Source organism: Staurois parvus, unplaced genomic scaffold, assembly GCF_062004578.1.
Source record: "Staurois parvus isolate SC_StPar_1 unplaced genomic scaffold, SC_StPar_1.0 ptg000578l, whole genome shotgun sequence".
Taxonomy (NCBI): Eukaryota; Metazoa; Chordata; class Amphibia; order Anura; family Ranidae; genus Staurois; species Staurois parvus.
The window spans coordinates 7,440,605-7,512,693 of record NW_028318374.1 but is presented as its reverse complement, the minus strand read 5'-3'; the positions used below and the strand labels follow the sequence as shown (position 1 = coordinate 7,512,693).

Genomic DNA, 72,089 nt, shown 5'->3' with positions numbered 1-72,089 from the left:
CTTCTGAACTGCTGACATATGATGATGACCTTCGACTTTTACATTATATTTATTTCACTCCACCTTAGAATTATTTCATTACTGGCAGCTCATGTGTCATAAATTTGCTTCACACATCAAAATTTACAGTGTAAATAAAATTAGGAACTAGCTGGTTGCGGGAATAAGGGCTAAAGTAAAATATTTTCCCCGAGAGCAATATGAATGAAAAGAAACAATACACGAGTCACATTGGCAACAAAAAACTGTAGTGAGGCTGGAAACAAACAACAAAAAAATAACAGAAAAGCACTGAATTGTCTTGATACAATCTGTATATTTAATAGTATTTATTATATATTATTTATATATACAGTCATGGCCGAAATTGTTGGCACCCTTGATATTTCTCCAGGAAATCATGTATTTCTCACGAAACGTATTGCATTAACACATGTTTTGCTATACACATGTTTATTCCCTTTGTGTGTATTGGGACAAAACAAAAAAAGGGAGGAAAGAAAGCAAATTCGACATAATGTCACACAAACCTCCAAAAATGGGCTGGACAAAAGTATTGGCACCCTTTCACAACTGCGGATAAATAAGAATGTTACAAGCATGTGATGCTCCTGTAAACTCACCTGGGGCAAGTAACAGGTGTGGGCAATATAGAAATCACACCTGAAAGCAGATAAAAAGGAGAGACGTTCACTTAACCTTTGCATTGTGTGTCTGTCTGTGCCACACTAAGCATGGACAACAGAAAGAGGAGACGAGAACTGTCTGAGGACCTGAGAACCAAAATTGTGGCAAAATATCAACAATCTCAAGGTTACAAGTCCATCTCCAGAGAACTAGATTTGCCTTTGTCCACAGTGCGCAACATTATCAAGAAGTTTGCAACCCATGGCACTGTAGCTAATCTCCCTGGTCGTGGACGGATGAGGAAAATTGATGAAAGATTGCAACGCAGAATAGTCCGGATGGTGGATAAGCAGCCCCAAACATGTTCCAAAGACATTCAAGCTGTCCTGCAGGCTCAGGGAGCATCAGTGTCAGCGCGAACTATCCGTCGACATTTAAATGAAATGAAACGCTATGGCAGGAGACCCAGGAGGACCCCACTGCTGACACAGAGACATAAAAAAGCAAGACTACAGTTTGCCAAAATGTACTTGAGTAAGCCAAAAGCCTTCTGGGAAAACGTCTTGTGGACAGATGAGACCAAGATAGAGCTTTTCGGTAAAGCACATCATTCTACTGTTTACCGAAAACGGAATGAGGCCTACAAAGAACAAAACACAGTACCTACGGTAAAATATGGTGGAGGTTCAATGATGTTTTGGGGTTGTTTTGCTGCCTCTGGCACTGGGTGCCTTGACTGTGTGCAAGGCATCATGAAATCTGAGGATTACCAAAGGATTTTGGGTCGCACTGTAGGGCCCAGTGTCAGAAAGCTGGGTTTGCGTCCAAGATCCTGGGTCTTCCAGCAGGACAATGACCCCAAACATACGTCAAAAAGCACTCAGAAATGGATGGCAAAGAAGCGCTGGAGAGTTCTGAAGTGGCCAGCAATGAGCCCAGATCTAAATCCCATTGAACACCTGTGGAGAGATCTTAAAATTGCTGTTGGGAAAAGGTGTCCTTCCAATAAGAGAGACCTGGAGCTGTTTGCAAAGGAAGAGTGGTCCAAAATTCCGGGTGAGAGGTGTCAGAAGCTTATTGATGGTTATAGGAAGCGACTGATTTCAGTTATGTTTTCCAAAGGGTGTGCAACCAAATATTAAGTTAAGGGTGCCAATACTTTTGTCCAGCCCATTTTTGGGGTTTTGTGTGACATTATGTCATATTTGCTTTTCTGCCTCTGTTTTATATTTGTTCCAATACATACAAAGGGAATAAACATGTGTATAGCAAAACATGTGTTAATGCAATACCTTTTTTGTGTGAAATACTTGATTTTCAGGAAAAATATCAAGGGTGCCAACAATTTCGGCCATGACTGTATATTTAGTATTTTAAGGACAATTCATATTATATTGCGCTCTGGCAAAGAATGCATGGTTTATTTTTAATGGACTCCAGTGCACAGGGAAATTGCCTAATCACATACTTGTAGTATATTGTGTGTAATATATATAAAATGTGGTGTATTCTCAAGTTATTGACCAGGCCAGAATATGACTGAGCTAGATGTATTTTACACAACAAAAGCAGCCAAGACAAGGTCAAAGTACTGTATATACTCGAGTATAAGCCGACCCGAATATAAGCCGAGGTACCTAATTTTGCAACAAAAAACTGGGAAAAACTATTGACTCGAGTATAAGCCGAGGGGGGAGGAATAGTGCCCCATCGTTGGTGTCAGTGGGGGGGGAGGAATAGTGCCCCATCGTTGGTGTCAGTGGGGGGGGAGGAATAGTGCCCCATCGTTGGTGTCAGTGGGGGGAGGAATAGTGCCCCATCGTTGGTGACCCTGCTCCAGCCTGGGCTCGCTCGCTCCCTCCCTCTCCCAGGGTACACACTTACCGGTCAGATGTCTTCCTTCTCTGGCCGCTCTTCACTCGCTCGATCTTCTCAGTGCCGCTCGGCTCCTCTCCAAGCTCCACCTCCTCGCCGGTGCTTGGGCGCCTGTATGCCTCTCCTGAGCTACAGTTCCGGCGGCCAATCACCGGCGCGGATTGATCCCGGGGGTGTGTCCAGATGACAGGCACGGCATGTCATCTGCAGACGTTGACTCGAGTATAAGCAGAGGGGGCCATTTTTCAGCACAAAAAATGTGCTGAAAAACTCGGCTTATACTCGAGTATATACGGTAGGTAATTTGCAAATTTGCAAGGGCAATAAAATGTTGTTATTTATTTATTTCAGGTACTTATATAGCGTTGTCAATTTACGCAGCGCTTTACATATATATATATATATATATATATATCCCTAACCCTCAAGGAGTGTACAATCTAAGGTCCCTGTCTTACATTCATACATACACATATTAGGGCCAATTTAGACAGGAGCCAATTAACCTACCAGCATGTCTTTGGAGTGTGGCAGGAAACCAGAGCACCTGGAGAAAACCCACGCAAGCACAGGGAGAACATGCAAACTCCATGCAGGAGGCGTCATGGTCGGGAATCGAAATGGGTAACTTGTTTATCTAATTAATAGTAAAAGAATGAAGTTTAGGAAATATGTAGATAACTTTACTTCAGCTGTCCAAGCCCAAAAGGCATTACCTGTCACCCAGAAGATCAAAGGGGCTCCTAAAAGTTGCCAATCAGAGTGCATGCCATTGTACTGAATGGGAAAAATGTTTATATTAAGGAAGCTTATTTTTGGTTAAATGTGACAGGACACTGGAAGGTTCTCTGAAGGGTTCTAATGATTGCCTGTCATCTGCCTTGTCTGTACCTCCGCTGAGAAAGGAGCTTCTTCCTGTCATTAATATGGGAGCACAGGTATAGATCATAAATCACATTATTGCATGCATGGAAGCTACCTAGGTGCATATTATAGATCGGACATATGATGGACGGAGTAGTGTGCCTATGCTTGATATGAAGAAATGGGACTTTGAAGATTGTTCAGAGCAGCTCTGAGGAAGGGAGTTTGACTCCCGAAACACGTTAGCACTTTTGTTCCAAGGACCTCCGCTGTCCGTGATTGTCATCTTTGGCTCCTTGTCTCTGTTTTTATGACCTTTTTGGTTTGTGAGTATGCATTTGTAATTTTACAATAAATTTCCTATATATCACAGTAATGCACGAGGAGAGTGCGCCCTGTTTTATTCTTTTTTGCCAGTATCAAGATTCCCCATTCTATCAAGGGCGACATTTCAGCGAGTGCTAGATTCCATGTTTTCTGTGCATCATGAAGATTTGAGCGCTGGTTTCTAGTGTCTGTTGGAGTACATACTGTGGCAGGACTGCTGCTAGAAATCATGGGGTCCCATACAGCCTACCTGACAGGGCCCCCACTTTATGGGTCATTCCCATGTGAGGTTGGGCTTTGCTTTTTACCCCCACCTCCCCAAATGATGCCCCCTTTAGCTGCAGAGGCAGTGGGTGGGGGTGTACACATACCACAGTCACGATGCTTTACTTATTGGCCATGACATCCAACATTTAAAATGACCACACCTCAGGGAAGAGGAGCACAGTGTCACATCCCAATAAATCAGAACAATACACAGTGAAGGAAACCACCTCCAAAACTAAGGGACTGTAAACGCACTCTACTTAAACCACAATTCACTTAGTAAAAGGAAAATATTTATTATATTCCTTGTTAAAAATGGTGAACCAGTACATAGCCACCAAATTTGGACATTTAAACATGCAATTATATATCAGTTGCATAAAATCGCATATAGGTGTGTCGACATTGTAGTGTCCCGCTGGAAGATACCGACAAGTTTTGCAGTTCACATCTGCTTCATCAGGGTTATTACGGGACCATCACAACATCAGTTAGGCCATTTGATGCCCGTTGGTTTTTGAGAGGATGCCACATAGAAGGCCTTAGAAATCAAAAGGCCTGGATTTCCCCGGTCTATTTGAGGGCAGCAAGGTGTGCATGTTCCAGGACATTCTTAATTTGGTTGTAGCCTGCATCGAGTCCATCCCCAAGCGCAGGAGCATTTGTGTTTGAGGGCACAGGTGAAGCATCAGATCTTTTAAACATAGTTTACTGTGCTTCAGTTATGAATGAACACAGCAGGGATCAGTACCGAATGCTCACTGTGTCCATTAAGGAAAGGAAGGGGACAGTAAATATGACATATTTACTGCCCCCCCCCCCCACTCTCCATTATGAAACTGAACCCACTATGCCCTTCAGCAGTAGCAGCTGGCAGGAGGGAGAGGAGGAAAAGGCAGCATCACTGCAGAGGAAAAGGGGGGGGGGGGGGGAGTACACAGGGAGTTTAGAGCATTGTAAAGTGAGAGTGTGATTGGAGCAGCAGTGGGTTGAAGATACTGGAACCGATCTCCCCGCGGCTGCTCCTACAGCTGAAAGCCGGCAAGAGGGAAAGGAAGAGAAGTCACAGGGGCCTACATATGTGATGTAATAATGCTCCCATGTACATCTATATTTACAATCTACGCACAGAAACAAACAAAGCATATTCTGAGCACACATTTTAATAAAATCATTATAGTTTCCCTTTAAACAGTGTTTGTAATATATTCCTTCTGCATAAGCAGTCATAAAAAGAACAGGCATTTGAACAATTGCATATATAACAAATAAACACAAAATCCACATTTAGACTCCGTCAACATAAATATCTTCATGTCAATCATATTGCACAGTTTAAAAATAATGCTACATAAAGCACACACAATAAAACATTTACATTCCTTACATGGAAAGTTTATTCGATCAGTCAGGTTTAAAGGACCAGATACAAAGACATTTAAAAGTAAATCCTTTGGGTAAGACACTAAGGACCCAATTCATAAAGTAGCGGTTTGGTCTTACTGTGGCTATACCGCTGCATAAAACACCTATGAAGCACAGTGTTGTGCTTTAACTCAGGCCTAGTGCATTACCATAAAAAATATGTGGTTCTGAGGAAGAGGCAAGTCCTCGAAACGCGTCAGCCTATTGGATGTCTACACTCCCTATTGCGGACTGTTACTCAGCGCGGTGTTGACTCAGCTGTTCTTTATGATGTGCCTTGACTATATTGTCGTTTGTGAGTACAACACCTATTTTATTTTTTATTAAACATTTTTTATGGTAATGCACTAGGCCTGTGCGCCCTCTGTTTGCTCTTTTCTCATTCAGTATCTTTGGATATCCCCGGTCTATTGAGGGCAGCAAGGTGCATGTTCCAGGACATTCTTAATGTGGTTGTAGCCTGCATCGAGTCCATCTCCAAGCACAGGAGCATTTGTGTTTGAGGGGACAGATGAAGCATCAGATCTTTTAAACATAGTTTACTGTGCTTCAGTTATGAATGAACACAGCAGGGATCAGTACCGAAGCATCCTACCTTCCCAACTCTGCCAGTGGCTCTCCAACATCTTTGTATACAATGCAAGACCTGCAGTCCTGAACTGTACTTACAGGCGGCAAGGGTCTGCCCAGATTGCACTGCCATGTGAATGAGTAGTAAGGAAAGTATAGCTGCGTATTCTGTTCCCCCCCTAGACAAAATGAGCATTGAACCCTTGCAGTGCGGTGAGGACCCTCTAAGGGGTTATTTTAAACCGGAGCTTAAAAAAATATGTGTTGTATTCTGCTAGCTTTTAGAGTGAATAGGAGTTTGAAAGAAAAATTATAGAAAAAAATAACCCGCCATGTTACCTATCAAAGTCATGTGACTGACTTTCTTCCAATCACAGGGTTCTCTCTGTTGCATTCAGTAAAGAGAACTCCCTGAGGTTCAGTACCGCAGCCTGCATTTTATAAATGATCCGCAAGCCACAATATTAAATAAGGCTGTGAAGTATAATAAGTAAAACGAACCCTTACAGAACCTAAAGATATTTGACATACACTGGTAACATTGTAGACAAGATACTTCTCTACAAAATGCTGATTTTCTGTTTAATAGCCTCATTTATTTATTTATTTCAAGTACTTATATAGCACCGTCAATTAACGCAGCGCTTTACATATATATATTGTACATTCATATCAGTCCCTAACCCTCAAGGGGTGTACAATCTAAGCCTTAGGGTGGGGGGTGGGGTTGGAGGTGGACCTGGGCAAGGTTGGGTGGGGCAACTGGTGGAGAGTAAGGTTTGTGCCTGGCCAGTAGGTCTAGACCAGGGGCAGACTGACCATTTGGAAAGTCGGGCACTGCCCGAGGGCCCGGGGTCAGTAGGGGGCCCCATGAGATGCCCCTGGTACCTTTTTCATAGGATCCCCTATTGCCCGGGGGCCCCATGAGTTGTCAGTGTCTAGACCTCCCCTGGTCTAGACTCAAAATTTTGTGATCTAAGGTCCCTAACTCACATTCATACATACACATAATAAGGCCAATTTAGACATGAGCCAATTAATCTACCAGCATGTCTGTTGAGTATGGGAGGAAACCAGAGTACCTGGAGGAAACCCGTGCAGGCACAGGGAGAACATGCAAACTCCAGGCAAGTGCCATGGTTGGAATTTGAACCAATGACTCTAGTACTGCTAGGTGGAGGTGCTAACCATTTAGCCACTGTGCTGCCGTTAAATCATAATGCAGTCAGCCACTCTTCAGTCTGATATGGCTGCAGTCAATATGGTCAGCAATATAGTGAAAGGTGAATAGAGAGCTGTATATTTTAAAGCAACCCTGTCAGGCTAAAAAAATCCAAATGCCCCTTTCACACATGCGGATCATTCAGTCACATCCGTTCAGTCACATTTTTTCAAAGAAAAAACTGATTAAGTTTACATCAGTTTTTCATCAATTGTTTTACATCCACTACAAATGCAAAAAATGGAGCGTTTGTCCGTTTACATCCATTTTTCACCTGTTTTGTTTTTTGAACAAAAATAGTGCATTGAGCCCTTTAAAAAAAAAAACGGACGTGGATGTAAATATATGATCATCCATTTACTTCCGTTTTTTTCATAGAAATGCATTGATGTCCAATTTTAAAACGGATGAAAAAACAAACGGTCCGCATGTGTGAAAGGTGCCATAAGGAAAGTGCTAAAGAAGAGGTAATATGCTCAGCCCTTGTCTCATACCTTCACTCTATTTCTGTACAGCAGCCTCTCTCAGTCGCTTTAGCTGTTTGACCCTTCAAAAAGGGTCCCCCAGCTGCATGTCATGGTTCCATCCATTGGCCCCTACCTCACTGATGTGTCCTGTAGTGACCTATAAGTCAATAGAATGAACCACAACATGGTATCCAAAATTCCCAGAAGTGTTGAATGCTGAAGAGACGGAGGTTGAAGTGCTGGAACAGAGGGTGGGTAGGAAACTTGAATCAATGGGTATGTGAATAAAAAACCTTTTCTATTGCACAGACATCCCTTTAGAAGATTTTTATACCCAAATGGGTCACTTTAAATGATAGACCTGTCAAGTGATAGGATTTGATGTATATTATTGATGTTCATAATAGCTTTTGTATTTAGGGCACCCGGAATATTAGGTTAGAAGTCTGTCAACCTCGTAAGCAGATGGTGAAGGATAGAACCAATCACAATCTAATTTATTCCATCAGAATTAATTCTTTACTAGGAAAATGTATAGTATAGATGTGGGCATATTCGACTGGACATTTATGTTTTTTAACCAAAAATGTGTTGAAGATAAAAGTGATTGGAAGTGAACATTATAAAATGCTACATTTGTTGGGTTTTTTGTGCAGATTGAACAGTTTCGTTGACAAATCAAGTCCCCCACAGCAATCCAAAGACTAACCTCCTATTGTCTAACTGCAGTGGAGGTCTCTGACCTGGTTGGGTTGTCTTAAAGGGTGCTTGGATCACACATGTAATTGAAAAGCAATGAGAATCTTATGGCAAGAAAATAGTTCAGATATACTGTATGTATTCTAATTATTGGGTGTAAGGACCTGGATCACCTGCTGGAGCCACTGTGCCTCCCAGAGCTGAAGGTTATTGTTCCAGTGTCCACCAGCAATTGTCTCCCAGCAGCCAGCAGAGCCCAGCATGAAGTTTCCACCTGATACTGGCTGCTGGGAGGGTATTTAGTTCCTCCTCTACATTTACCTTTTTGTTACAGTGTATTGCTTTGCTGCCAGATACACTTGCCATTTATCCAGCTCCTGATCTTCCTCTTGCCCTGCATCTGTACCTTGCTGCCTTATACATGCTCCTTTTGTTCCTGATCCCAGTCTCAGTTCCCACCTTCCTTGCATCTCCAGCTTTACACTGTGATCTGTGTTCTTCATTTTGTACATATTGTATATATTATATTATAGATAACTTTTTAGGCGTTTTGTGTTTGGGTTGTGATTCGCTCGTATTTTCATGTTTGCTGTGTTTTATGTTTGCTGGTGTTTGGATGTCTTACTATTAATAAATTTACTTTACTATATATAATCTGGTCTCAGTTTCCCAGTGTAGCTACGCAGATTTGGCCATCCTTGTTACTGATTCCTGACATTGGGATCGATTGATTGCCTGGACATCAATATCACACCCTGACAAAAGGTGAGCAATTGTACACAATATATCAAAAAAGGCGTTTCATCTCTAAATGGCAAGCTCCTATTGTCTCCACCTTTTCCACATCAGAAGTGACATCCCTTTACAACTCCTTCCACTTCATCCAAAAGGTAGAGAGAAGCAGGCATCAACAGCAGGGCTCTTACTTTACTTTCCATTCATCGTGCATCAGCATCAGAGGTTGGTCATCAGCTCTGAGGAAAGGGATTCGTCCCCGAAACGCGTCAGCCATTTGACCGCACTGCCAGTGAGAACACCTTGCCCGCTGTTGTGGCCATTGTCATTTTCCATGCTTTTTAGATACATGCTTCGTCTGTGAGTATGTTTTTATGATTTAATTCCTACAATAAACCTTGGATAATGCACTAGGTGTGTGCGCCACCTGTTTTCTCTCTATCCAGTGGCTGATTTCCCCGTCTGAGGAGGGCTGCACCCCTGGAACATTTCCTTTTGGTTGTCGCTGTCCTGGTACCCTTGGCTTCCCTTTTGGCTGTGCATATCCTGAGGCGCTGGAGAGTACATACGTCATCCAAAAGGTAACCCAATGTTGTACAAACCCCCTACAACAGCTGGCTCGAGTCTTCCTGCATAACATCAATTCTTGTTTCTAATCTCTACAATTTGCTATTGCTGTTCTGGTCCACATTTTTCTATCTCTCTCTCTATGTTATTTAGTTTTATTTGTTGATGTATGCAGAATGGTTTATCAAAGTAGGGAACTAGCCACCATGAATGATTACTACTTACATCATTTTGGATGACCTGACATTCCCCTCCCTCTATCCCCTCTTCTTCTTTTAGAATGCTGTTTCACCCCCCTCCTGATTATCCATCCATGTCTCCTTAACATCAATATATTGAGCTATCCACTTATTCATGTGAGATACATTTTAGACTGTGGAGGATACTAAATATATTATTCCCATGTATGAAGGAACACAGTATTCTTTTGGTTGCAGTTTTGTGAAATTTAATACTATTTCTATTAAACAAAAAAAAAAGGGAACAATTGTAATGAATATGCATTTTTGTTTGGGGGGCTGAATGTTTCTAGCAGTGTGTGGGGTGGCTATGGAGCCTAAACTGACTGCTCAAACTGATGACATGTCCATATATACTTAGGGTATTGTTTTGGCATCTCCGATTGTAGCTTCCACCTACCAGATATGTGGCATAAGTAGCCAATAAGGGCTAGAGTCACTTGGGCTAATAAATATTTATTTTGTAAAAAATCAGCAAAAAAATATTTCTGCATGGTGGAGCTGTATGTAATCCTGAAATCTATTATTCAGTACGTTTGGCATCATGCCTTGCCATATACATTTTTTCTTTCAAAAGATTTTTTGTAAATTTATTGCAAGTGCAATAAATGTATTTCAAAGTTTCTTATAAACCATCTGCAACAGGAAGTGCTTTTATTGGTAAGAACCTGAAGATCCTGCAAGTAACAGCACTTCACGTTGCAGGATTACGACACTTAGCCATGGCCCCGCGGTTAGCAATAGACTTGTCAGCTTGTTGTGCAAGTCTCTTCAGTTGGCCATTGGATTGCCTTTCAGGTCTATTAGAAATCAGCCCAATAGCCAACTGAAAGAATGCCCCAACATAGGCCAACACAGCTGCTGCTAATTGCAAGGCATTGGCTTAGTGTTGTCAGCCTGCTACAGACATTGCTGTAACTGATGGGCACTCCAGGTAAGAAACTTTGCAACAAATGTAGAAGAGGGATGTTCCCTTTTAGACATCACGCCCATTCAGATTCTCAGCAAACTAGGCAGAATACATATTCCAAGATTCTCGTATCTGTACCACTAAACATATATACATTGCCAACATTTTTTTATAGATATCTCTCCTGTATACCATCCATTTAAAGCTGGCTAGTGGTCTTTAAAAAGTTTCATGTGTTTCCTCTAGTTCCCGAGTACCCCATGAGTACACAGTAACCAAGGAGCTCCAATATGCAAAGAAGAGCAACTTTTATGGTCGACATCGCCGGCTAGCCCCCTCGCCATGCCCTGCTTTTTCACCATTGGTTAGTGAAGCTTTCTATCACAGAGATAGGCCAAGAGTAAGGGTGCAGGAGAGGTGGAAGAGGTGGAGCCAGAGCTGATGATCACAGTTTTCAAGAATTCTGATGTGCCCTCAGGAATTGTCAACTGATGAACAGGCACTTGAAGATAGCTGTAGAAAGTAAACATTTAGCAACTTTTTTAAGCTTCCAGGTACAGGAGGTTTGTGTACACATTGGTCATATCACTGTATTATTTTCCTGATGTTGTTGGAATAACGCCAACTGCAACTAAACATTAAATTGATACTATAGCAAGTTTTCAGTTATTTTGACTTACTACTGCAATATTAACCTGCAAGTAAGTTTTGATGTGACTTTCATTTTTTTACCTTCAAATTTTGATTGCATCTAAAACACAGATTTGTAACTGCTCCCTTTTAGTGGTCACCTGTATATTGGGGAACGTACAAGGGATCTTCAAACAGCTTTTACATATATAACAGAGTTAAAGAAAAAGTGCAGAAACATTTTGAAGAACCCTTGTAATTAGCATCTCTGCCTTTGAGGACCAAGGGAGGTATTTGTCCCATGTTTTTAATTGCGTGTATCATCTGATTAAGAACTTTAAAACTCTTTCTTTTTTTTTTTTTTTTGGTTTGAGTCAAAATATTAGTTCTTCATGAAAGGGCTTAGTTACAGCAACTGAAGTGTACGAACTTTAAAAACAAAAAAATTTATTCTTTTGGCGTTCCAAAATCTTACAGTCCTCAAAGAGTTAAAGCATTACTTGCACCAAAATGTAAGGTCTGCATATTAGATCAGGCCCCCTTTCCCCATTTATTTCAAATTGCCACATGATCTCGATAAAAAAAAACATACTGTACCTGGCTGTGCAAAAAAAAAGTTATAAAAGATAATTAACTTAAAGCAGGATTTCACTAGACGTCAATTATCCTTTCTTCCATCAAGATTCTAAGAATACTGAGGATTCAGAAATCTTGCAAGAAGACACCACATCATTGTTCAGAGCTTTGCACGGGTGTCCCGAGGGTTTGTTGTCACCCGATGCGATAACACTTGGTGACACCCCCTCCGACAATCCCCGCAGGATGGAACGGATCTGCGAATTGAGCATAATGGATCGGACTACAATCCATTATGCTCCCCAATCCGCAGACCTGATCCATCCTGCGGGGCTCGTCGGCATGCAACCTATACCCGCTCCATGAAAAGAATCCACCCTGCGGGGACCGTCGGCTTGCTTTACAACTTACCTTTTCATGGAGCAGGTCCGGTATCATCCTGTGCGGTAGGTGGCACCAGGTGCCACTGTTCTGAAGTACATTACTTTGAGTCTTGGAATTCTTAGCTACTCCAGAATCTGACCGTTAGGTTACCATTGTCTAGGTGCCATTGGCAAAAGCCAGCTATAAGGTAAGTATAGTTTCTACCTTTTTTTTTTTTTATCACGGGTGCATTTTGCACAGCTATCATGTAGAGATTTGAGATTGGGGGGCTTAAGCACTAGGTGGACTTTGAATTTTAATGCAAGGTTCTATTTAACGTCTGCTGAGATATAGTCAATTAGATTTACAGATAGTCTATTGATCTGTCAGGTGGAAGTGACCCATGGTCTTGTACTTTGAGACAGAAGCAGTGATTTACTGTGCACCACTACTGAGCAGGAGGCAGAGCCTGCCTATATAGTGAGGAAATATGGCTGCTTACATCTACACATTTATTTACAAACTATACACCAAAACATAATTTTTCAAAACATTAACACACATTGATACAGTAATTTACATGAAGCTGTTCACATTCACATACTGTACATATTTTTAAAAAAATGTTAAAATAATATAGTTTCCCTTTAAACTGGTCTAAAGCAATTTTTCTTTTCAGCTGTCTTTGACACAGAATATGATAAGATTTACTGTCATTGGTTTCTCTGAGAAAATGTTGCACTGCATAATGAAATATGCTCAAGACCTCTGTTTAATATTTATTAGCATTTGGGGAGTATGCCAAGCTTATACTGAATCTGTTAGCTAAATCGTTTGGAATTCAAAAAATACTCAACGTGAAATCACAGATTATTATTAAATTCCAAGATTCACAAGTCTGAGTCCTTCAATTTGGGATTTCCGACTGCTGCTAAAACCCTAGGCGAGAAATAGGCAATGGGTAAGTCGCCCAACCAAGATTGAAGATCTTTGGCATAGATATCTTCTAGATACCATCTGCTAAGGGGTAATCATTAGGTATACATAGAAACAGGCAATCTTGTATTTTTGCAGTTTGACCCTTCTAGGCTTCTGATTAGACAAACTGTGATATCCGTCATTCTAGATGTTATTTACTATAAGTAACTGTCACATGACCCATTTTAGAATACTGGAATTTGACTTACAGTACTGTAAGGCAAATAAACTATTTGTTTGGTATTGATGTGATCTTTTCTATCTCTGATGAGATATCACTCTAGCTAGCCTTTTCAACTACCATGGATGGACTCATCGGCAATCATCAGAGGACCATCACCTCACTGGTCATATTATGCAACACCAGCCAATAGTAGAATCAGAGCTTCTCTTAAAAATGGCTTATTTTGTTTCAATGAGTTCACATTTTTGTTCTGTGTCAGATTTTTGGGAGATGCTGAGTGTGTTTGTTCGTGTACAACTTGGAGAGTCTGATATGGTGGCAACTTTCAGTGAATTCTTGATGGAGCTGAATTCCCAAGCATGTAAACTGATGATTTCCACCCCACAGCAACGACGGGCAATCCTGAACAGTTTTCTGAGGACAGTCTTCCGCAAGAGGATGTAAACCCATGGGTCAAGTATCTGATTCCATGTGGCCATTCGAAGGGCGAAAAGAATTGTCTGATTAGTCTCTTGCGACTGGGAACCATATATCTTTAATCCAATGTTGGCCATTGTGAACTAAAAGGAAAAGAAACATAAAAATGTAAAATAACATTTAGTGTCTTTGCAGAATATAAAAAGCATATTGTAAAGAAGTCTTCTAAGAGTAACATGGTCTACACCTCTAGAACAAAGACATATTTATTTATCAAGGGTTTGTTTTACACCGCGTTCCAAATTATTATGCAAATTCTATTTAAGTGTCACAAAGATTAAATATTTTGTTTTTCAGTTTAACTCATGGATGGCATTGTGTGTCAGGGCTCTTTTGATCACTGAAAACAATCTGGGACACCTGTGATAATTAGATTGGCCGGTGAGCCCAATTTAATGAAAAACTACTAAAGGAGGGTGTTCCACATTATTAAGCAGAGCACCATTTTCAAGCAATATGGGGAAGAAAAAGGATCTCTCTGCTGCCGAAAAGAGTGAAATAGTTCAATGCCTTGGACGAGGTATGAAAACATTAGATATTTCACAAAAACTTAAGCGTGATCATTGCACTATTAAGAGATTTGTGGCTGATTCAGAGCACAGACGGGTTTGTGCAGATAAAGGCACATTGAGGAAGATTTCTGCTCGATCCATGCATCAGATCAAGAGAGCAGCTGCTAAAATACTATTACATAGCAGCAAACAGATATTTGAAGCTGCTGGTGCCTCTGGAGTCCCACGGGCATCAAGGTGTAGAGTCCTCCAGAGTCTTGCAACTGTGCATAAACCTTCTATTCGGCCACCACTAACCAATGCTCACAAGCAGAAATGACTGCATTGGGCAGAAAGATACATGAAGACTAATTTTCAAACGGGCCTGTTCACTTATGAGTGCCATGCAACCCTGGATGGTCCAGATGGATAGAGTAGTGAATGGTTGTTGGACGGCCACCGTGTTCCAACAAGGCTGCGACGTCAGCAAGGCAGTGGTGGAGTCATGTTTTGGGCCGGAATCATGAGAACAGAGCGGGTCGGCCCCTTTAGAGCCCCCGAAGGTGTAAAGATGATCTCTGCAAAGTATGTGGAGTTTATGACTGACCACTTTCTTCCCTGGTACAGAAGGAAGAACTATGCTTTCCGTAATAAAATCCTCTTCATGCATGACAATGCACCATCTCATGCTGCAAAGAATACCTCTGCATCAATGGCTGCTATGGGGATAAAAGGAGAGAAAGTCATGGTGTGGCCTCCATCCTCCCCTGACCTCAATCCTATTGAGAACCTTTGGAGCATCCTCAAGCAAAAGATCTATGAGGGTGGGAGGCAGTTTACATCCAAACAGCAGCTCTGGGAGGCTATTCTGACATCTTGCAAACAAATTCAAGCAGAAACTGTCCAAAAATTCACAAGTTCAATGGATGCAAGACTTGTGAAGCTGCTATCAAATAAGGGGTCCTATGTTACAATGTAACGTGACCTGTTAAAATGTTTAAAAAGGTTAAATGTTGTTAAAAGTTTGATTGAAATAGCTTTTGATTTCAGTAAATATGCTGCAAACACAACAAATGACAATTTTCAGTTCCTTACAACCTATAAAGGGTTTTGAAACTTACTGTGCGAAATAATTTGGAACAGTGCATTGTAAGTGTTTTATGTTTAAAAAAAATACTGTTATCATTAGGAGGTTTGTTCAATAAAATTTGAATTGTACTCTTAATAGTTGATAACATGAGAATTATGCTGACTGTTATTTACATCAATTATTTAGGTAAATGAGAAAAATATCATTTGCATAATAATTTGGAACACGGTGTAAGCCCTGGTTCACACCTGAGTGATTGGAGGCACTTTTTCTAGAATTCCTTTTGTATCCTATGGTGCCTGTTTGCGTCATTGTCACTCAAAATTGAAAACGTACATGAGCGTCTTTGGAGTAGAGTATGAGTTTTTGGTACCTATAAACTTTAATAGGAGCACCTAAAAAAAAAAAAAAAAAAAAAGTCTTGCTTTTCTTGCAATTTCTGTCCTCTCCTTCTTCTAGTAACTAGCTTTCCAGTAGCTAAAACAAAACAAACCTGAAAAATATTTGTACAAGTGCACATTACGATGCTACAACAACACTTAAAAGCTCATGCTTATGTGGATATGGTGCAGCGTGGTGCGGTGGCAGTAAAGACACAGGGTCCAATTGCAATAAGTTGGAACTCTTATTGAAGAGAATGCCAAACTATAAACACCCCAGCGGGAGAACGCTGCTTAGGGAAACACTCACAGTTCAATTCAAATGCAGAGATGCAGCAGGGAGAGATACAGTGTCTAGAGGGCAGAATGAGGCCAGGCTAGTCCGGACCCAAGTGGGTTCCCTAGCCTATCCCTACTCATCTGGAACTCAAAAGGCACTATATAATTTTATTTTTTCACAAGCAACACTGAGTATTGAGGAAAACGTGGAAGAATTGGTTGAAGCACACTGGACACCCAATCTGATACATCATTCATGTTGATTATTGGAGGATGTGCATGATTTAAGGCGATATTTGACCATACTTGAATGTAAGCTCAAAAAAACCAGATGGGAGCACAGGAAAACCACATATTACAAAACAAAAACTTTTATTTTATGGACTGTTGCACTTACAGTAAAGGATATTTGGCTTGGTTTGTTTTATACAAGTAGAAGCAGCGCTGCGCTGATATTGGAATTATTATTTGTGCACATTTGTATAGGAATTCGTTTGAGTGCAGGCGGCCGTTTATTAAAACAAGGTGTAAGAGATTCATAGCAACTTACAAGATACACAAATTTGCATGTAAAAAAATGTTAAAAATGCACATAACTGTGTGTGCATACATTTATAACATAGAAGATGAAGCTCCACACCACTGCTAAGAGGTCCAGATACAACCGTATTCCAATAAAAGTCTGGGGGACAATTCAAAAAGAATCCAACACATTTTTTGCAGGTCCAAAAACGTCCATTTCACCAGAGCCTGATTAATTACAATGGGAATCGAGTAGAAGTGAACTGGATCTTTGGTTTTCATTTTTCAATGTGATTGCAATCACAAGCCTTGTCAGCAGCTGGTCTCGCCCCATTCTACCTTCACCCCCGGTTCACACCTATGCGGCCGTGCGGGTCGTGTTTTGCACGGGCAAGAGAGCCTATTCATTTGAATGGACTCCCCTGCTCATGACACAAAGAAAGAAGTCCCTGCACTTCTTTGGAAAACGCAGCCCGCATGGGGACCCCTGTTCCCAGTATGGTTGCGTTTTCCAGTGCGGGCGGCATGCCATTAGAACTAATGGCACCCGCCCGCGGGTCCGCATGTCTCTGTGCGGGTGCGGATTTTTGTGCGGATCCGCAGCGGCATTACCTGCACAGATGTGAATCTAGGGTAAAGGATAAGTTCACCTTTGGTAACGTGTTACATGTTACACCCATATTCATCATGTAACATGTTATGAACGGACCAGCCCCCGCATCCCCGTGTCTTCTAGCAGGGGATCTTCTCTCTCCCACTATATGTCATAATTAAAAAAAAACGTGTCGTGTGGGACTCCGCCTGCCCGGCCGTAACTCTCATTCATGTGAATGGGAAAGCTACAAGTTTAAACAGCCTTTGCACCTGTTGACTTGTAGTTTTCAATGAACTACCACGGTGCTCAACAGCATCATGGTAGTTCATTTATTATTCCTGTCAGTATCTGCTTGCCCATATGGGATGTAAGAGCAAGCAGATATACTGACAGGTCAGGGGGAGACCTGCGTGGCACCAGCGATCTGTTGATCACTGGTGCAATGCTTTAGAGCAGTAGTCTCCAAACTGCGGTCCGAGGGCACTATTTATCCCAATAATACCAATGATGGGGCACTATTCATCCCAATAATACCAATGATGGGGCACTATTCCTCCCAACGATAGCGATGATGGGGCACTATTCCTCCCAATAATACCAATGATGGGGCACTATTTATCCCAATAATACCAATGATGGTGCACTATTCCTCCCAATAATACCAATGATGGGGCACTATTCCTCCCAATAATACCAATGATGGGGCACTATTCCTCCCAATAATACCAATGATGGGGCACTATTACTTCTACTGACCAAAGGCACAATGCAACTGAACATCACACCTGAGGCATTGCTTACGCTCATCGATTCCTGGCCTAGGACATTTTCTACCCCCACTGGCCACAATCCAGCCCCCCCCAAAAGACTGAAGGAAAGTAAACTGGCCCTTTTGTTTTTAAAGTTTGGAGACCCCTGCTTTAGAGGCTCCAGAAACAAAAAAATAGTAAATGCACATTTTTATACCTACAAAAAAAGTGCATTGATTATTTTTTTATTAAAAGGTGAATGTATCCTTTAATCCAATTTCTGTTGGCTGCTGTAGTCAGTACCACTACGGTAATTTCCTACCTTGATGTTCATAAGTAAGCTCTAAATGTCCTTTGTACAATCAATGACAAACATATATCTCTAAATGAAAAGTATCTCCTTCAGTCCCATTTTGTAAATTATAATTAAGAGGCACTCTTCAGAGACTAACAGAACAGTGTTAATGATCCAATAGCTATCACCATCATAACTTTGGGCCATAAATCTGGGTTATCTGCTACGCTCTGTCCACAGATGGTTTATATCAGTGACAAGTAAAATGCTTCTTCTATGACATAATTCATATCAGGACATCAAACAACACAACATTGTTTCATTAGAGAAATGAAATTTTTGTAAAATGTGTGTCTCAACAAAGATGGTCATAAAATAAACAGAATACCAATAATCCTGAGTCATTTAAACATGTGACCATTATTTCCTTCTGTTTAAAAAGCATTTAAAAAGCAGCAGGAGGCATCTTGCTTTGCCTTTCTTAAATCCCAACCATACCTTAACATACCACCCCTAGCAGTATTATACTGTATACTTTGCTTGTAAATGTGGAAGAAAAATTTAAATAAAACATTTATTGTAAATAGGAGAATAGGTGCAGGTACTCCCCCCATATGAGTCAATCCTTTTCTCCACCCCCTACCCACCACCAAGCACCATCACTTGGGTTCACACCCTACTCACCTCCCAGTACTGCCCCTTTAAAAGAATACAGAACCAAGTATCATTTTGTGATACTAAGTCATTTGTATGGAATTAGATAATGATGAGAGAAGCAGTAAAAAAGATCCCCTGCAGCCAGCCACAATAGACCCCCTCCAGCAACAATTGATCATCCCAGCAACAATAAATCACCCAAAACAATAGATACTCCACAGCAAGAGTATGCCCCCCGCCACCCCCACCGTGCAACAAAAAACCCATCTAGCAACAATAAATCCACTCCAACAACAATAGACCCCCACCGGCAACAACAGATCTCCCATGAGCCAGCATCAACAGACCCTCCAGCAACCAGCAAAAATAGACCCCTTTACAATATATCCCTCCCAGTAACAACACCCCCCCCCCCCAATAACAAAAGACTCTCCCCAAGCAACGATAGATTTCCCATCAGCAATAGTGGACCTCCCCAGCAACGATAGACCTCTCCCTCCAAAAATTATCCCCTAGCAGCCAGCATCAATAGACCTTCCAGCACACCCCAGCACCTCTTGCCATTACATACATTCAGTGCTGGAGGTTCTTGAACTGCATTCCTCTGCATTCCTGATTTAAAAAAGTCCTGATATAAACTAAAAATGAATTATTATACTGAATACTATTATTATGTACTATCAACAATCAAATTATCAAAACAAAATATTTTCACAATAGTGACCTTTAAAATATCATGAGTGCATTATACTCATTGATTATTGTGCTACAGGAACTGTTTCTGACCGTGTCATTCCATAGCAGTTTACACGCTCCTTTCCTCGCAGAACCGGTTCTGCCATGCCACCTCAATTCCCAGCATGACTCCACTAATAGACAGCTAATGTGCCACTGACGGATATAATTTTCTGTTTGATCTCCACTGTCTGGCACATTTAATGACACGTGTAGCATTTGAAACTTACTGCCTGGAGATAATCCCACACTCTTTCCTTCACAAAATTGCTTAATTGTTGCTAATAGACATGACCTATTGCTTTCAGGACAATATTATCCCCAGTATGTTGCATTACTAATATTGGCAGTGCGTAAAATTACCAGATTACCTGTACCTGGCAAACCAAAGAATTCTAAAAACACACACACACACACATATATATATACACCATATTGCCAAAAGTATTAGCACACCCCTCCAAATCATTGGATTCAGGTGTTCCAATCACCTCCATGGCCACATGTGTATAAAATCAAGCCCCTAGGCATGCAGACTGCTTCTACAAACATTGGTGAAAGAATGGGTCACTCTCAGGAGCTCAGTAACTCCAAGTATGGCACCGTGATAGGTTGTCACCTGTGCAATAAGTCCATCCGTGACATTTCCTGGCTACTAAATATTCCACGGTCAACTGTTAGTGGTATTATAACAAAGTGGAAGCAACTGGGAACAACAGCAACTCAGCCACCAAGTGGTAGGCCACGTAAAATGACAGAGCGGGGTCAGTGCATGCTGAAGCGCACAGTGCGCAGAAGTCGCCAACTGTCTGCAGAGTCAATAGCTAAAGACCTCCAACCTTTGTCTGGCCTTCAGATTAGCACAACAGTGTGTAGAGAGCTTCATGAAATGGGTTTCCATGGCCGAGCAGCTGCATCCAAGCTTGACTTCACCAAGTTCCATGCAAAGCGTCGGATGCTGTGGTGTAAAGCATGCCGCCACTGGACTCTACAGCAGTGAAGACATGTTCGCTGGAGTGATGAATCACGCTTCTCTGTCTGGCAATCCGATGGATGTGTCTGGGTTTTGCAGTTGCCAGGAGAAAGGTATTTGCCTGACTGCATTGTGCCAAGTTTGGTTGAGGGGGGATTATGGTGTGGGGTTGTTTTTCAGGGGTTGGGCTTGGCCCCTTAGTTCCAGTGAAGAGAACTCTTAAGGCGTCAGCATACCAAGGCATTTTGGACAATTTCATGCTCCCAACATTGTGGGAACAGTTTGGAGGTGGCCCCTTCCTGGTCCAACATGACTGCGCACCAGTGCACAAAGCAAGGTCCATAAAGACATGGATGAGCGAGTTTGGGGTGGAAGAACTTGTCTGGCCTTCACAGTCCTGAACTCAACTTGATAGAATGCCTTTGGGATGAATTAGGAGACTGCGAGCCAGGCCTTCTCGTCCGACATCAGTGCCTGACCTCGCAAAAGCGCTTCTAGAAGAATGGTCAAACCTTCCCATAGACACCCTCCTAAACCTTGTGGATGACCTACCCAGAAGAGTTGAAGCTGTTACAGCTGCAAAGGGCGGGCTAACTCTATATTGAACCCTACGGACTAAGACTGGGACGCCATTAAAGTTCACGTGAGTGTAAAGGCAACCGACCAATAATGTGCATATTTTATTATTATTATTATTATTATACAGTATTTATAAAGCGCCAATAGTTTGCTCAGCGCTGTACATTACAGAGGGGGACAGAACATGTGACAGAACAATACCAATACAATGCAAAACATGAGGGGATTGAGGGCATATTTGAACATAAAATCATATTGTACAGTATATTGCATATAATAATTGTATATACTCAAACCCATTCCATTCTACTTCTTCCAACTGCTGAAAAACCAAAAACATCAGCTGGAGTTTCACTTGTGTTTTTAATATTTTTTCCAGGAAAGATGCTATAGTCAACAACTGATGCTATGGTCAACCACTTTAAGGTACCCCTGCTGGCAGACAGCAACCTCCATAAGGTTCAACAATTGGACAATCTGTATTTTGAGCTCTGAACAGGTCCAGTGTTCCTACAACACGCGTTTATAAAACAATACTTTATTCAGCCCCATGCACCTGCATTTGTACACAACTAACCACAACCCACCTTAATGCAGCACTGTAATGGGGCACCTAGAGAACAATAGTTTTCTATGTACCCTTGCATTGAGCCTCCATTGATCTACGCAGCTCAATGAACATAGTGTGAATGAACCCTAAATTTCTCAGATAAAAAATTCTGGGTTTGTACAAATAGTATCCCATCTGTATTTGTAGCCCATAGAATCTCAGTGTCAACTTTTTTGAGGCATTCTACAAATGCAGATAGAATACCACTTGTACAAACCCACAATTTTTTTTTATCTAAGAGACTTAGGCTGGCCATACATTGTACAATTTTCTTGAGAATTTTGCTTTAGATTTACCAAAAAACATATAATATGAGGTCAAACCTAAACAGCATTTTCAATTGTATCCAATCAGGCAGACTCTTGCACTACATAGTTGAAGGTAAATCTAAAGGAAACTGGGCAGAAATTGGACAGAAAATTGTAAGGAAATTGTATAATGTATGGCCAGCCTTAGGCTACTTTCACACTGAGGAGTTTTTGAAGTATTTTTGCATTAAAAAAAAGCACCTGAAAAGCTAAAAATAAAAAAGTTTGCTCAGCGCTTTACAATATAACGGGAGACAATACAGCAACAATACAGTTCAATACAAGAGGAATTTGAGGGTCCTGCTCCTTGGAGCTTACAATCTAGGAGGGAGGGGCTAGTGTTACAAAAGGTAGTAACTGTGGGGGATGGACTGGTTGGAAGAGTAAAAGATTCCATTATTATCTGAGGGCAGGATAGGCTTCTCTGAAGAGATAGGTTTTCAAAGATAGCCTAAAAGTGAGCAGAGTAGGCGATGGTCTGATAAATTGGGGTAGAGAGTTCCAGAGGATGGGGGAAACTCTGGAGAAGTCCTGGAGACAAGCATGGGAGGAAGAGACAAGGGAGCTAGAGACTAGGAGGTCTTGCAAGGAGCGTAGAGTACGGTTTGGGTGATATTTAGAGACAAGATCGGTGATGTAATTTGGGGCAGAGTTATAAATGGTTTTATACATCAGTGTTAGTGTTTTGAATTTTATCCATTGGGCAATGTGAAGCCAGTGGAGGGATTGGCAGAGAGGGGTGGCAGATACAGAACAGTTAGTAAGGTGGATGAGTCTGGCAGCAGCGTTCATGATAGACTGAAGAGGGGATAGCCTGCTATGAGGTCGGCCAATGAGGAGGGAGTTACAATAGTCAAGGCGAGATATAACAAGGGAGTGAATAAGTTGCTTAGTGGTTTCCGAGGTTAGGAACGGACGTATCTTGGAGATGTTGCGGAGGTGAAGTCTACAAGATTTGGACAGTGATTGTATTTGGGGCTGAAAGGACAGATGGGAGTCTAGGGTTACACCTAGTACCCTGGCATGAGGGGAGGGACTGATGATAGTGTTATTGATCTTGATGGAGAAGTCAGGGGAGGGGGGCACGGGCTGGAGGGAATAGTATGAGCTCAGTTTTGGAAAGATTGAGTCTGAGGAAGTGGAGTAACATCCAAGCCGATATGTCACTTAGTAGGTTAGTAATGCGAGTGGAGACTGAAGGGGTGAGGTGAGGAGTAGAAAGATAGATTTGTGTGTCGTCGGCATAGAGATGGTACTTAAAGCCATGGGAGTTTATCAAGTGACCAAGGGAGGAGGTGTAGATGGAGAAGAGAAGGGGTCCAATGACAGAACCTTGAGGTACCCCTACAGAAAGATGGAGTGAAGAGGAGGAGGCAGCGTTATAGGTGACACTGAAGGAGCGCTGCGATAGGTAGGAGGATAACCAGGAGAGAGCAGAGTCTATGTATGTGTTCACACTGGGGCGTTGCGCTTCCAATGCGGTGTAAAAACTCCTGCTTGCAGCATCTTTGGAGCATGTTTCTTCGGTTAAAAAAACACCCCAAAAACTCCTCTTCCCATTGAAATCAATAGAAAGCGCCTGAAAAGCGCCTGAATAACGCCTCTAAGAAAAATTTTTGGTGCAGTTTTTAAGTCACATGCCCTTTACAAAATGCTCAGAAAGTGTGGCAAAAGCGTGGTAAAATCATGGCAAAAATGTGTATGTGTTTTTGCCATGTTTTTACAGCGGATCAGTGTGAAAGTAGCCTGAACAGACACAGATATATTTTAAACTGTACTGAAATTAAACAGCCACCACTTCACACAGAGTACAAATCTGACAGATGCATTCATCGGAGCAAACCCTTGTGATAAGTACCAGAAAACTTCATTTAGAATGTCAGAGAAGAAAGGTCGCATTAAATGACACAAATGTACCGGGTGCAGTGCTCTCATTTGCAGTTCAACATTTTCTCCTCCACATTCAGGTCACAGGTATCTTATTCGTGATCTTTTTAACTGCAGCACAAATATATTGTTTTTCATCTCTTGAACTGTCTTTGTTCTTTCATTTATATTGGCAAGCCAACCGGACCCTTCAAGTGTCAGTTTCAGAAGCATAGGAGGGACATAAGAGTGTCCGGGATCTGCAGAGGCCAATTAATTGCGACAAGCCTGCCGCAGTTCATTTTGTTGGTGCACAGCATCCAACTCATGAACGTAGGGGCACTGTTATATGGACTTTGGTGTGAATCATGGTAAAGACAGAAACCATAACTTATTTCAAAGAGAGTCATATGGATAGACCCTTTGCAGAAGTTTAAACACTGAATTGTTGCAGGTGTGTTTTTACCTGACCGTTGATATAGAATCTTTTCATTTCATGGGGGGTTTTTTTGTTTTGTTTTTTTACATATTTATTGGTGCTTTTATTTTTCTGTTTAGTTTAATATTTTTATTTATTCTTTAGTTTTAAACGTTTTGAGTTTGGATACCACTCACCATCTTGATTATGGGGCATGTTTGGACACCATTCACCATCTTGATTATGGGGCATGTTTGGACACCATTCACCATCCTGAGTAAGGAGCGTGTTTGGACACCATTCACCATCTTGATTATGGGGCGTGTTTAGAAACCATTCACCATCCTGAGTATGAAGCATGTTTGGACACCAATCACCATCTTGATTATGAAGCATATTTAGACACTGTTCACTATCTTGATTATGGAGCATGTTTGGACATCATTCGCTATCCTGAGTATGAAGCATGTTTGGACACTGTTCACCATCTTGAGTATGGAGCATGTCTGGACACCATTCATCACCTTGAGTATGGAGCATGTTTGGACACCACTCACCATCCTGAGAATAGGGCATGTTTGGACTCCGTTCACCATCCTGAGTATGGAGCATGTTTGGACCCCATTCACCATCCTGAGTATGGAGCATGTTTGGACACCATTTGCCATCTTGATTATGAAGCATATTTGGAAACCATTCACCATCTTGATTATGAAACATACTTGGACACTGTTCATTATCTTCATTATGGATCATGTTTGGACACCGCTCACCATCCTGAGTTTAGGGCATGTTTGGACACCATTCACCATCCTGAGTATGGAACATGTTTGGACCCCATTTACCACCCAGAGTATGGAGCATGTTTGGACTGTGTTTACCATCCTGAGTATGGAACATGTTTAATCCTGTTCACTGCCCTGAGTATGGGGCATGTTTGGACAACATTCACCATCCTTCTCACTGGGCATGTCTGGACACCATTCACCATCCTTCATATGGGGAATGTCTGGACACCGTTCAGCATCCTTCATATGGGGCATGTTTGGACATCATTCACCATCCTGAGTATGAGGCATGTTTTGACACCATTCCCCATCCTAGGTATGGATCATGTTTGGAGCCCATTCACCACCCTAAGTATGGAGCATGTTTAGACACCATTAACCATCTTTCATATGGGACACCATTCACCATCCTGAGTATGTAAGGGGTATTTTTTTAAATCTCCTGTTTTTGCCATGCACAGGACCAAGCATGGATAACTCTGCAGGCGTATTGATGTTTGGATAATCAATTGTTGTAAATACAGTATATATTGTGATTGCCAAGACACACATTTGTTTGTTGCCTGTAGCCGACACATTAGTGGTATCTTTTTTTTTTTTGTTTACATTTATGACCTAATTCAAGGACTGAGATTTTTTTTATGGTGTGCTACCTATTTTCCACACATTCATTTAAATGGGCTGTCTAACACCTCAAAAAGCACCACAAAAGGCACTTTTTTCAACGCAGTGCACAGTAACACACAGTAGTGCACTGCCTAGCGTTGAAGTGCCCTGCAATGCACATCCATTGGTGGGGTGCTATTAACAATGAATCACACCACAGCACACAAACATGTGTTTTATGCACAAAACCACATTATAAACTCAAAGTCATGCAGTCACCACATCTAAGGACTGGTAATCTGCAATATATGACATTTTGTTTTAGGGTTTGGATGGACTTAATTGTACTTTCAGACTATAAATTGAAAAGTGTATTATGTCAGCAGGAATTTTAGCCACGTACAAAGTGTTCCAGGTCGGACAAATAAGACGTTCAATATAAATAGGATATTTTTATAGATAATTATCTGACCGCTCACTAAGCAGGATTGGCTAAAAGAGAGAGGTGGAAGGTATTTGGGACGCCTGCAGATGGTGTGATGTGCAAACCCTCAGCTGAGTATAAAGATTTTCTTATCCTCTCAGCTTCCAACATTATTCATTGCTATACACAAACTTAACTGTGTTCCAGTTGTAAGCACACCAAAATCCGGCCACGCCTGGAAAAGCTGGAGTGTTAGAAACTTTTACAAGACAAGTGGTCCAAACAAGCAAACCTTCTGCTTAAATAATTTGGTGCAAGGAGAAAATAAATCGAAGACCATCTTCCATGAAAAATGACTAGGAGGAGGTGTTCATACACATTAAAAAAATATTAATGCTTCCCAGGCCTGGCAATTCAAAGTGGTTGTAAACCCTTACATATACTCAGTGAAGTGACTGGCCTCAGGTGATACACATAGAAGAAGCAAATCATCCTACATAAGTTGTAGCTAATTATCTACAGCAGTCTGTCCCCTACATGCATTCAAAGTGCAGAAATTACACAGGAAATCTCAGCTCTGAAAAGCAGGGGGTGGGGAGCTGAAGTGAGGAGAGCTCTGATAGCTGATTGGAGGGAAGGGACACACCCCCCTTCATACAGCACACAGAGCTGAGGCTGTCAATCACAGGCTGTGCCTTCCTCGGTCATCATTTTTCTCTTGTTGTCAGGAAAACTTGTCAGAAGTGACTCATGGGGGTTTATTTACTAAAGCTGGAGAGTGCAAAATCAGGTTAGCTTCTGAATAAAAACCAATAAGCTTCCAGCTTTTATTGCCAAAGCTTAACCAAACAAGCTAAGGTTAGAAGCTGATTGGCTACCATGTACAGCTGCACCAGATTCCGAGTGAACCAGCTTTAGTAAATCTCCCCCATGCTGACAGCAGAGGAATGAAGCAGCAGACAGAAATGGCACTTAGCGCTCTGGATTGAGACAAGTACACACTATAGAGGGATATGCTTTGTCCACATTTCACGTCTGAGGTTTACAACCACTTTTATTTAATCAATTAGCATTGGGGTGACTTTTCTTGACTATAGATGGACATCAAAATTTGCGTAAGGATGGGCAAAAGTGTCTGTAGGGCTAGGTTTAGATGTACATCTAAACCCACCGCTCCTCTGAAGATAACTCTTGGCCCGAGACACCCAGGCAACTAATATTTTAAAAAGAAGGTCAACAATGACTTTGTACATATTCCATTTAGTACAGGTTTGCTTTAAGAAAAAAAAAATCTGGCAAGCATAAAACTAGTTCCGTGTTTAACTTATTGACAAGATAGGCAACGTCTTAAGTACACAAAAACATTTCCTGATGTGGATGAGAGCTTACCAAGAATGGAGTCCAGCAAATACAAGAGACACACATGATGGCCAGAAGCTGGATTATCATCTCTATATGATGTGATCTGCCTTGTCTGTGCTGCTGGCTTCTCATCCTGGATCTCAGTAATGTTATTCCAGTCATAGCATTGCATAAGAAAGAGATGGCCAGGGACAAGAACCCCAGACATGAGAACAGCAGAAGATGAAACTGATCCATCCAGTTTTCGATCTGCTCTGTCTTTAGAAAGCACCACGTCTTGGTGGCCTGGATGTGATAATATCTGAAAGTCAATATTGGCAGCAGTGCCACCAGGATGGCAAACAGCCAAACACAAGTCAAGATGATTTTGGCGTGCCTTGACGTCATGGTGGTAGAATGAAAGATTGGCTCAGTGACTCCGACGCACCTTTCCACTGCCATGACGCTCCCAAGCAACAGCGGACACAGTCCAAAGAACACCATGCACATGCCAAAGATACTGCAAAGAACATCGGCATGGTCGAATTTTGACCAGTTCCTATCTGATGCATAGACGTACACAGCTATGGCTCCATTAATGAGGTGTCCAAAGAGGTCCGTGATGACCAAGCCGCTGGCGAACAACAAGAACGAGGCTTTGGATTTTTTCCTAAATCTTTGGTAGGCTTTCAAGAGTATTGCTATTGCGAGGATGTTTGATGTAATTCCCACGGTCATGAAAACGATGCTGAAGAACACTGAGATCTTTTGTTCAGTGAGGTGGGTGGTATTAGATGGGGACGTGGGTCCACCATACAAGTCCGGGACCAAGCTGCTGTTCATGGTTGGATATGTAGAGGCTAAATTTGCATCATCTCCACTGTGCAATGCAACCTGCAGAGATAAAATTAAGAGATTTAAATATTGGAGACAATGAATATGATAAATACAGATTTTTATACACAGAGTCTGAATAATACTTTATCTGAGAATGCCGCAGGCCACACACGTTAGCTAAGTAATAATAATATATATCACCATAACATAAATCCTCTGCATGTCATGAGTTTAAATAATTAAATTGAGAGAGTACTATCCTATTTGCTCTTCGCTGGACTGTTAATCCATTCTGGCGTCCCTTTAATACGGTCTGCATGCCTGGGTAAAGAGAAATATTAGCCGATTATGTGATTCTCTGTCAACGGGCGGCACAGTGGCTTAGTGGTTAGCATGTCTGCCTTGCAGTAAATGGGTGATGGGTTCGATTCCTGACCATGGCGCCTCCTGCATGGAGTTTGCATGTTCTCCCGGTGCTTGCGTGGGTTTTCTCTGGATGCTCCGGTTTCCTACCACACTCCAAAGACATGCTGGTAGGTTAATTGGATCCTGTCTAAATTGGCCCTAATATGTGTATGACCTAGGGACCTTAGATTGTACACACCTTGAGGGTTAGGGACTGATGTGAATGTTCAATGCATATGTGTAAAGCGCTGTGTAAATTGAAAGCACTATATAAGTACTGAAATAAATAAAAAATTATGCATTACGTGGGTGGTAAGAGGTTGCTGAAAGTGGTTATAAAAGCTGAAGGTTTTTTTTGCCTTCGTGCATTCTATGTATTCTCCCCCCCCCCCACAATACTTAGCTGAGTCCAATCTCAATCCAGCGATATACACCAGAGCAGCGACTCTCCAGGCTCTCTCCCTCCCAGGGGCGGACTGACAACTCATGGGGCCCCCGGGCAATAGGGGATCATGGGGCCCCTATGTCCTTGCCCAAACTTAAAAAAGCCTATGAAAAAGGTATCAGGGGCATCTCATGGGGCCCCCTACTGACCCCGGGCCCTTGGGCAGTGCCCGAGTTTCCAAATGGTCAGTCCGCCCCTGCTCCTCATTGGCCCAGAGACAACAGCAGGAGTCATTGGCTCCTGCTGCTGTCAATCACAGCAAGTGAGGAGGGAGCAGAGAACTGGACATGTGAGCGAACATACACAAATGCCCCAGCAGGAGGGATGAGCCAGGAGCACCGACAGGGGACAAGAGAAGAGGAGGTTTGTGGCTACTCTGTTCAAAACTATTACACAGAGCAAATAAATATGACATGTTTGTTTAAAAAAAAATTGAAAATGTATATTTAATATCACTTTAAGGGTTATTTCAGATGAGGGGGGAGGTGGTGGTAAAAACAGGCCACTGAGCAGCAGTTTTACTGCCCCCGGCCACCCACCCCAATTTTTGCACTACAGCTGAACGAGGCTGTACATATGCAATAGCACCGCCATGACATTTTTAACTCAGAAGCAATGTTTGACAAGTGACACTGCCTGTCAAACTTTCCCATTGAGTTCAGTGGAGCTGTGCTAAAACCATGTTCAATGCATGTGATTTCAGCATGGCAGAGATTCATTACAGGGTTAAATCAGGCAGTGAGGAGGCGATATATAACTCCTTCTCACTGCCTGCAAGTGTCCTCTGAAAAGCAATTTATCAAATGTGAATCGTGGGCAAACAGTTTAAAATGTTATCACAACTCAAATGTTAAAAGTACATAATATATCTTGTATGTCAAATCCAAAAGTGTCCGCTTGTGGTGCTCACAGGGCCGGAGGAGATGTAAGAAGTTCCCGGACCCCTGTGGGTATATGGTGAAAGTGATGTCAGCTTGGGGGCGGACCGCCTGTACCTCTTCTCCAGCCCTGTGAGCACTGCAAGCGGCCAGTTTTGTATCAGACATGCAAGATACACTATATGTATTGCCAAAAGTATTGGGACACCCCTCCAAATCATTGGATTCAGGTGTTCCAATCACCTCCATGGCCACAGGTGTATAAAATCATCACCTAGGCATGCAGACTGCTTCTACAGACATTTGTGAAAGAATGGGTCGCTCTCAGGAGCTCAGTGACTTCAAGTGTGGTATTGTGATAGGTTGCCACCTGTGCAATAAGTCCATTAATGAAATTTTCTGGCTACTAAATATTCCACGGTCAACTGTTAGTGGGATTATAACAAAGTGGAAGCAACTGGAAACAACGCAGAAGTCGCCAACTGTCGTCAGAGTCAATAGCTAAAGACCTCCAGACTTGGTGTGGCCTTCAGATTAGCACAACAGTGTGTAGAGAGCTTCATGGAATGGGTTTCCATGGCCGAGCAGCTGCATCCAAGCCTTACTTCACCAAGTGCGATGCAAAGAGTCAGATGCAGTGGTGTAAAGCACGCCGCCACTGGACTCTAGAGCAGTGAAGACGTGTTCGCTGGAGTGATGAATCCCGCTTCTCTGTCTGGCAATCCGATGGACGTGTCTGGGTTTGGCAGTTGCCAGGAGAATGGTACTTGCCTGACTGCATTGTGCCAAGGTTGGTGGAGGGGGGATTATGGTGTGGGGTTATTTTTCAGGGGTTGGGCTTGGCCCCCTAGTTCCAGTGAAGGGAATTCTTAAGGCATCAGCATACCAAGACATTTTGGACAATTTCAAGCTCTCAACTTTGTGGGAACAGTTTGGGGATGGCCCCTTCCTGTTCCAACATGACTGCACACCAGTGCACAAAGCAAGGTCCATAAAGACATGGATAAGCGAGTTTGGGGTGGAGGAACTTGACTGACCTGCACAGAGTCCTGACCTCAACCCAATAGAACTTCTTTGGGATGAATTAGAGTGGAGACTGTGACCCAGGCCTTCTCCCCCGACATCAGTGCCTGACCTCACAAATGTGCTTCTGGAAGAATGGTCAAACCTTCCCATAGACACCCTCCTAAACCTTGTGGATGGCCTTCCCAGAAGAGTTGAAGCTGTTATAGCTGCAAAGGGCGGGGCCAACTCAATATTGAACCCTACGGACTAAGACTGGGATGCCATTAAAGTTCATGTGTGTGTAAAGGCAGGCCGACCAATACTCTTGGCAATATAGGTGTACGTTTATGACACAGAGAATAGCTGCGATTCAGAGGATCACAGCTATTCTCTGGTCATTCACAGTTTATGACACCCAGGAGAACATGTTCAGCCCTTCACTGGAGATCTGTGTTCTCCCTCCAGATTCTCCAGCCCAGAGCTGGAGAATCGGAGGGACCGAAAACTAAGCAGAGATAATTTACCTCTGTTTAGTAAACTGATCTTTTACTGTAATCTCGCAAGAGTATAGTAAAATCAGCCGTTTTCCAGCGTTTGTAGACCGTTCTCCAGCATTTGTAGACCGTTCTCCCTTCGTTTGGAGAACTGATCTACATATGCTTCATAAACGGCATTCACAGGAGAACTGCGTTCTACAAGAATGCCGGAGAACTGAGCAGCGATCTATTACTGCTGGTTCATAAACGGACACCATAGTGTATAATCCACTGTTAACATGTGATTTGTGATAACATTTTAATCTGTTTGCCCATTGCTGCACTTCTTAGATGGCACTTCCCTGTCTCTCTATACTGGGATCACACAACGGGGGGGGGGGGGTAAATCGCATGCACTTTGGATAGGACTTGCACTGCATTCTTTTCCAAATTGCATGCAATTCTTTATTTGGGCCAATTCATTGTGTATGAGCTCAGATCACACCACAAAGACTCGGTAAAGGCACTGAAATCGGTATCGGTGCAACCTTATCTCTTACTGTGTTTTTCTGCCTCTTTGTAACCTGTGAACTCTCAAACCTCTCCTTTTTCCCCCTCACATCTGTTTCTTTGAAAAAAGCAGTACACGCTAGTTGCAGCCATGTGTACAAATCCTACAGTCCATCTCAGAAGTAAGGAAGGGAGGGTGGCTATGTACCTACATACAGTGGAACCATGGAGAATGTACATAGCCACCCTCCAATGACAAGTTGGATCACAGCAACAAAAACAAAGGAATCTGCAGATTTGCAGGAGGCACTGAGTAATAGACTGTGCAGACGCTGACCAACCAGAATCACCGTGGTCCATCCTGCAAGTGCTGCACAGAGAAGAGGGAGAAGAGCAGGGAGATCAAATCCCTGGACTGCTGGAGCGGCTGCATGAGCACTGACAGCTCAGCATTCCTGGAGGTAAGTACTGCAGGGACCGGGAAGGTGGGGAGGGTGTACAGTGTTAGTTCACATTTTCACTATTTCTGGAAGTCCCAGTTCACATAATTGCAGTGTGGGAAAGCGCATGTGATTTGGACAGGAATCGCACTGCATTCTTTGCAGTGCAATTTGAGCCATTCGTTTTGTATGGCGCATATCTCACCGCACCCACATGAAAGGTGCAGGCACTTTTTCTTTTCCGAACAGGAATCGGATTGCATGGATGTTCACACCCATGCACTCCAATTCAGCCAATAGAACTGCGTTTTGTGAACTGGTTTTTGGGGCATTGTTAACAAAGATACCTGCAGTAGTTCACATGAGCAGAGTGCGATTGTGATGCAGTGCGGGAAACGCACATGAATCACTGCGGATTCCGCACCCCATCTGTGTGAACCAGCACTTAAAGCGGAGTTCCACTCACCTGTCAAAAAATAAAAGTTAGCAGCTACAAAAAATGCAGCTGCTGACTTTTAAAAAACAGCCATCAGCACTGTCCAGACAGAGGGTCAGGGTTTATGCATACTCATAGGACGATCAGGGGAGAATGAAGACTCCTCCTACAAATGTTAACCAGTGCTCTGCTGGACACTGATAGAAGTCACAAGACTGCTCTAACTGCTGATGAGAAAAGGTATTTAGAAGTTTATATTTACTAAAATAATTGCATTTCCATGTTCTGTGTACTGTGGGAGACCAGATATAGTGAATTCAGGTTCCAGGGTTTAGTAACACTTTAAAGGTAAACTAACCCTTTCAATGAATTAATAATATGAAAACAAGAATCAAAAGAATTCAGAATGAAATGAGGAGTTGAAGAGATCTGCAATCTGGGAAATGAAGGTACTAAGCATGTAAGACAATAATATTTCACATTTAAAAAAAAAAGTATTCCAGTCTAATAATAACAATGGAATATTGCTTTCAAATGAGTCTAAAAAAGCTACAATAAGCTCTGAGATCTGCCCAGTAGCAGAAGAAACACAAGTAAGTGATAACATGAAAACCTGAATCCTGTAAAGTATAGAAATGTTACCCCAAGGCAGTGAAAGGCTTTCGGCAAACTTTGATGCAGAATCTTACCTTCGTTCTGTTCAGGAAATGGCCTTTGTCTGCTCATGTCTCTTCTCAGACTGACTAGGTGAGTGGGAGGGCTTGCTGCTTTTTATGATTTCCTCAGAATCTTTGTTATAAGAAAATGAACTGCAGCCCTTTAGCCATATAAAGTCTTAGGGAATATCTCAGAAAAAAAGTAAACTCCTGTTGCAGGGGATGCTTCTAATTTGATTTCCATCAATGCAGATGACTGGGACAAGCAACAAGCTAATCATACAAGCAGAAAATGAGATACCTGGGGACAGTCTATATAGAAAGTCTGCACAACGGCCCTCGCTTGTCATATTGCAGAGAAGTGACATTTTGCCATCTGCTCCATATTAGAGAACCTTACCCTGAAATAACTGGAATAATAATGTAATTGTTCATACCAGTCAGGGCTCATTCACACCAGAATGCAGTGCTCTGCAACAACCGCTGTTATGTCCAATCTACATGTATTTATATGTCTTGTATTGAACTACATCAGGCTATTATTATTCATTAGTATGATGACATCTAGTGGAGGTTTTGGGCTACTACAGCTTGTTTACTATGGCATTTTGGTTTCTCCCCCTGTCCTGCCCCTTGTTTAGCACCAGTTAAAGTAAAACTTCACTCTCTCAACCACCCTTGACTATTTTAAATCCTTATGCTGCTAGTATTGATAGATAGATAGATAGATAGATAGATAGATTAGATTAGATTGGATAGATAGATAGATAGATAGATAGATAGATAGATAGATAGATAGATTGGATAGATAGATTAGATTAGATTGAATAGCTAGATTTGATGTTATACATCCCTTGAGTCTTCAGGAAGGATTTTCTCAGCTAAGCACACCCTCCTGACTGCGTGCCTGAGGTAAGGGCAGATGGCTTCCATGAAGTAAATGCTAAAATCATCTGCCCTTACTCAAGATGGCAACTGCCAGACATACTAGGGGGTGTTTTCCTAGGTGATTTCTCAGCAAAATAACGAACAGAGACATGGATAGATGGGGAGGTTTGCTTTGAATATTAAAGTGATACTAAAGACTTGTTTTTTTTTTTCATTAAAAGTAACAAGCATGTCTATACTTACCTGCTCTATACAGTGGTTTTGCACAGAGCAGCCTGGATCCTCCTCTTCTCAGGTCCCCCACCAGAGCTCCTGGCCCCTCCTTCCTGTTGGGTACCCCCATAGCAAGCAGCTCTGCTTATCCATTCATACAAAAAGCCATGGCTCGACCCCACCCCCTCCTTCTACTGATTGGTCTATACACATACATGAAAAGAAAGCCATTGGGTCCCACTGGCTCTGATTAACAACAGTGGGAACCAATGGCTCCTGCTGCTGCCTCAGCTAAACAGGAGTGAGAGTCCCCAGAGAACCAAAGCTCTTGTGGACAGTGCTTGATGAAAAGGGGGCTCAGGTAAGTGTTGGGGGGGGGCTGCTATACACAGAAGGTTTTTTACCTACATGCATAGAATGCATGAAGGTAAAAAACCTTAAGACTTTACAACCACTTTAAAAATGAATTAAATTGTTCTGTTGGTTTGTGATGTTCAGAGACCCACTTTAATTTTTTCTTAGCTTGACCCTCTCCATTTCTTCCATGTACCTTCAGTCAGTGTTAGTACTTCACAGAGTCAGAGGTTAAGAAAGGCATTGTCTTCTCCATTTCAAAAGACTGGAAAAACATACTTTGTACTGCAATTAGCTGAAGCAAAATTGTATTGGATTCGACTTCTGTCTCTTGAAGAGTTGAAGATTGATGAGTTAAGCTGCCTGTGGGTAGTTCCAAGTCAGCAGGTGACCATACTGACCAGACAGACTGACTCTAAGGAGGTATGTCCACGTATGAATAGAAGGAGGATGGAATGCTGAACTCCCTGAAAACAGCCCAGATGTAAAGAAAAGTGAAAGCAGCTTCAGCCCAACTCCTCCCAGGCCACAACCCTAATGGATCAGGGGCTGAAGCCGCTTTCACTCTTCATTATACCTGGGCAGTTACCTTGGAGTCCAGGGTGCCATCCTCTTTCTTATCATGTATGTGTATAGACCTGAGATGGGCTCTCTCAGCTCCAGCACCCAGCAGCAGTTGAACTCACTGCAGTATGATAAGGCAATTACTTGAAATGGATCCTGAAGTTTATATGGTTCTTGGCCAGAGTAAGGAGCTATGTCAATGCATAAAGTGACATTTGAAACAAAACAAACCCCTTTTTTTTGCATTGAGGCGCCTTGCATTAGGTAGCCTAAATAATTCTCAGGTTCTGTACATGGAGCCACCGCTGCAGAGGGACTCATAGTCCCCATGGAACACAAGTTCTGTGACGTCACAACACTTGTAATCCATTGATGACTTCCTCCAGCTACATAACCTAGGGTCAAAACCTCCGTCCGATAAGTCCTATTGGCAGCAGTATGGTGTACCAAGGTGAATTGTGTCACAGGCCCTTTTGGTGGTCAGAAATCCTATGATTTTATTATCTGATCAATTTGCGATTCAATCAAAACTTTCCTTCCAATTGATTTAGATTTCAATTGAAATGTACACTATATTGACAAAAGTATTGGGGCACCCCTCCAAATCATTGGATTCAGGTGTTCCAATCCCCTCCATGGTCACAGGTGTATACAGTCAAACACCTAGGCATGCAGACTGCTTCTACAAACATTTGCGAAAGAATGGGTCGCTCTGAGGAGCTCAGTGACTCCAAGCGTGGTAATATGATAGGTTGTCACCTGTGCAATAAGTCCATCCGTGACATTTCCTTGCTACTAAATATTCCACAGTCAGCTGTTAGTGGGATTATAACAAAGTGGAAGCAACTGGGAACAACAGCAACTCAGCCACCAAGTGGTAGGCCACGTAAAATGACAGAGCGGAGTCAGCGCATGCTGAAGCGCACAGTGCGCAGACGGCACCAACTGTCTGCAGTGTCAATAGCTAAAGACCTCCAAACTTCATGTGGTCTTTAGATCAGTAAGGAGCTTCATGGAATGGGTTTCCATGGCCGAGCAGCTGCATACAAGCCTAACATCACCAAGTGCAATGCAAAGCATCTGACGCAGTAGTGTAAAGCACACCGCCACTGGACTCTATAGCAGTGGAGATGTGTTCTCTGGAGTGATGAATCACGCTTCTCTCTCTGGCAATCCAATGGACGTGTCTGGGTTTGGTAGTTGCCAAGAGAAAGGTACTTGCCTGACTGCATTGTGTCAAGGTTGGTGGTGGGAGGATTATGGTGTGGGGTTGTTTTTCAGGGGTTGGGCTTGGCCCCCTAGTTCCAGTAAAGGGAATTCTTAAGGCATCAGCATACCAAGACATTTTGAACAATTTCATGCTCCCAATTTTGTGGGAACAGTTTGGGGATGGCGCCTTTCTGTTCCAACATGACTGTGCACCAGTACACAAAGCAAGGTCCATAAAGACATGGATGATCGAGTTTGAGGTGGAGGAACTTCATTCTCCTGCACAGAGTCCTGACATCAACCCGATAGAACACTTTTGGGATGAATTAGAGTGCAGACTGCGAGCCAGGCCTTCTCGTCCAACATCAGTGCCTGAGTTCACAAATGCACTTTTGGAAGAATGGTCAAACCTTCCCATAGACACACTCCTAAACCTTGTGGATTGCCTTCCCAGAAGCTGTTATATCTGCAAAGTGTGGGCCAACTCAATATTGAACCCTACAGACTAAGACTGAGATGCCATTAAATTTATTCTGCAAATAAAGGCAGGTGTCCCAATACTTTATGCAATATAGTGTATCAAAGTGAATGGATTGACCAGGATAGAATATTATCAATAATATTGCATCAATCAGCAGCATTGAGATACTTTATTCATGCATATGATTGCATTTCAATCAATCAGATTATGGGATTAAATGGTGGAAGCAGAGAAGTGATCAATAACTTCCAATCATACGTTGTGATTGTATCTTAAAATGTTACTAAACCCACAACAGTAAAATCAGTCTGTATATGCAGTAAAGCATGCTTGTTATATTCACCATGGAACCTAAGGCGTTAATCGCATTGTGTAAAAACGCTGTTTGATCCTGACTTCTCTGACCCATCCCTTCTTCCAGTGCCCCCCTCTTATCTCCTGATAAGACATATCGTGTGGAGTCACTCTGCACATGCTCACTTGCTCAGTTTGGTGTGTATAGCTAGAGAGGGTTTTTTTCCTGAGAGAAGGGCATGTGATCAGCACAGAGCCAATCAGCACTTTCCAGACAGAGGTCAGGGGTTCTGCATCCTCCTAGAGCAGAATGAAAACTCCTCCTACAAGCTTCAATATGTGCTCGTCTGGACACTGATAGAAGTCACAAGACTGCTCTAACTGCTGAAGGAAATGGGTATTTAGCAGTTTATATTTACTAAAATAATTGAACTTCCATGTTCTGTGTTCTCTGGGAGACCAGATATAGTGAATGCAGGTTCCTGGGTTTAGTAACACTTTAACTTTTGATTGAAATCCACTTCCCCAGGTGTGGCATATCGATCAAATGTGTTGTCGACTATGGATCGGTTATTCCTATCAGAAGAGATTGATCGGAAAAGAAATCGGTCATTTATCGAAGCTTGTATGACCGCCATTGGTCTTTTCCTGTCATCGTATGGTTCTTTATTTCATGTTAAGCCATAATTCAGTTGCTAGTTTTATGCAAAATACTAAAGAAATATGTCAGTGTTAAATTACGTTTTTTTTATATATATATATCTGCCTATGATCCAGTTTTAAATTTTAATGACTAGAATAGACTGTTTATGTCTCTTACATAATGAGCGGTGTCATAACCCGTGCCTGCTATAACTAGAAATACAGAGGAAGTTATCGGAATCTAGTGTTAACTATCTGTATTACTGCAGCATATTTGTCTCCCACTCACTGCCCCCAAATCAACCTTCCATCGAGCTGTGTGCAAATGTCCTGTATTGTACTCTGCAGAGGTGGACGGTTTTTGGTTCTCGGAATGATGGAGTACTGTAGGTTTATGCATCTCTCCCTTGATTGTGAATATTGCAAACTATGGTTATATCCTGAGAATTGTATAACTGTAAGTGAAGAGCAAAGAAATTAATCTTCTGAAACTTGTACTTCTAAAGTAGCTGATGTAATAATATAGGTTGGTTAAATGAGGACTCTGAAAAGCACTTTTCTTGACAACAGTTCAGAGTTTTTAGAGCTCTGACCAGCCAGTCCTCTAGGTCTGCCATTCTCTACTAGGGTTCCTCTAAGTCATTGATTCCCTACCAGGGTTTCTCTAGGTCAGCCATTCTCTACTAGGGTTCCTCTAATTCAGCCATTCTCCACCAGTATGCCTCCAGGTTAGCCATTTTTCATCAGGGTTCCAGGGTTCCTTTAGATCGGCCATCCTCCACAAGGGTTCCCCTAGGTCAGTCATTTTCTACCAGGGTTCCTCTAGTTCAGCCATCCTCTACCAGGGTTCCTCTAGGTCAACCATTCTCCACCTGGGTTCCTTTAGGTCAGCCACTCGCTACCAGAGTTCCTCTAGGTCAGTCATTCTCCACTAGGGTTCCTCTAGGTCAGCCATTATCCACCAGGGTTCCCCTAGGTCAGCCATTCTCTACCAGGGTTCCTCTAGGTCAGCTATTCTCTACCAGGGATCATCTAGGTCATCCATTCTCTACCAGGGTTCCTCTAGATCAGCCAATTTTCTACCAGGGTTCTTCTAGATTAGCCATTCTCCACCAGGGTTCCTCTATGTCAGGAATTCTCCACCTGGGTTCCTCTAGGTCAGCCACTCTCTACCAGAGTTCCTCTAGGTTAGTCATTCTCCACCAGGATTCCTCTAGGTCAGCCAATTTTATACCAGGGTTCCTCTAGAACAACCATTCTCCACCAGGGTTCCTCTAGGTCAGCCATTCTCCACCAGGGTTCCCTTACATCAGCCATTCTCTACCAGGGTTCCTCTAGGTCAGCCATTCTCCACCTGGGTTCCTCTAGGTCAGTCACTCTCTACCAGACTTCCTCTAGGTCAGTAATTCTTCACCAGGGTTCATCTAGGTCAGTCATTCTCTACCAAGGTTCCTCTAGGTCAGCCATTCTCTACCAGGGGTTCTCTAGGTCATCCATTCTCTATCAGGGTTCCTCTAGATCAGCCAATTTTCTACCAGGGTTCTTCTAGATTATCCATTTTCTACCAGGGTTCCTCTAAGTCAGGCATTCTCCACCGGGGTTCATCTAGGTCAGCCACTCTCTACCAGAGTTCCTCTAGGTCAGTAATTCTTCACCAGGGTTCATCTAGGTCAGTCATTCTCTACCAAGGTTCCTCTGGGTCAGCCATTCTCTACCAGGGGTTCTCTAGGTCATCCATTCTCTATCAGGGTTCCTCTAGATCAGCCAATTTTCTACCAGGGTTCTTCTAGATTATCCATTTTCTACCAGGGTTCCTCTAAGTCAGGCATTCTCCACCTGGGTTCATCTAGGTCAGCCACTCTCTACCAGAGTTCCTCTAGGTCAGTCATTCTCCACCAGGGTTCCTCTAGGTCAATCATTCTCCACCAGGGTTCCTCTAGGTCAATCATTCTCCACCAAGGGTCCTCTAGGTCACCCATTCTCTAGCAGGGTTCCTCTAGATCAGCCAATTTTCTACCAGTGTTCCTCTAGATTAGCCGTTCTCTACCAGGGTTCCTCTAAATTAGCCATTCTCTACCAGGGTTCCTCTAGGACAGCCATTCTCCACCTGGGTTCTTCTAGGTCAGCCACTGTCTACCAGAGTTCCTCTAGGTCAGTCATTCTCTACCAGGGTTCCTCTGGGTCAGTTATACTCCACCAGGGTTCCCCTAAGTCAGCCATTCTCTACCACAGTTCCCCTAAATTCCCCTAATCCATGCTGCATATGCATGGCACCATCTGCTGGCAGATACCTTAAAGATTCCACCAGGTTTACCATCCATGTTGCACATGCACAGCACTACCTGCTGACGGACTCCATTGATCTCCTCTCTGGATCAGACACACAACAACTTCTGGCTACAGTCGTCTCACCCTCTTACCCATGAACCTGTTTTTATATTCTTAGATGTGAGTTACTACATATCTTTTTAATAAATACCTTCACAGTACACACTTAGAGGCGCTGTGTTTCTTTGTTTTACCTTCTGCAGAGTTATGTTTTGCTCCTACGCAGCTTGCCCTTAGTGCCTACTGGACTACCTTCACCCCTGCCCATTTGGAACTCATCAAACATACATGGACTGTCACACCATGCGCCTGTTATCTCTTTTGTAAAAAAACATTTTTGCTGCTTTAAACCAGGCCAAAAAAGAGGGACAACTGAGGAAGAAAGTGGGACAAAAGAATATACAGGTGTATCTCGGTTTACGAATTTAATGCGTTCTCTGGGTTGTTTCATATTGCGAAAAATTCGTAATCTGAAACTCGGTTTCCCGTAGGAATGCATTGAAAACCAATTAATCCGTTCCAGAGGTCAGGAAAAAAGTAAAAAAAAGCATTTTATCTGTTCAAAACGCTTTCTAAAGTGCACTTTAAAGGCATAAATACTGTACAGGGACATGATTAATCAAGCAATAACTCAATGCAAAAACCACTCTAACACCTCCGACACCTCCACACTCGATGCCATGTGCTACCCACAGACTCCAGCATGCATGGGGGCAGCGCTATGAACCTCACAGGCACAATGCATCCTAAAGAAACTTACTCTGTATTGCAGAAAAAAATCTGAATAAATGTGTAAACCAAGGCATTATTTTCAATGGATTTTTATTCGTTAACCGAGGCTTTTGTAAACTGAGGTACACCTGTAGTCCCATAAGAGGGACAGTCCCTGCAAATGATGGTACAGCTGGGAGGTATAACTATAGGCCTTTGCTGTATTTAATGGCTCTGTGTAATTTGAATACAATCATTAAATTGTTACTTGTTTTCAGAAATTTGGACACAACACATTTAAAGAATCCTGTCTAGTTTTAGGAATTTCCTCCGAGCGATTTACATTCAGTAGTGCACAGTACTGGGAATTTCCTAAAACACATACTCCCAATTCCAGGGTAATTTTTCTTTCTCTGTACAGGAGTTGAGAAACATCCTAATAGGCTTTCATAATAATAACCTTTTCATTCCAGTTTTTACAAGCTGGACCATAGCCCCCACCAAAGCGAAAAAAAAATCTCACTGTAAATACTTAGAACAGAATTAAACACAAACCACAAGCCTCGCAGTAGTAGCATACGGCGTCATACAAGAACAGTGAGTCCGATGTGTCTCATCCCAGGCTGTTTAGACCTAAATCCATCTCCAAGGACTCTGCTTTGTAATGACAAATATAATGTGCTACTTGATAGTACTTATTGATATTGTACTATATCTTCTTTCCTGGAAGATGCGTCATTACCTAATGCTGACTCATTAAAAGTATTTATTTTTCTTTAATCCAAGCATTATACCTGAATTTGGCCTTGAGTCAGCCTCTGAAGTCTCTTCTACAGCAGGGCTCAGACTGGGAGAGTGAGAAGCAGCACATAGGAGCCAGTCAGTTGTGTTGCAGTGTTCATGTGCTAATAAGGAATCCGCCGATAGGAGAGCAAAGTGACAGAGTTACATTGGACCAAGCTACACCGATTTAACTATTTCAAATTATCCATGCCTGGATTTCTTCATTAACTGCTTGCCAGCCGCCCTATAGAAGAAGTACTGCTACAGGGTGGCACAGGTGTGCAAAATCACATATATATATATATATATATATATATTTATACAGTACATGATTTTGCAGTTCCGGGTAGGGTCCCGGCCGGTGATTACTCGCCAGCGCCCGCTGATTGCTGAGCATTTCCAACCGGGGGGGGAGAACTGTTTGTCAGCTCCTGCACACTGGTTTCCATGGCTGTGCATAGCACTGCCATACAAAGCAGTGTGCTTACAGTGAAGCGCACACACAGCACACTATGTAAAACGGCACACAGCACACAACTAACCCTTTGATCGCCCCCACATGTTAACCCCTTCCTGCCCAGTGCCATTAGTACAGTGTCGTTAGCATTGATCACTGTTTTGGTGTCACTGGGGAGTGCCAGTGACACCAAGTCAGTTGCCCCCCAGTGTCAGAATGTTCGCCGCAGTCACTGGGGAGTGCTAGTGACACCAAGTCAGTTCCCCCCCTTTGTCAGAATGCCCGCCGCAGTCCCGCTATAAGTCGCTGATCGCCGCCATTACTAGTAAAAATAAAAAATAAACAAAAAAATCCCAGTCTATATACCATCATTTGTAGACACTATAACTTTCACGTAAACCAATTAATTTACACGTATTGGGATTTTGTTTGTAGCAAAGACATGTAGCAGAATACATTTTGGCCTAAATTTATGCCAAAATTTGATTTTTAACTTTTTTTTACTGTACATGTTTTTAATAGCAAAATGTAAAAAAATTATTTTTTTCTCAAAATTGTCGCTTTTTTTTTATAGCTCAAAAAATTAATAACGCACAGGCAATCAAATACCACCGAAAAAAAGCTCAATTCGTGGGGAAAAAAGGACGTAAATTTCATTTGGTTGCAGTGTTGCATGACTGCGCAACTGTCAGTTAAAGTAACGCAGCGCCGTAACACAAAAAATGGCCTGATCAGGAAGGGGGGTAAATCCACTGGAAGGCAAGTGGTTAAAGAATGTTGAAAAATAACAGACTTACTGACAGGATCACCAAAGGAAATAAAGAAATGAATGCAGCTACCACATCTATGAATCGGCAAGCCGCAATATATTCAATTTTCGCTTTTGGGTTTAGGAGTGAAGGACCATTAGACAGTGTTTTAGAGTTAACAAAAAAAAAAAGTAAGAAATCACTGAAAGCCTTCAGACTCCAATAATCCTGATCATAAAAATTACCCCAAGTCATCAGAGGGCTATAGAACTCGGCTAATCACTGCTTCCACCTAACATGCTGATATAAAATGTTATTGTGTTGAGAAAAACCACATCACTTTTCTCCAAGCCTTTACTGTAAAACCCAGTTTGTTTGTCAGCCACAAATGGATCTGGTGCCTCCGTATATTAAAGGACCCTGTCATAAACTGTCATTATTGTCCTCATAAAAATGTTAGTGTCTTGGCTGTTATTCTATTCCAAAGAGCTTTAATAGTTTGCATCACTGACCTGGAAATAGGTGATGATGATGATCAGATTGAATTTGGAACTCCTGAGATTCTTGACTCATATTAAAACAAAAGTGCTAGCAGGGCTGGGATAAGGGGTGGGCAGGAGGGACAGGCGCCCAGGGCGTAGCTATAGGGAAGGCACTCCCTCACCACACGCAAGCTACAGATCAGTGGCTAGCAACCAGGGGCCGCATTTTCTTGTCTGCACTGACAGCTACTGCTGTCATGCCATGCTCCAACATGCCCTCTTCTCCACCCCATCTGCCCACAGCTGACACAAAAGCACACTGTGCATGTGCAACTGCTGTTTAACCACAAGAAAGCAAGTGACTGGCCATGCAGGGGCAGTACACACTACATGCCAACCATTGATAGTTAGAGCAAGGGGGCATGCACTATCAGGGGGGCACAGTTCTGCTTCCTTTCTTGGGCACTGGCAGTGGTGTATTTACAATAAGGCAAGCTAGGCATTTGCCTAGGGCGGCATTTTTTAGGGGGGCAGCACTGTCCCCCAGAAGAAGGAACATATGCGGGAACAGGGAGGGATCTGATAGGGGTTGCTTGATGGTGTATGCAGAGCCTGACTGTCATTCCCGGGGATGTCCTGAGCTGTGGTGTGTTAGTGGAATGCTCTCTTGGGTGGGGGTGGGGATGGGGCAGGGGTGTTGTTGGTCACTGTCAGGTGGGGGGTCTGTGTAGCCTAGGGCAGCACAAAACCTAAATACACCACTGGGCGCTGGACAAACCTGTCCCAGACAAACCTGTCCGCTCCTCGCACGACCTCCTGCTCTCGAGCTCCCTTGTCTCCTGCTCCCATGTCGTCTCCAGGACTTCTCCAGATCCTCCCCCATCGTTTGGAACTCTCTACCTCAATCTATCAAACTATCGCCTACTCTGCCCACTTTTAGGCGATCTCTGAAAACCTATCTCTTCAGGGAAGCCTATCCTGCCCTCAGCTAATAATGGAATCTTCTATTCCTCCTTCCAGTCCATCCCCCACAGTTATTACCTTTTGTACCACCAGCCCCTCCCTCTTAGATTGTAAGCTCCCAGGGGCAGGCCCTCCCTCTTGTATTGAACTGTATTGTTGCTGTATTGTCTCCCTTTATTTTGTAAAACGCTGAGCAAACTGTTGTAGCAAATTGTTGTAGCAGCCCCCGCACCTCCCCGATTCCCCATTGTGACAGTGAGCCAAGGATCTTCTCCCTACACCTGCTGTCACAATTTTAAAAAAACGCAGTTGTGAAGGGCTCCTCCCACCTAGCCGCATCATTCATTGACAGAGTTTTGTGAATGGGAGAACTACAAATATTTGCAGTTCTCAATGAACTACCAGGGCACTATATAAATCTGTATAATAATAATAATACTGAGTACTAGCATGATAGCTAGTCAACTATCATCATAAAGGCTATCTCCAGGAAACTTGCTGCTCCACCTACACTGCAAGGGTTAATCATTCATTAGGTCTAGGGGGCATGGAAAAGTAGATTTACTTACCCACTCTTCCACGCCACTAGACCAGCCCCCGCAGAGTCTTCTCCATGCTGCAGCATTCGAAGGACCTGATATCATCAGGACCAATGCAAGGTTCAAAACCCTGCATTGGATGAGAGGACACCAAGGGACAGTCCACCCGCCTCCTGGGATTGCAGAGGATTGAGAAAGTAAAAGTTCTTTTACTCTTCCCTACACCTAAACAAGCAGTTAAGCTTGGCAATGCTGGCACAGCCCCACATCAGGCAGGAGTTTTCAGATTTCCTGGAGTTGGGCTTTAAAGGATATGTTGACCTTTGTAAAGAAAAAAAAATGCATATCTCTTTGCAGGTAAAAAATGTGCATTTATTAATTTTTTTACTAGGAGCCTGCAAAGCGTTGCACCCGTGGGTGCAATGAAGGACTCCTGCAGACCGTCAATGTCTGCCAGTACCTCATACAGGTAGGCAATTACTGAATGACAGGAAGAATCAATAAACTACCTCCAGTGCTCAACAGTGCCCTGGTAGTTCATTGACAACTACAAGTACTTGTAGTTCTTCCATTCACACAACTCTGTCAATGAATGATGTGGCCGGGTTGGAGGAGCCCTTCACAACTGAGTTTTTTTAAAATTGTGACACAGGTGCGGGGAGAAGATCCCTGGCTTACTGTCACAACGGGGAATCAAGGAGGTGAAGAGGCTGCTGCAACAATCAAATGTTAAACCCTGAAAATGGGTGTAACATTATACAAAAGGTGAACTTATCCTTTAACTGCTTCCGTGCCAACCTATAGCAGAAATACTGCTACAGGGAGACACGGGTGCGCAAATCACGTATATATACGTGATTTTGCAGTTCCGGGTAGAGGACGCGTGCCGCCATTCGCAGCCTCAATCACTGGGTCCGGTGATTCCCCGCCTGCACCTGGCAGTCTCCGAGGATTTCCGACGTGGGAGAAACCTGTATGTAAACAATACAGATTTCTCCCCTGTCAGCTCCTGCACACTGCTTTGCATGTCTCAATTCTCGGCCGGCACTCGGTGATCATCGGGGGAAAGCTGTCAGGAGAGTGACCTGTGTGTAAACAATACAGGTCTCTCTCCTGTCAGCATGGACATGCTGCTTTGTATCTCTCTGCATATCAGAGCAATACAAAGCAGCATGTCTCCCTAGTAAAATACAGCACACACAGTAATACACACACAGCAGTTAACTTTGATTGCCCCAGATGTTAATCCCTTCCTTCCCAATGTCATTAGTACAGTGTCAGCTGATCACTGTATTGGTGTCACTGGGGATGTCAGTGACACCAAATCAGTTTCCCCCAGTGCCAGAATGCCCGCCGCAGTCCCGCTACAAGTCGCTGATTGCTGCCATTACTAGTAAAAAAAATAAATAATTCCAGTATATATACCGCCATTTGTGAGCTCTATAGCTTTCACGTAAACCAATTAAGTTACACGTATTGGGATTTTTTTTAGCAAAGACATGTAGCAGAATACATTTTGGCCTAAATTTATGAAGAAATTTGATTTTTTTTAATTTTTTTACTGTACATGTTTAAAAGCAAAAAGTCAAAAATATAGGTTTTTTTTTTTTTCAAAATTGGCATTTTTTTTATAGCGCAAAAATCTAGAAACACACAGGTGATCAAATACCACCGAAAGATCTATTTGTGGGTAAAAAAGGATGTACATTTAATTTGGATGCAGCATTGCATGACCGCGCAATTGTCAGTTAAAGTAACGCAGTAATATATCACAAAAATGGCCTGGTCGGGAAGGGGGGTAAATCCTCTGGAGGGCAAGTGGTTAAGAAGAAGAGATCATAAATGTCAGATTTGCTCTGATGATGCAGTACTACCTTCTGTTTGCTAGCATACCCCAGTATTAGGGTTTAGCAGAAGATAAAAGGCAGTAGCTGGTACAGACATTTAGCTACTGTGTATGTTAACAGTCTCAGTTCCTGTTGGCTGCAGGAAAGCCAACTTGAAGAACCAGCTGTGCCCTCTTTTCCTCGCAGGAAGGAAAGATAAGTGCATACACAACACTTAGACACTTAACTAAGCTAAAAAAAGATATCAGACTGGATAAGCCTCCCACAAAACCCAACCAAGGAGTCGTTGGTTGAGGAGACGGTAAAACAACCCACCTCTCGAGAGGCCATGGCCAATTTTGTCCATAGAAGAAAAAGTTCCTTTCTGATCCAACAAGCTAGATCAGTTCCCTGGATCAAAATACTTTCTGACTTCCCTAAGCAATAATATCTGTTGATCCTATTAAAATGTTAATGTAATGTAAAATGTATAGCCAAAACGTTTTGTTTTAGTTTCGATTAGGGTGGAGAAGAATTACAATCTATGTCAGATTTTATTGCTGCCTTTCTTCTAGGTAGCTTCACCTTTCCTACAGTATTTGTCCAGGGGTCTGTTGTCAGCTAAAGAAAAATAATATGGACACCAGTATTTTATGGTTGTCACCAGAAAAGGAGATGAGGGCTGATCTTGCAATGGGTGAGTCTGAGAAGAGACTGCAAAAAGCCCGTCGGTGGTCTGATTGGCAGAGGTGCCCGCTGTAATATGTTAGGTGCAGTGCGGTGTTGTCATCAGGTCCAGCTATATAGCTAGAGCTCCTGGTTATCTGGCCAGACTTATCCAGATCAGACCACCAGCAGACTTTTTTTTGCAGTCTCCTTCCTCACTCACCGATTTCAAACACCCGTCTGAGAGGACCCAGGATCAGGACCCCGTGGCATCAAGAGCAGGGGCGGACTGACCATTTGGAAACTCGGGCACTGCCCAAGGGTCTGGGGTCAGTAGGAGGCCCCATGAGATGCCCCTGCTACCTTTTTCATAGGGTTTTTTGAGTTTGGGCAAGGACACAGGGGCCCCATGATCCCCTATTGCTCGGGGGCCCCATGAGTTGTCAGTCCATCCCTGATCGAGAGCGACCACTTTCATCCTGCGTGGAGGCAGATTTTTCTCCAACCGCATACTTGGAAGGTTGCACGTTCCCACCCCCAAGGGTGACCACAGCCTCAACTGTTGTAAGTCATTTTCTGTTTTCTTTTCCAATTGTTGAATCACATTTGAGAAAATTATTTTTAAACCAATTATCTAAACTATAAGGACCTTCCAGTTTCTGTGTTTTCTTTTCTGGTGGACACCCTAAACCAGGGGTGTCCAAACATTTTTCAAAGAGGGCTAGATTGGATGAAGTGAACATGGTGGAGGGCCGAACATTTTTCAGAACATTCTTTGAACCATTACAATTAAATGCAAATAAATTATTTTATGCCAAGTTAATTGCAAACGACATACTTTTCATTTCATAACATTAAGATCAACTGACAGCTGAGTTTTCACAATGTATTGAAAATAAATTAAAAAAAAACTTACCTGCACTAATGTGAAGGATGAAAAAGGTAGCTGGAGCTGAAGTCTCTGCTCGGCAGCCGGGAGGGGAAGAGAAACACACTTGACGCTGGAAGCCCGGCCCTGACGTCACTGCCCTCTGTCGCTCCCAGCGCGGAGCTGTCACGCATGCACACTGCTCTCAAGCAGAAGACTGTCTGCCACAGAAGGGAGGGCCGTGCGACAGCCGCATTTACACAGACCAGGGATAACGCACTGCAGTCACGCATGCGCACTGCCCTCTGCTCTCAAGCAGAAGACTGTCTGCCATAGAAGGGAGGGCCGTGGGAGGGCCACATTACACAGAGCAGGGAGGGCTGTTGGAGGGCCGTATTAAACCGACTCCCGGGCCGTAAATGGCCCGTGGGCCGGACTTTGGACATACCTGCCCTAAACTGTACCAGAGACCACTGGCCAGACTTTAAGACATGAACCTTCTCTGACTTTAGTTGACCACCACATCCTAGATCCTAATTTGTTTCAATGAAATCTGGGATTTCCCCTCAATTTGTAGAACTTTTCTCACAATTTCTGTTACGTCTCTATTACAGGAAAAGGGAAAGGTTTCCAAAGGGACGCAGAAAGCATAATATAAACTGACAGTTTATATTATATAAAAAAGGATTTGGCTATACTTTGTAAACAGATTACCTCTGAGTCATCTTTTTTTGACCTTAACAAACCCATTTGACTGACCTTTAAGAGATGGTCTCCCATCTCTTTAATGAAATTTTATTAGTTTCCCTTCTTTGTACCCCCCTCCTGATGGTATGATGAGGAGATTCATTTGTGAATCAGCAAATCAACTAATTGCTCATTTTTATTTTTAACTTGCATATGTGCATGGGGATTTGTTAAATCTTCATATACTGTGATTATACAATTACAAGGCAAAGAATGTCCGGAAATTCACTGCACTCTTCAATCTTTATGTAATGTAAATAAAATCCATATCACAGACAGTGTCAGGGATGAAGAGATTAACGCGTTTCATGCTAAAGACTGGCACTAATTCATAATAAGCTGTGTACATGTTATTTGAGCGGACAAATCCACATGCAATCAAACGTTTGTGAGCTGCAGATTCTCCTGCTTTGATTATCACTACTCTAACATCATTGGTCAAATAAGTAAAGGTGTCACAAACCTGGCCAAATCAAACTGATCATATGTTGTAAAAAACAGTAGGTAGATGGTACCTTTTATATAAAACATGTCTAAATGATCAGTAGATTTGTAGCTGTAGGCAGCCAAAGTTATGTGCAAATCTTGACCTTTAGCCTCCATAGCCTCCTCATTGGTCTTTAAATATGGGTGGACTCACTCACCAACAGGGAGGCTTGGAGGTCACAGGAGGTGGAGTCAAGCTTGAATATTACAGGATTTAATGTAACTTCAGCTGTGCATATCTTGGGAACTACTGATGGTGCTGACATACAATATCCACCAAAGACACTGTCTACCTAAACCATATTGCCAAAAGTATTGGGCCAGCCCTCCAAATCATTGGATATCAGGTGTTCCAATCACCTCCATGGCCACAGGTGTAGAAAATCTGCAGTTGTCCCCCGCCGGCAGGCCATACATGGGTCAAATTCTGAATTAATTTTCTTTAGAAAATCGGAAGTTTCATGCATTTTGTAATCCAATGGTGCCACCATTGATCTCGAAATTTGACCAACCAAGCCTTCAATTTCACATGTTGTTACAGAAAAGAATTTTCGTGGCCAAGAATTTTCTTTTCTTTCCAGGTCACAGCTCATGCTTGTTTCTTTTTTTTTATTGCATTTTGGGCACAATTCTCCCATCATTGATCAGAAATTCATTCGTTTTTCAAAAAATTTCCAACATGCCCGATCACTCGAACGAAAATTGGCAATTTCTGTGGCCCACTAATGGTGCGAAATTCGAACGAAAATAATTAGAAAAGATTTTTTCAGAATTCGATCAATGTATTGCTGGCTTAAGAGTGAGCAGGGGCGGAGTGACAACTCATGGGGCCCCATGGTCAGTCCGCCCCTGAGAGTGAGATCACCTTACCGCCGCTGTTAGCAAAGAGAGGTGACTGTCAGTCACCGCCAGGGGCGGACTGACCATTGGGAAACTAGGGCACTGCCCGAGGGCCCGGGGTCAGTAGGGGGCCCCATGAGATGCCTCTGGTACCTTTTTCATAGGCTTTTTTGAGTTTGGGCAAGGACACAGGGGCCCCATGATCCCCTATTGCCCGGGGACCCCATGAGTTGTCAGTCCGCCCCAGGTCACAGCTCTCTTCTCTGCCCGTCTCGCTCACTGGAGCTTGCTGTGAAGGGGTAGGTAGCTGCTGACTCAGGCTCTCAGCAGCTTGCCGAAAGGCCGAGCCATATATATGCTGCTTTAGAGTCTGTGGTGGATCCCAACCATATGGTCACGATCCTTCCCCAACCTGGACCATCTGAGTGACATCAGCCGACAGCAGGCTTCAGTCCACTGTCAACTGAAAATGGGTCACAGGAGTGCAGAACAAACTGCACTCCTGTGATCCATAGGTGAAGTACAGCCACAAGAGCTTTGGATGTACTGCTCCTTTAAATGAAATTGAACGGCTAGTTGTCTCAGTGATTTGTTCACATACTGACTTTAAAGGATAAGTTCACCTTTTCACAAAAAATAATAAATGCACATTTTTTGGCAATTTTTTTTTTACATGTAACATGTTATGAAAGGTGAACTTATCCTTTAACTGTTTGAATCACTAATCTGGAGCTATGCAGACCAGCATAGTCACGGAAACGTTTTTTGTCTGCATGTTTGTTCCAGGTCAGACAATTTAAACGCAGAATGATCTTTATCCCCACATGCACTCCCGGCAGCTGTATGAAGGCATATTCAATAAAGGCTGGAAAGAGCAGTGACATACCAGTCAATCAGAACTCACTTTACATCAGTCATATCAGTAAATGATGATTCCTAATTGGTTGTCATGGGTTTCTGCACTTTGCACATCACTACTTATTTCAAACTGCTTGCTGGGTATGAAAGTCTGTGTTTGAGTACAGTGGAGATCAGACAATAGGTGCAGGAACTCTCCCTTTCCAAGTCACTCCTTGTCTTCCTCCCCTACCCACCTCTGAGCACTGTTCCTTGGTTCCACCCCCTACCCACCTCTCAGTACCACCCACTTGGAGATTACAGCAACAAGTATCATTTTGGGGTGCTAAATAATTTGTATGGAATTTGTTAATGATAACAGGAAAAGCAGTAACATAGATCCCCTGCAAACAGCAATAATGAACACCCTGCATCAATAGACCCTCCAGCAGTCAGCAACAATTGGTCCCTCCCATAACTGTAGATCCCTCCCAGCAACAATTGACCCTCCAGAAGTCCGCAACAATTGGTCCCTCCCATAAATGTAGATCCCTCCCAGCAACAATTGACCCTCCAGAAGTCAACAACAATTGGTCCCTCCCATAACTGTAGATCCCTCCCAGCAACAATTGACCCTCCAGCAGTCGGCAACAATTGGTCCCTCATATAACTGTAGATCCCCCCCAGCAACAATTGACCCTCCAGCAGTCGGCAACAATTGGTCCCTCCCATAACTGTAGATCCCTCCCAGCAACAATTGACCCTCCAGCAGTCGGCAACAATTGGTCCCTCCCATAACTGTAGATCCTTCCCAGCTACAATTGACCCTCAAGCAGTCAGCAACAAGTGGTCCTTCCCATAACTATAGATCTTTCCCAGCAACAATTGACCTTCCAGCAGTCAGCAACAATTGGTCCGTCCCATAATTGTAGATGACTCATAGCAACAATTGACCCTCCAGCAGTCAGCAACAATTGGTCCGTCCCATAACTGTAGATCCCTCCCAGCAACAATTGACCCTCCAGCAGTCAGCAACAATTGGTCCCTCCCATAACTGTAGATCCCTCCCAGCAACAATCCCCCCCCCCCAGCAACATAAGATCTATCCCTAATAACAATAGAACAATAGCTCTCACCAGCAACAATAGCTCTCCACAGCAACAATAGACCCCCCCCCCACAAAAAGAGATCCCCTCCAGTATTAATAGATCTCCCAGCAGCCAGCATCAACAGATGCTCCAGAATCCCTTGCTATTACATACATTCAGTGCTGGAGGTGCTGTTCCCCCACGTTTCCGCTGAAAAAAGGTCGTGGTGAAGATTCTCTATGTACCTATTCCAGAAGTAGAAAATTAAAAAAATGTATGTGTTTGAGTATATTAAAGCTATGTTCACATCTATGCGTGTTGGGAATGCGTGCAACATTGCGTGTTTTCCTGACATACCACAGAAACACATCGCTCTTTAGATGTGTGGTGTGCAATTATTTCGTAATGGTACCCCCAGTCATCTGCAAATGCATGCACCAAACACCATGGTTCCATGCAATGTATCAAAAGGGTCAGAAACTTCATTCTCAGCATTTCTGCAGAGTAGGACAGCCCCTTGAAATGAATTGGCTGTCCTACGCACGATGCTTGGGAATGTGCGTGAAATGCACGAGCGCACCTACGCTTGTAGTAGTGTAAACCAAGCCTACGACACCCTCTGCCCCTATTCCAATAGAAGGATAGACTTCAAAATTCCTCCATTGACATCAGATGTTTCCACAGAGGTGGTCCAAGGTCTGCTGGTATCATAGCTACCCAACAAGCGTACATCTGTTGTCCAATGTTGTAGGTAGACATGTGCATTTCATTTCGATTCGTTTTTTTTGGACGAAGATTTCATTTTCTGAGATTCAGATGTAAACAAATTAATCTCCGAATGAACATAGTAATGAATGGCAACAAATCTGAAACAGATTACAACGAAATTACCAAATGTATTAGTTTCATTCAGGAGACGTCAGATGATGTGATAGTAATTCGGGCCCATAGGGAAATAATTCAGTTTTCAAATTAGTTCGATATTCCGGATTTGGATAACGAATGGATCCGAATGTCATTCCATTCATTAATACGGATGCGCATGACGCCAGTCGATATTGTCCAATCCCCTCATGCCATTTCTCTTGGTGAGGGTCCAAAAGTATCTAATCCTACCAATTTCAGAAGCAAACAGCGAGAATTTCAGAAGCAAAATACGGGAGCAGTTAGCACAAGAGATAGTGACAAAATCTCAATGAACAAAGTATATAAAATGTGCAGCGCATGAAAACAACTATAAAGTGAATAATGAGACAATTCAGTGACAGGAAAAAAAAAAGAGTCAAAATAAATCTCTGGGTAACCAACAGAGTCCTTCCAATATATATGTCTGTGGTGTGTTGATGACGATCACGGCAGAGTGTTCAGTCCCACACAGTGCTTTAAATCCAGTGTGTGATCCACCACCACTATACACTCACTAGAGAGCTACTTGTTCAGTAGCATATATGTCACGGGGGTTACCCAATGCGCTTTGTGTACATGCACGAAACGCGTTGGTTGGAGCCATGTAGATGACGTCACGCTGCCGCGTCCGCGTTTCGGAGCAGCAGCCGTCTTGGTATGTGATATATTTACTTCTCCACGTGGAATGTTTTTATGGATTATTTTTAACTAAATACTACACTATATATCAATCCCCGAGCTACGTGTAGTGAGCATCTCTCTTTAGGACCTAACCAGACTGGTGAAGTCACTGGAGAGTGGATGGTATAGACCCCATGACATACATGCTACTGAACAAGTAGCTCTCTGGTGAGTGCATAGTGGTGGTGGTGGATCGCACACTGGATTTAGAGCACTGTGTGGGACTAAACACTCTGCCGTGATTGTCATCAACACACCACAGACATACAGATTTATAATGGAAGGACTTTATCAGGGGCGGACTGACAACTCATGGGGCCCCCGGGCAATAGGGGATCATGGGGCCCCTGTGTCCTTGCCCAAACTCATAAAAAGCCTATGAAAAAGGTACCAGGGGCATCTCATGGGGCCCCCTACTGACACCGGGCCCTCGGGCAGTGCCAAAGTTTCCAAATGGTCAGTCCACCCCTGGACTTTATTGTTTACTCTTCTGTTGGTTACCCTGAGATTTATTGATATTCATTTTGTTTTCTGTCACTGAATTGTCTCATCATTCACTTTATAGTTGTTTTCACACGCTGCACATCTAATCCTACCAATTCGAATCCGTCCGATTCAGTATTTTATCAAATATATAGCAATTTTCCCAAAAAATTGCAACGTATTTCATATCCGCCCAGACCAACGAATGTACAAAACGAATGCCGAGGATTTGAAATGAATTCTGAAAAACGAATCGGGTCAACATAACAATTAGGATGAAATGAGATTCTTCAATGAACGAATGAATCCAAAACAAAATAGAAATTTCTGGCGTGTGCATGTCTAGTCGTAGGAATCTCAGTTATTGATAGGTCATCATCCAACCGGCACAAAGGTCAACAAATGAGATTTAAAATGCTGACCCAACATCTAAGAATAGAGCATGTCTGTCATAACCGTAAATTACATTGTCCTCTCTCTATATATATATATGGATGGAATGTACTGAACAAGCTCTAGGTTAGAATACACCAACATAAATCTTGTACATCCGGCCTCCGGTGTGTACTGATCCTAATAGAAATAAGGGGGCCAATAAATGTACAATGTAGTACTTCTTTCCCGTAATATATCATCTAGCCTTGTACCTTGACTACTGCCCAGTAATAACCTATTTACTAGAGGCCAGATTCAGAGGGGTTATTTACTAAAACTGGAGAGTACAAAATCTGGTGCAGCTCTGCATAGAAACCAATCAGCTTCCAGCTTTTATTGCCAAAGCTTAACTGAACAAGTTGAATTTAGAAGCTGATTGGCTACCAGCAGTGGTGTATTTAGGTTTTGTGCTGCCCTAGGCAACACAAAAATCAGGCTCCCCCCCCCCACGGAGAGAGCCTGATATTGACCAACAACACCCCTGTCCACCCCCCACCTGAAACAGCCTTCCACTAACACCTACCCCCCCCCCCCCATCCCCCGGCAAGAGAGAGAAAGACACTCACCTTCACAGCTTCAGACATCCCCAGGAATGAGAGTCGGGCTCTCCATACAGCATCAAGCAGCCTGCAACCTCTCTCGGATCCCAACTGGTCCCCATGCCACATGTGTCCCTTTTTCCGGGGGGCGCCGCCCCCCTGAAAAATGCAGCCCTAGGCAAATGCCTTGTTTGCCTTGCGGTAAATTTGCCCCTGGCTACCAGGCACAGCTGCTCCAGATTTTTGAGTGCTCCAGTTTTATTAAATCGCCCCCCCCCCACATTTCGCATAAACCATATATTTTCAACTAGGGTTCATTCAAAGGTTGTTAGCGGTCCTTCATCTATGGATTATTAAAGTGGTTCAAAAACCCCAAAACAATAATGTTATATATTTTTTAGCATGTTAATCCTTAAGCTAGGTTCACACCTATGCAGTTTGCGTTTGACCCATTTCTGCATTGCATTTTGTGTTGCATTTTTGACACATTTTTGATGCTTTTTGAAATTTTTTTATCTTTCTTGTTGCTAGGCAAATTTAAAACGCAGCAAAAACACACTACATGCTTTTCTGCAGCATTTTCAAGTCTATAGAACCAAAAATGAAACTTTTTGCATTTAAAAAAGTCCCTGACCCTTTCCAAAAAACCACACCGGATGAAAACGTGGAGATGTGAACATGTCCCATAGGAAATCGTGTTAAATGGACTGTAGTGCGTTTTTGCAAAACGCAAAATGCTGCGGAAACCGCATAGGTGTGAACCTAGGGTTAAAGTGGTTGTAAAGGCTCAAGGTTGTTTTACCTTCATGCATTCTATGCATTCTAAAAAACCTTCTGTGTGCAGCATCCCCCCCAGCCCCCTCAATACTTATCTGAGCCTCATCGTGATCAAGCGATGTGAATGACAGCCTCGGCTTTCCCGGGTCTCTGCCTCCTCATTGGCTGACACAGCCTGTCAGCCAATAAAGAGAGTGGGCGGGGTCAAGCCATGGCTCTGTGTGTGAATGAACACATTCCTGCTTGCTGTGGGGGCACCCGACAGACAGGAGGAGCCAGGAAAGCCTGCGGGGGACCTGAGAAGAGGAGTCTCCAGGCTGCTCTGTGCAAATATAGACATGCTTGTTATTTTACAAAAAAAAATGAACCTTTAGGCTACGTTCACACTAGCGTTGTGTGCAGGCGGCAGAGAGGCGTTTGGGAAGCATTTTTACCTCTTCCCAAACGCCTCTGCCAATTCTGCACATTACAGCACATGGTGCTGTTCTAACGGGAGCGTTTGCCTCGCATCGCGGCAAAACGGACACCTCTGGTCGAGTCAGGAGGCGTTGAAGCCTCCTATTCTAGTCTATGGTGTCGCTCCTTTTTCAAACGCCATTCAAAGTGCATTATAGGCGTTTGTGGGGCATTTTTAACACTCGGCAAATGCCTAGCAACCGCCGCTAAACCGCGCATGCGGTGTTTGCGGAGCCCTTGCCGAGCGTTAAAAAACGCTCTGCAAACGCCGGACCAACGCTTGCCAAACGCTATAGGGGCGTTTGGCAAGCGTTGGTAAAACAGCCAAGTGTGAACGAGCCCTTAGAATCTCTTTAAGGCTCTGCTCACATCTGGGCGTTTTGTATTGCGGGCATCACCACCATTTGGCCTGCAATCCCAAAACGATGTGCATAATTGACAAATCGCGCCACGTGTTCAAGGTGCCATTCATTTCCAATGGCGCCTAAAAGGCGGTGTGGTTCTGCCACGATTGTCATGCGATAAATCACGCTGTGATCGCGGAAAAGCTCCTGCTCCTTTTTTGGCAACAAGCTTGGCACAATGCGGTTTGCTGCGATGGTAGTGCAATTTATCGCAAGACAATCGCAGCATAACCGCACCTGGACACGCGTGGTGTGATTTGTCATTTTTGTATATCGTTTTGGGATTGCAGGTAAAAATCGCAGTGATTCTGCCTGCAATACAAAACGTCCAGATGTGAACCGAAGCTAAATGTGGTGCTTGCATTTGTTTTCTTTTTGTAGTCTTTTGTTTCTTTATTTTCACCTTGTGATCCGGCCGGTAACGCACTTCCTGTCTAAGGGTGTCTCCACTCTGGATGAAGGAGCAATGGAGACATCAATGGACAGCAGCATTGTTAGACTAGTAGATGTTGATGGAATTTACTAAAGAATTAAAGCTGAACTCCAGCAAACACTTTTGCAAGCAGTTACAGTTTTTTTAGGTGTACTAGCAGATTTAGATACTCTAACAATTTGAAGTCAAACTCCAGCTTACACTGCTGTTATACAAGCAACAGTTTTCTTTTCCTTCTGGGATAAAGGTTTTACATAAATGAATAAAAGCTAACCATTGTCTGTGGTGCATATTTCATCTCAACACACTGTCACTTTTTCTGGACAGCTTGGTCTGTTTAGACCCCATTCACACTTGGGCGTTTTTCAGCTGGAAGCCCAATGCTCAAAAACATTCAACAAGTAAAATCTCATTATTTCCAATGGCCCCTGTTCACACTTCTGTAGAAAAATGCCTGCCACTCAAAAAAGTACATGCGCTACCTTTCAGGAAGATCTGAATGTTTTGTCCCCAATGACTTGAATGGGAAACGCCTGAACAGTGGGAATGAGCCTTTTTTTAAGTGGTTTTTTTTCAGGCGTTTTCAGCTCAAGCAATAACTATTTCTATTTATATTGGCCACAGCAAAAACGCCTACATGAAAAACGCCCAAAAAAAAGCTTATAATATTTGCAAATCTGCTCAAAGATGCCTGCAAAAAAAAAGCTAAAAAAACGCTCAAGCTCAGTGTGAATGGAGCCTAAAGGAAGTTGAAAAATAACAGACTTATTGGTCAGATCACCAGGTGAAAAAAACAAAAACCTGGAAAAAAGAAAACTAATGCAGCCACCACATTCAAGAATTGGTAAGCTGCAATATATAACATTTTTAGTTTTGGGTTTATAGGACTTTAGCCTCCTATCTGATGATGCCTTCATAGTTCCGGGTCTAATGAGACTTGGCAGAGCCAGCAGAATGGTCTTTTTGGCTGTCTGTAAGCGTAGCATTCTTCCCACTGACCATCAGTGTAATGGGCATTTTCCTAGTGACCCCCAATTAACTGATTTTATCAGGGGTCACCTGAGACCTGTAAATAATTTTAGGGGTTTGGAGTAAAAACACTGAGAAAGGCTGATATAAACATTAAAACCCAAACCAGGTTTTTTTTTTTCTTATTCTTTTTCCTCTACTCTTCCAAAAAATTCATATTTAGGGAAGCATTTTTAAAAAATGTTTACACCTCTAAAGATATATTGTATTATATATAGTAATTTTATGAATATGAGTCTGTCCTATAATGTACCAGCAAAGTCCCATAGTATTCTTATGGTTTCTTTAGAGTTGTTAATTAGGGATGAGGTACAATGCAGTGTCTAATATAATATACACCTGTATATCCTTTTTTGTGTTCATAAAAAAATATGCAAATACACGCATAAAAAGTGACTTTTTTCTCTCTTTTTAGTTTATTTATAGTACTTATATTTTTTTCTTTTCAGTTTATTTATAGTACTTGTTACTTTTTTCTTTTTAGTTTATTTCTAGTGCTTGTATCTTTTTTTCTTTTTTGTTTATTTCTAGTACTTTTTTCTTTTTATTTTATCTCTAGTACTTGTTACTTTTTTCTTTTTAGTTTATTTATAGTGTTTGTTACTTTTTTCTTTTTCTTTTATCTCTAGTGGTTGTTACTTTTTTCCTTTTAGTTTATTTCTAGTGCTTGTTACTTTTTTTTTTTTAGTTTATTTCTAGTGTTTGTATTTTTTCTTTTTAGTTTATTTATAGTATTTTTATTTTTTATTTTTAGTTTATTTATAGCACTTGTTACTTTTTTCTTTTTAGTTTATTTATAGTACTTGTTACTTTTTTATTTTTAGTTTATTTATAGTACTTGTTACTTTTTTCTTTTTAGTTTATTTATAGTGCTTGTTACTTTTTTCTTTTTAGTTTATTTATAGTACGTGTTACTTTTTTCATTTTAGTTTATTTCTAGTGTTTGTTTACTTGTTTTGCGCACTGCGTAATGTCATCCTGCACTTTGAAAAACAGGCAAGAACCATATGTGACCAAAACACTTTTTCTGTAACTAACTGGAAAACACCAAGCTTACATTTGGGTTAGAAGGGGCCTGCCTGGGGCACCTGACTGTAGGGAACATGAAGATAAATGTATTTCCTGAAAGGCTTAGATTACTAAAAAATATTGTACTGTTGCAACGGTGTAGAGTTCGTACCTGTAATGATAGTATGCAGTAAATGAAATCCTTTAAGGCTCGGTTCACATTACTGCGATACGCTTTTCAGTGCAGTTATGTAGTTCGACTTTGATGCAACTTTGGATGTGGTTTGCAAATCCTATGGAGCCAGATCGCACTGAAATCGCATCAAAGTAGCAAAGGAATGTTTTCCAAAACAAAGTCGCCTTGATGTGAATGGGCACCATTGAAAATAATGTGATTTCCCTTCTCATGCAATTCTGTGCAACTCAAGTCACATCAGAAATCGTTTCAGTGTGAACCAGCACTTGCTTCTATTTATTTCTTTTCACATTTACAAGAAGACCAAGCTGTCCAGCAAAAGCATGGACGAACCTGTAGCAGCCCGCAGAAACGCTGTGTTTTCTGTTTTACCTGTTGCGCTTTTGGGCGCAACATTATGTGATGGTACATCTTTTATTCTGTTAATTAAACAAGTTTATTCGATTTTACACTTTGGGGTGACTTTGTGTTCTTTACCTTTAAGAGGTACTGCAGATCCTGAATTTGGAGTACTGGCGCCCCATTTGGCTGAGGATGGCCAGAACAACCCAAAAGCACTGTTAGACCATTTGCTTCATTAAGTATTGGTCTATGATATCTGCTAAGCTGCTGACCTTTAGCACTTTTTCGCTGGCACTGGGTGATTATAAGAAGAATTTCCAGCACTGCATCTTTCTTTGGAGAAATTTCTCATATTGGACCTGTTTGGTTTATTCTTTGTTTTTGGGACCAGGGGACAGACTGACCATTTGGAAACTCGGGCACTGCCCGAGGGCCCAGGGTCAGTAGGGGGCCCCATGAGATGCCCCTGGTACCTTTTTCATAGGCTTTTTTGAGTTTGGTCAAGGACACAGGGGCCCCATGATCCCCTATTGCCCAGGGGCCCCATGAGTTGTCAGTCCGCCCCTGTTTGGGACTATTCATTAATTGTACCATCACTATATGATACACTGCAATATATATGTTTATTATTATCATCAATCTTTCACCACTGATGGTTATTCTCTGTATGCTGATATTCGTGGTTTGATATTCGTGGCTTTTTTTACATATACTGTTGCAAGATGATGAGTTCATTTTGCAGGGTTTAGCACTGCACTATTATTTACTATTGTCCAGCAAAAGTGACTGCTAAAGGGTTAAGGCAAACCATATGACACTACCGGGGTTCTTACAATGGTCAGCTTAGTTTGTATGGTTTTAACTTTTTCCCTCATAAAAAACTGTTGCTGCAAATTTTTAAAAGCTGTTAGCTGGAGTGACATTTTAATTTGGATGTGAAGTCCATTTTAAATTGTAAGCTCTAGTGAGCAGGGCCCTTTGCTTGTATTATAGTTATATAGTTACATATTTACATAGTTAGTCTGGCTGAAAAAAGACAAAAGTCCATCCAGTTCAACCATTAAAAAAAACTGTACGGTCTCCCTTTATTTTGTAAAATGCAGAACAAACGTTCGTCACTATCTAAATGGGCAGCACAGTGGCTAAATGGTTAGCAATTCCACCTGGCAGTACTAGGATCGTTGGTTTGAATCCCAGCCACAGCACCTCCTGCCTGGAGTTTGCATGTTCTCCCTGTGCCTGCATGGGTTTCCTCCGGGTACTCTGGTTTCCTCCCATACTCCAAAGACATGCTGGTATGTTAATTGGATCCTGTCTAAATTGTCCCTAGTATGTGTATGTATGAATGTAAGTTAGGGACCTTAGATTGTACGCCCCTTGAGGGTTAGGGACTGATGTGAATGTACAATATATATGTAAAGTGCTGCGTAAATTGATGGCGCTATATAAGTACCTGAAATAAATAAATTCTGAATAATATTTATAATAATAAAATCATCTAAAATGACATCCATCTAGACTACTTGGTCCAAATGGTGACGTTTTTGTCCTCGTGTTACTACACAAATGATGTTGTCACCCTGTGATAGTAAATAGAAAAATAACAGATCTACTGGCAGGATCAACAGGTGATGAAACTACATGGGAGGGAAAGCAAACTGTTGTGCTAATGCTAGTGACAGATGGTAGCATAGATGTCATGTTGCCCATAGTTCTACTTTAGGATCTGTTCACACCAATGTGTTTTTTAGTGCTTTTTGCAGAAACGCACTACAGTCCATTTAACATGGTTTCCTATGGAACATGTTCACATCTACGGTTTTTTGAGCTGCTGTGTTTTTGGAAAGGGTCAGGGAGCTTTTTCAAAGCAAAAAGCAGCATTTTTGCTACAATAGATTTCAATGGAGAATCTGGTGAAATGCATGTTAATGTGTTTTTGACAAATTTTGCCGCATTTTGCCACAGTTTACATCTTTATTCTGTACAGCAAAAAGAAAAAATTCCATAAAAAAAAAAAGCTAAACAAAACACAAAATGCTGTAAAACACATCAAAAACGCATGTAGAAAAATGCAAAAAGCACTGCAAAATGATCAAAAAGCAAACTGCATAGGTGAGAATGGAGCCTAAGGGCCAATTCACACTACGTGTGCTTTTTTTCTGCATCCAAAACACACAGAAACAGGTTATATGGTTGTCAATGTCACAGTTCACATCAGTGCTTGCGGTTCCAGTGCGTTCTAGTTGCAGAAAAAAAAGTAGAACAGGCTGCATTTTTTCTGCACAGAACTGTCCTGGAATGTAGTAAAACGCATCAAAAACGCACCAAAAATGCAATACATTGAAACGCCTATTTAATTTGAAGAAAAAGAGAGAGGATAAAATGAACTGGAATGCATAAAAAACGCACTGGAATGTATCAAAAACGTGCATGCCAAAATGCATCCAGAATGCATCTGGACTGCTTTTCTATAGTGTGAACGGAGCCAAAACGTAAATCTAAGTATATTTGGATGTGTACACAAATGAAAATGTACGCCTAGGTTTATTTCCCCTGGAGGTAGACCAACGGTGCTCCAAAGCTCAGTGTCCTCCTGACACCTTATAAACAGGCTAGGAGTATAAGGTGAAGAGCCAGCAACTCGTTCCCACAATAAAAGTACTTTTTTCATAAAAGGTACAGTGTGCACGTTACAGCGTCTTACGCGTTTCAGTAAAAAAAACCTTGTCTATAAATAAGGTTTTTACCGAAACGCGTAAGCTGCTGTAACGTGCACATTGTACCTTTTATGAAAAAAGTACTTTTATCAGGAGAATGAGTTGCTGGCTCTCCACCCTATACTTATATTTGGATCTGTGCTGGTGCAAAAAAATTGGCTCCTGTCTAAATTGTCCCTATGTGTATGAATGTGGGTCAGGGACCATAGATTGTAAGCTTCTTCAGGGTAGAAACTGATGTAAATGAATAATATATATATATATATTTTTTTATTTTTTTTTTCTTTAATATATATATATATTTTTTTTTATATATATATATTTATTTATTTTATATATATATATATATATATATATATATTATATAAAGTGCTGCGTAAATTGTCAGCGCTATAAGTACCTGTCATAATAAATAAATAAACATTTTATTATTTAGGTGAAAATATGATATTTTTCTCAAGCCTTTCAATACAGAAGTCATAAAAACTTGAAATAAGTTCTTTTACTGATGTAAATGAACAATATATATATATTTTTTTTTCTTTTTCTTTAATATATATATATATATATATATATATATTATTTTTTATATATATATATATATATATATATATATATAGTGCTGCGTAAATTGTCAGCGCTATAAGTACCTGTCATAATAAATAAATAAACATTTTATTATTTAGGTGAAAATATGAATATTTTTCTCAAGCCTTTCCATACAGAAGTCATAAAAACTTGAAATAAGTTCTTTGAATTGTATCAGTTATTATTTTACAATGTTTATGTGGTGTTATATTATACCTCTTTCATCACCTTAAACAAGGCAATCGGTTTTCCATTACTTAATAACCTATTGATATTGATCAATCTTGTATTTAAAGAAAAAAAAAACAGAAACTAATTTTTTAATGTCCATACCTGTTCTAGGGTCCCGCAGCACTCTTATGAGCCCCCGATGGCTTCATCTTGTTCGCTATTCATGGTCGCAGCCAAATTCGGGGAAGTAAGGAAAGTCAGTGTGAATGTAGAACTGGTAAATCCTTGGATCTGGCTAGTATCTCCATCTGTAGACTTGTTGTCTGAATGTGGTCTTTGCAGTTTCCTCCCCTCTCATATAAACAGGCAGTGTTATAGGGAGCCGGACTTACTTGCAGCAGTCACTTATCCGCTCTGCACATAAAAATCAATGTGGAGCTCTAGGAGTCTCTCAGGCCCCTCCCATGTCAGTTAACTATTGGGAGCCTATGACATTTTATTATGCTATTACCATATGGAGCCCATGTATCCCACAGGGGCAAAATGTGAAATATGGAACCGTATCGGACCTTCCGGACTATATTACAAAGGATGTGAATCTGTTACATTTATTTTAAAAAATGACATATCCCACCTTTAAATCAGCTCATATTATTATACAGGATTTATATAGCGCCAACAGTTTGCTCAGCGCTTTACAATATAACGGGAGACAATACAGCTACAATACAGTTCAATACAAGAGGGTTAGGAGGGTCCTGTTCCTAGGAGCTTACAATCTAAGAGATGGGCAGCACAGTGGCTAAATGGTTAGCACTTCCACCTGGCAGCACTAGGGTCATTGGTTCAAATCCCAGCCATGGCACCACCTGCCTGGAGTTTGCATGTTCTCTTTGTGCCTGTGTGGGTTTCCTCTGGGTACTCCAGTTTCCTCCCACACTCTGAAGACATGCTGGTAGGTTAATTGGCTCCTGTCTAAATTGGCCTTAGTATGTATGAATGTAAGTTAGGGACCTTAGATTGTACACCCCTTGAGAGTTAGGGACTGGTGTGAATGTACAATATATATATGTAAAGTGCTGTGTAAATTGACAGCACTATATAAGTACCATAAATAAGAGATTCATATTAAGCAACGTACCCTCTGACTTATTACAATCAGTAACCCCCGATTCACATATATGCGGCCGTGCGGGCTGTGTTTTGCACGGACACGAGAACCTATTCATTTGAATGGACTCCTGTGCCCGTGACACGCAGGGAAAGAAGTCCCTGCACTTCTTTGGAAAACGCAGCCCGCATGGGAACCTCGGTTCTCAGTGCGGTTGCGTTTTCCAGTGCGGGCGGTGTGCCATTAGAACTAATGGCACCTGCTCGCAGGTCCGCAATTCTCTGTGCGAGTGGTGCGGATGCACGGATTTTTGTGCGGATCAGCAGCGGCACCACCCGCAAAGATGTGAACCGGGGGTGAGTGTAGATCTAAACCCTAACTAGATGATGTTTAGGCTACTTTCACACTGATCCACTGCAAAAACAGAGCAAAAATGCATAGGTGTTTTTACCGCATTTTGCTGCACTTTCTGAGCGTTTTTAACTACTTGCCCTCCTAAGGATTCCCCCCTCCCCCCCGATCAGGCTATTTTTTGCGTTACGGCGCTGCGTTACTTTAACTGACAATTGCGCGGTCATGCAACGCTGCCCCCAAATTAAATTAACGTCCTTTTTTCCCACGAATTGAGCTTTCTTTCAGCGGTATTTGAGCACCTGTGCGTTTTTAATTTTTTGCACTATCAAAAAAAAAAAAAAGACTGACAATTTTGAGAAAAAAACTATATTTTGGACTTTTTGCTATTAAACATGTCCAGAAAAAAAATTAAAAAAATTAAATGTCATCATACATTTAGGCCAAAATGTATTCTTCTACATCTTTGCTAAAAAAAAAATCCAATACATGAAAATTAAATGGATTACGTGAAAGTTTTAGTGTTTACAAATGGCGGTATATATACTTGAAATTTTTTGTTCACTAGTAATAGTGGCAATCAGCACATTATAGCGGAACTGTGGTGGGCATTCTGACACTGGGGGAAACGGACTTGGTGTCACTGACATCCCCAGTGACACCAATACAGTGATCAGTGCTAAAAAACAAGCTGACACTGTACTAATGGCACTGGGCAGGAAGCGGTTAACATGAGGGGCAATCAAAGGGTTAAATGTGTGCTGTTTTACTGGGGGGCTGTGTATGTGTGCTTCACTGTAAGCACACTGCTTTGGATGGCTGTGCTGTGCAAAGCAGTGTGCCTGAGCTGACAGGGAGGAGAACTGTTAGTAAACAAAACAATTCTCCTCCCCGTGGGAGATCATTGGAAATCACCGGGCACCAGTGAGTTATCACCAGCTGGGACCCGGTGATTGACAGCCGCAGGTGCGAATGGCGGCGCGGGTAGGGCGCACGCGTGGGTCATGCGCGCCCCCCCTACCTAAAAATGCAAAATCACATATATATACAAGATTTTGCACACCCTTAGGGATGGGAAGTGGTTAAAGCACATGTGACTTAAAAACTGCACCAAAAACACTTCCCAGAGACGTTTTTGAGATGCGTTTCAGGTGCTTTTCAGGCGTTTTCCAATGATTCAATGAGAAGAGGAGTTTTTGAAGCATTTTTTTAACTCAATAAGCATGCCCCAAAGATGCTGCAAGCAGGTTTTACACCACACCGCAAGCGCAATGTGTGAAAACATACATAGATGCACATTCACATACATAGGGAAGCATTTTTCTTGAGCTATTGAGGTGCTTTTTTTAATGAAAAAGTGTGAAAGTAGCCTCAGTTTGCTAAAAAAAAAAAAAACCCAAATTGTGCATCATATATATTTTATATTTTCATTAAAATGGCAGTTAACTCCAAAAAATCAATAAAAAAAATAAAGTAGTCCCCTCCAGGCCATTGCCATAATGTGCCAGTATAATACATGTGGAAATTCCAGAGGGCAGCTCAAAGAGGGTGTTAAAACCACAGTTCAGCTGCCTGTTTTTCCTGCCCCCACTTCCAGTGTGAAAGAGCCCTAAGGCCCCATTCACACTTTGTGTAGCATGTGTTTCACGCATTTCCCTGTGTTGTATATAGGGCAGCTCATTCACTTGAATCAAACGTGCCAAAGAAACTTCAAAACCCTTTTGGGGTTTTGTCAGTTTTGGCGATTTTGTAGCATGTTTGACACGCTGCAAAATGTGCGTCTCCTAACCGCATTTGGGGTTCTATTAACAAATACTGGTATCGGAAATGCAATGTGTGTTCGCAGTGTGTTCCCAAAATGCGCAGCAAAGCATTTGTTTCTTGTGTGCTTTGTCATGTGTTCCGGAAACGCCCAGTGTGAATGCTGCCTTAGTATGAGACAAATGAAACCCATCTACAGATAATACGTTTATAGGCGTTTACAGCAGCAACGTTTTTTTTTTTAAGGTTTAAAGTGGTACTAGGGGTGGACTGACAACTCATGGGGCCCCCGGGCAATAGGGGATCATGGGGCCCCTGTGTCCTTGCCAAAACTCAAACAATCCTATGAAAAAGGTACCAGGGGCATCTAATGGGGCCCCCTACTGACCCCGGGCCCTCAGGGCAGTGCCCGAGTTTCCAAATAGTCAGTCCGCCCCTGAGTGGTACTAAAGTTTTTTTGTTTGTTTTTTTTTCTTAAAAATAACAAACATGTTATACTTACCTGCTGTGTGCTGTGGTTTTGTAAAGAGCAGCCCGAATCCTCATCTTCTCGGGTCCCCTTACCAGCACTCCTGGTTCCTCCCTTATGCAGGGTGCCCCCAAAGCAAACAGCTTGCTATGGGGGCACCCAAGCAGGTGTGCTCCCGAGCTGCTGCTCTGCGTGTCCATTCACACACAGAGCCGTGGCTCGGCCCTGCCCCTTCCCTCTCCTGATTAGCTCACTAGCTGTGACTGACAGCAGCAGGAGCCAATGGCCTCAGCCAATCAGGAGTGAGAGTCCACAAAGAACCAAAGCTCCCATGGACATCGCTGGATCAAGAGGGGGCTCAGATAAGTGTTGGGGGGGGCTGCTACACACAGAAGGTTTTTCTTTACCATCATGCATAAAATGCATGAAGGTAAAAAACCTTGAGACTGGGTTTTTTTGCCTTCCTCTCGATCAACTGTGGGCATAGGATTGTAACTTTTTTTTTTTAATGGTTGAACTAGATGGACTTTTGTCTTTTTTCAGACAGACTACCTATGTAATTATGTAACTTTAGAACCACTTTTAGAAAATAAAATGAAGAGTATAAGCAGTGTTTTATGGTTTAGTCCAACCCCTGTAACTGCCACTTTTCCTGAACAGCTTGGCCTTTCAGGCTCCATTCACAAATGTGATCGGCATCTAACAGGCCAAGCTGTTCAGCAAAAGTGATTACTTGCAAATTATTGGCCATAGATGCACTATCTGAATCCAGGGCCAATCATTCGCAGGTAATCGCTTCATGAACGACTACATGCGATCGGACACGAATAACTGTAGGAAGTGTCAGCCTCTGGATGCTTTCAATGGGGCTTCCCAGCTGCAACTAATCTCAGGAAACTCCTAGGTCTCCCGCAGCTAACCACAAATGGCCCCATTCACCAGTGTGAATTAAAGGATCCTACTGGCATGGTCAACAAGCAGGGGTGGACTGACAACTCATGGGGCCCCCGGGCAATAGGGGATCATGGGGCCCCTGTGTCCTTGCCCACACTAAAAAAAAGCCTATAAAAGGTACCAGGGACATTTCATGGGGCCCCCTACTGACCCCGGGCCCTCGGGTAGTGCCCGAGTTCTCGAATGGTCAGTCCGCCCCTGTCAACAAGCAATAAAACTCTGTAACACAGGGACTGAGAACAAAACAATTGCTGTGTTCATGCTAATGAGAACACCATATATGTATTTTTTTTTATTTTGCCCCTAGTTCTTCTTTAATGAAAACTGCATATTTAAAAAGGCTGAATACATCTTCTGACATTGACATATTAAAGCTTAGATGAGATTTTATCGATCTACTTTGAAAGTATTTGCATTATTAACTTAGCCAGAGGAGGAGGATATTTTATAACTTGTATACAACAATATTGATCTTATGGCATTATTTCTTTAGAAGAGTTGTGACAGTTTGCAATTTCAAAAGCTAATCTGAGAAAAATAGGACATCCCATACAGAAGCGTATTTTTCTTCCCTGAAGACATGCAATATTTCTAGACCACATGGTGGTCCGGAGAGGTTGTAGACCATATGTATGTTTTTATTGTAGAATTATTTACATTTGGCTGCAAAGTTGACCCTTGGTGGACCACCCATTCAGTGGTGTGCATCAGGGTGAGCTGTTGGCTTGAGGTTTTGGCTTTACATAATCGGATATTCCGCCACAATTATGCAGAAGTATGTACAGCAAAACAGATAAGAACATTTCTTAACTTCTATTTCATCTTATTTTGTTCTCTGGGTTCAGATTATTTTTGTATTCATTTTTTTGTTACAAACAAAATTAATGATCTTCCACTCTGCAAGGATATTGTCCCAGCATACCCAGGTATATAGACTGGTATTGCTATCAAGAAGGTTGTATTTTGAAACCATATTGTAGGCCCAAGAGCATTAGGTCAGTCTTCAAAATGATGAGACCCCAACATACAGCCTGGTCTCCGATTCTCAAGACCCCAGCCTAGTTCTAGGAGCAACACAGGTACATCAGCAGCTTTCTGTCCAAGTGGATCAGTACACTAAACTGCAATTGCACATAAAAAAATTTGCTCTGCAAATGCATCGGCATTCAAAAAGTCTCCACAAAAAAATCCTGTGATGTGTTTAATATATGTATGTCCTATGATTGTCAGCTCCCTCTAATGTCCATAATGTAGTATTTGAATGAAATACTACAATCAAGAAAAATACTTTATTATGACCAATAGATGGAGCTGACAATCATAGAAAATTCATGTTAGACAAATTACAGGGATTATTCATGGCAGCTGTTTGAATGCTGAGGCATTCGCACAGCAAAATGTTCTATATTACAATTGCAATTTTTTGCAATTGCAGTTTTGTGAACTGATCCACTGGGCCAAGAAGTTGCTGACTTACTTGTGTTGCTCTTAGAACCAGGCTGGGGCCGCATTATGACCACGAGATGAAGCTGACTATCATGGGAAATACACTTTAGCCATGTTATGGAGATTCATTACGACAGCTGTGTGAATGCCAAAGCATTCGCACAGAGATTTTTTTTATAAACAGACCTTTAAAGTGTAGATTAACCCAAACACAAAAATGTAAAATATTGCAGATTTCTAGTCCTTAGATGGTGATCCTGCAAATAACACACCTTCTGCCTCTATATGTGTCACAGGAAAAGACGAGGAAGCCCTGGCAAATGCGCAAATGCCCAATATGACCGTGCAAATTAGGCGCATGGCACGTAATCGTGCATCCCTGTGTGCGAAAGCACACCGGAATACTCAGGGCGAGATAATTGCTGACACTCAGTGGCCTTTATAAGGACTGCAGTTCCCCACAATAATTGCTGGATTATTGTCAGCCTCCTGTTCCCGTGTTCCTGTGTTTTATCCTACTGCTGATTATCCGTTACCAACCCGGCTTGACCCTGACCTGCTTTGGCTCTCCTCCTGGCACTCCACCTCGTCTTGATCCTGACTTTGCTCCTGTCTGCTGCTCTGTGTATGATCCTGGCTTGATCCAGACCTTACTCCTGCCTGATATTCTGTGTTGACCTCGGCTTGATCCAGAACTTACTTCTGCCTGACATTCTGTGTTGACCCCGGCTTGATCCAGACCTTACTCCTGCCTGATATTCTGTGTTGACCCTGGCTCTGGCTACTGACTTTGCTTCCTACTCTACCCATTCACCTGGATCCACGTGTCCTCTGGAGGAACTCCTCCTGCATCTGGAGCTCCCACGGGTATTGTCTCACCAGGCAATGCCAAGCAGTGACATCACTGGCAACCCATTCTTCTTTGGGCACTGCACCTCCTGTTACCACCTCCAGGGGCACACTGCACTTAGCCATAAGGGGAGCCCTCGCTCTATTCCAGCCTCAGGTCAGGTACTTGACAATATGTCTACACTCATTACTCCATTGTACCTATGGAGTAAGCCATGGTTGTCACACAGGCTGGACTGCATGTCTGCTTTTCTTCATCTCCAATATATAGTGGATTGACGAGAATAGTAGTTGATGAGGTTTGTGCTTTTTTGTCAGCTCAGTGACAAGAACACTGCATTTCTGGCCGGATCAACAGGTATTTTCTATACTTGCTGAAAATGTTCTAATGCAGTGACTGCAGCTAAGAAATTTTAAGATACAGTATAGAACATTTTTTGGTTTTATGTTTGGATTATTTTAATTATACTTGAAAGCGTATGTAAATCAAAATTAATGGAAGAATATAGACAGGTTAGTACTTCCAACAGGGTTTATTGCCAGTTGTGTTTCCACTGGGGAGATTCACCATCTCTGTTGGTCTTGTTGATTGTTGTCTTCACTACAGAAAGTTTTGGGAAATCCAAGATTTAAAAGTTGTCAAAGGAACAGGATGTAAATTCATGCCATGGGGAACCTTGTTCTGGTCTGTCTAAGGAGGATATCCCCTCACTTTCAACCTGCTGTGTCTATAGGACAGGAGGAGAAGGGAGATCTCCCCAACAGGATATAGCTTGGATGCCACAAGTGGCACATTGGCACTATTTTTGCAGGCCTTGGGGCCCCTGCAGATACTATTCTGGGTTTCCTGATTGGCCTGTTAAATGCAAATCCCTTGGCTAGTAAACCAGCCCCCACATATGTACAAGGGATCTCTAAAAAGTTTCCGCACTTATTTTAACATATATATGTAGCACCCTCTAGTGTGCTACTAGAATAGTATAGTGAATTATAGGTAAAATCATTGTGTAGGACTCATGGTAATCGTGTGAGTCTTATTGCAGGTCAGCTGAATGACTCAACAGGTTGTGGCTCTATCGCCTCCTCCTGACTCTGGAGGACCATGGAACCTTCCAGAAGTCAGTCAGCAGGAAGGGGTGGAGACCTCATCTGCATTTTCATGGAAGTCTGGC

General features: G+C 42.4%; 1 protein-coding gene across 1 annotated transcript; it reads right to left on the bottom strand.

The window, feature by feature from the left end:
* Nucleotides 1-12,858: 12,858 nt before the first annotated feature.
* On the bottom strand, nucleotides 12,859-64,383 carry PTGFR (prostaglandin F receptor). The gene is made up of 3 exons (XM_089692206.1): nucleotides 64,139-64,383; nucleotides 27,757-28,602; nucleotides 12,859-14,085 (listed from the first exon to the last, which is right to left on the bottom strand). The coding sequence occupies exons 2-3, from the start codon at nucleotides 28,549-28,551 to the stop codon at nucleotides 13,744-13,746; spliced, it is 1,137 nt and encodes a 378-aa protein (XP_089548332.1). The 5' UTR covers nucleotides 28,552-28,602; nucleotides 64,139-64,383; the 3' UTR covers nucleotides 12,859-13,743.
* Between the last annotated feature and the right edge of the window lie 7,706 nt (nucleotides 64,384-72,089).

Bases quoted from the DNA above. Each gene is read 5' to 3' on its own strand.
- PTGFR (XM_089692206.1), bottom strand. From the start codon at position 28,551: ATGAACAGCAGCTTGGTCCCGGACTTGTATGGTGGACCCACGTCCCCA. The intron at 14,086-27,756 runs GTAAGCTCTCAT...TTTTCCTTTTAG, and splicing joins TTTGCTGGACTCCATTCTTG to TTCACAATGGCCAACATTGG.